At 32.1% G+C, this 71279-nt stretch overlaps 5 protein-coding genes, 3 long non-coding RNA genes and 1 pseudogene across 9 annotated transcripts; 3 read left to right on the top strand and 6 right to left on the bottom strand.

The window, feature by feature from the left end:
- The first annotated feature begins 462 nt into the window (after positions 1–462).
- On the top strand, positions 463–3843 carry LOC105128946 (uncharacterized). Its single transcript, XM_011030803.1, has 7 exons — positions 463–918; positions 1444–1489; positions 1639–1753; positions 1904–1971; positions 2068–2634; positions 2741–2845; positions 2960–3843. Exons 1-7 carry the CDS (start codon positions 857–859, stop codon positions 3323–3325), a joined length of 1329 nt encoding a protein of 442 aa, XP_011029105.1. The 5' UTR covers positions 463–856; the 3' UTR covers positions 3326–3843.
- An 11755-nt stretch (positions 3844–15598) lies between these two features.
- On the top strand, positions 15599–20157 carry LOC105129118 (formin-like protein 2). The gene is made up of 4 exons (XM_011031064.1): positions 15599–17362; positions 19511–19578; positions 19921–20052; positions 20137–20157. Exons 1-4 carry the CDS (start codon positions 16987–16989, stop codon positions 20155–20157), a joined length of 597 nt encoding a protein of 198 aa, XP_011029366.1. The 5' UTR covers positions 15599–16986.
- A 5529-nt stretch (positions 20158–25686) lies between these two features.
- LOC105128945 (proline-rich receptor-like protein kinase PERK9) lies at positions 25687–32102 on the top strand. Its single transcript, XM_011030802.1, has 5 exons — positions 25687–26876; positions 29024–29091; positions 29436–29567; positions 31169–31330; positions 31486–32102. The coding sequence occupies exons 1-5, from the start codon at positions 26489–26491 to the stop codon at positions 31714–31716; spliced, it is 981 nt and encodes a 326-aa protein (XP_011029104.1). The 5' UTR covers positions 25687–26488; the 3' UTR covers positions 31717–32102.
- LOC105128944 (uncharacterized) lies at positions 27387–27808 on the bottom strand. The gene is made up of 2 exons (XR_842976.1): positions 27729–27808; positions 27387–27697 (listed from the first exon to the last, which is right to left on the bottom strand). It is a non-coding gene; the product is annotated as an uncharacterized LOC105128944 (long non-coding RNA).
- Positions 32103–33068: 966 nt separating the features above from the next.
- Positions 33069–36078, bottom strand: CLP2 (CLP protease proteolytic subunit 2). Its single transcript, XM_011030801.1, has 9 exons — positions 35938–36078; positions 35806–35849; positions 35635–35707; positions 34961–35081; positions 34739–34876; positions 34510–34626; positions 33929–33997; positions 33730–33825; positions 33069–33429 (listed from the first exon to the last, which is right to left on the bottom strand). The coding sequence occupies exons 1-9, from the start codon at positions 35979–35981 to the stop codon at positions 33292–33294; spliced, it is 840 nt and encodes a 279-aa protein (XP_011029103.1). The 5' UTR covers positions 35982–36078; the 3' UTR covers positions 33069–33291.
- A 5122-nt stretch (positions 36079–41200) lies between these two features.
- On the bottom strand, positions 41201–42565 carry LOC105128941 (uncharacterized). 2 transcript variants are annotated; one of them, XR_842975.1, is made up of 3 exons: positions 42369–42565; positions 41969–42073; positions 41201–41691 (listed from the first exon to the last, which is right to left on the bottom strand). It is a non-coding gene; the product is annotated as an uncharacterized LOC105128941 (long non-coding RNA). The 2 variants fall into 2 exon arrangements; XR_842974.1 differs by having other exon boundaries at positions 41969–42026; positions 42369–42554.
- Positions 42566–51538: 8973 nt separating this feature from the next.
- LOC105128940 (protein cornichon homolog 4-like) lies at positions 51539–55096 on the bottom strand. Its single transcript, XM_011030800.1, has 4 exons — positions 54825–55096; positions 54117–54298; positions 52021–52143; positions 51539–51928 (listed from the first exon to the last, which is right to left on the bottom strand). The coding sequence occupies exons 1-4, from the start codon at positions 54894–54896 to the stop codon at positions 51889–51891; spliced, it is 417 nt and encodes a 138-aa protein (XP_011029102.1). The 5' UTR covers positions 54897–55096; the 3' UTR covers positions 51539–51888.
- A 1010-nt stretch (positions 55097–56106) lies between these two features.
- LOC105128939 (uncharacterized) lies at positions 56107–57472 on the bottom strand. Its single transcript, XR_842973.1, has 3 exons — positions 57086–57472; positions 56719–56926; positions 56107–56441 (listed from the first exon to the last, which is right to left on the bottom strand). It is a non-coding gene; the product is annotated as an uncharacterized LOC105128939 (long non-coding RNA).
- Positions 57473–59056: 1584 nt separating this feature from the next.
- LOC105129117 (pentatricopeptide repeat-containing protein At4g22760-like) lies at positions 59057–61960 on the bottom strand (annotated as a pseudogene).
- Between the last annotated feature and the right edge of the window lie 9319 nt (positions 61961–71279).

The raw sequence follows: 71279 nt of genomic DNA, 5'->3' as shown, positions 1-71279 counted from the left end.
GTCCACAAGAATTACCACATGGACTGACCCTCGCTTGCCCTTAATTAATCTATATTACACGGGTGTTTGGAATAACAGTAAAGTTTGTCATTTAAAAATATATCAAGTTAATATTTTTTTATTTTCAAAATTCGTTTTTAATATAAATATAAAAAACTCCGGTTAAAACACGGGTAAACACTCCGAATCGAATTAACCTTCTCTTTCTATTGAGTCGAAGGCACGCAAAGGACCTTTAAAGTGAACACGTGTCATCCTAGCTGGACTTTTGAGCACCCCGGAGAGGGGATCAAGTGACACGTACCCACTGATTTTTTTTTAACCTAAATGTGGCACAGCGAGGGTAGACTGTGGACTACTTTTTGTGCGCGAGAGAGGCGTTCGTCACGCCATGTGACTCGAGCCTTTCCTTATAGGCGTGGTTTCGGCATGGAATTAGAAATAATAATATGATAATGAAAACGGAATAAAAACGGGAAATATAAACAGGAGAGAGGGGGGAGAGTTAAGACCACGCTTGAAAGAAGGCGAAAGTAGTTAAAGTGAGAGAGAGGGAGAAGAAAAAAACATAGAAACTCTCTGGAGCCAGGGTAGAGAGAAAGAAACAAGGCAACAAGTTTGAGTTTGGTGGGTTTAATTTCGATTTGCTCGAAAGAAGTGAGAATTTTAAAGAATCTATCTTCTGGGTTTTTTCTCCCAATTCAAGGATTTTTCCTTACTGGGTCTTTGAGTATCTCGTCGTCTGTTGAGGCTTTTTAAAGGGAAGAGTGGAGACACACAACGTTTGAAAGAGAAAGAGAAGACCTCTCTCCTTGGTTCTGCTTTTTTGTTGCTTGAAAGAAGAGAAATTACAAAAATGGAGTGGAGTGCTTGTTTGGATGAATATGAGAAGCTTGTTATAAGGATGACCACTCCCAGGTTTGTTTCTCTTAAAACCTTCACGAGCTTGCTGTGTTTTCTTCTCCTTTAGACTTTCACAAGTTTTTCTTGAGTTTCTTTGTTGTTCTTGCCTACTTGTTTGAGTTTCATTGTCTGTACTGCCACATTTTTGTGATTTTCTCTTTTGATTAGTTACTTGTTCCCAATTTAGTGATCAACTGTACAAAATCATTTACAATTTTTTTTGTTTGATAAAGCTGAAATTTCTGAGACTGAAATCTTTACTTTCCATTTTCCTGAAACCGGTTACCGAACCCACATCACACTTGGTCTGATTTCAATTCTCCTCTTTGAAATCATTCCCTTTCTTATACCAGTTCAAGTTACTTTTCAATTTCTTGTTTTTTTTTTAATTAATAATCTGACTTTGTCTCCTGATTTTCTTCTCTCCAGAACTTTACAACCTCTGTTATGAGACTTTTTCAATATTAATTCCTTAACTTTAAAATTTAAACTCTCGTGTAAACGCAATCCATCTCTGACTTGACCTTTCTTTGTTTTCAGGGTCGTCATCGACAATGCCGTTTCCTCCAAAGCGACTGTTGTCAAGGTAATCCTTCTACGAAACCCACACAAAAGATATACACAAACTACAGAACAAATCAGTCTTCTTTTAAGTGCTTCAAAAATGGACTAATCTTCCGTATTTCCTTCAAAAAATTGACTATTCATTCGGAATTCTTTTGTTTGGTTTCACAGGTTGATAGTGCTAGAAAACATAGAATCTTACTCGAAGCTGTTCAAGTCCTCACGGATCTGAACCTTTCTATAAAGAAGGCTTATATTTCTTCCGATGGACGCTGGTTCATGGATGGTAAGATTTTTTTACCACACCAACTTATCTTTTGTGATTTTTTCATTTTGTTTCTTACGTGCGCTTGGATGCGTATATGTGCCCCATTTCCAGTTTCAAATCCTTTTGAAGTTCTCTTTTAATTTTTATTTTTTAAATTGTGTTTTGCAGTTTTTCATGTGACTGATCTAAACGGAAATAAGTTAACTGACGAGAGTGTTATTAACTACATTGAGCAGGTGATTTTTTATCCTTAAAAGCGTTGTTAATTAGTAACTAAATGATGGAGGTTTTTGTGGTAACTGAAGTGTGTTTCGTGTTTTGTATGTTATCAGTCACTTGGTACCATTCATCCTGGGAAAACAACCGGTTCTAACGGTCTAACAGCATTAGAACTAACTGGTACCGACCGGATTGGCCTTCTTTCTGAGGTATTTGCAGTACTAGCTGACCTACAATGCAGTGTGGTCGATGCTAAAGTCTGGACTCACAATGGTCGGATTGCATCACTGATGTATGTGAAAGACTGCAATTCAGGTTCACCAATTGAGGACACACAGCATATTGATAGAATAGAGGCACGTTTAAGGAATGTTCTCAAGGGCGACAATGATATTAGGAGCGCGAAAACCATGGTATCAATGGCTGTCACACATACGGAGAGAAGGTTGCATCAAGTGATGTTTGCTGATAGGGACTATGAGAGAAAGCCTATTTTGCAGCCTAGTGGAGATTCTCCGGTAGTGACAGTGCAAAATTGGGTGGAGAGAGGTTATTCGGTTGTGAATGTTCAGTGCAAGGACAGAACAAAGCTTTTGTTTGATGTTGTTTGCACGTTGACAGACATGGAATACATTGTGTTTCATGCCACCATCAACACAGCAGGAGACAGAGCATACCTGGTATGTATTTATCTCAGTTTTTTTGTATCGTTGCATAGATGAAACTATTAAAACCAAATTGTCTGATTTAGTTTACTGACCTTGTTTTAAAATTTTTTTCATCCAGGAATTCTACATCAGGCACACTGATGGAACCCCAATTAGTTCAGAGCCCGAGAGGCAACGTGTAATTCAGTGCTTACAAGCTGCGGTTGAAAGAAGAGCATCCGAGGTAATTGTTTTATTAGGAATTTGTGTGGAGTTTCTCAGCTAAACTGTTAGATCATGCAGCAGTTGTTAGGCGAACATTTGAAATGTTAATGAGAACATCTTTTTCCATGAACAGGGTGTGAGGTTAGAATTATGTACACCTGACAGGCAGGGCCTTTTAGCTGATGTGACGAGAACATTTAGAGAGAATGGTCTTAATGTGACAAGGGCTGAGATATCCACAGCAGGAGACATGGCTCTAAATGTATTTTATGTAACGGATGCTGTCGGTAACCCGGCTGATCCTAAACTAATAGAATCAGTCCGACAAAAGATTGGGGTGAGTAATTTGAAAGTGAAGGAATTGCCACCATTGATTTACCATCGAGAGGCAGAAAGGGAAGATCAAACGGCAGGGGTTGCTGGGACGGTGTTGTTATCACTTGGAAGCCTAGTGAAAAAGAATTTATACCATTTGGGATTGATCAGATCTTATTCTTAAAAAAGTGGAGAGCATGAAAGACAAATTGGTGTTAGGCAAGGGATACATTGTTCACTGCTGCTGGCCATATTATTTGCTCCAGGTTTGGGCTTGTGTTGTGTACATATGGAAAAGGCGGAGGAGGGATTTGGTGATATTAGAGTAGGGTATGATTGGTTGAATTGATAGAATACAGGTCGGAGGCTGCTTCGCCATGCTTTGTTTGAAGGAAAACATATGAATTTGAAGAACAGATGGAAAGTAAAAGTTGCTGGGATTGTGGTAAATAGAGAAGAGGTTCGTTGAGGGAGTTAAATGAGGTTTGGTCGAATATCAACAATGGCTTCAAATGCCGCTCACAGGTGTACATATGACGCGACCCCTTAATATATTAGTTTTAATGGTTGACTTTATTCTTTATACCAGTCTTATTTAACCCCCCCCCTCCCTCCCCCACGGATGAATTGAAAGCTCTCTTTGATTATGGCATTTGGAAGACATGGGGTCCAACAATTATCAATAAAAAGCATGCATCCTTCAAGATGATGCCCGTTTTAATTTTAATTAAAAACCCTCAAGTATAATTAGTTGTAAGTCGGTAACTGGGGTTTTGTTAAGCCATTTTAAAACTTACCTTGAGTTAGTGTTTGTTGTTGATGGAAATAATTTTTTTTATTATTTAAATTTAAAAATATAAAATTTTTATAGCAAGAACAAACCGTTTCTAATTCCTTATTTGGGGTGAAGTTAGGAAATAAATCGGTACTAGGAAGCAAAGAATCATATAGAATGAATTCCTATTGTCTTTTCTTGGAGGGAACGAGAGGTCATTATAATAATTTATTCAGAGCCTTTTGTGATATTTATTAAAGGGTTGCTTGGGGGGCCATTATGAGGGTTTGTAAGAACTTGGAAGAGTAGATGCTTGGAATAAATCGAGGCAGGACTTGCAGGGTGACTTTTTCATGTAATCTTGTGAAGATTTTAATTGAATAGATTGATAGTTACGTTGAAAATGCGTCTGAATCAAGATGTGGGCGCAACGGAATGCACCGAACCACCGCCCTCAACCCCTCATAGTTGGGCATGCGAAATAAGGACACGACGCGTTCTTTGAATTGTTGCTTGAAATTGGGTCGCGACTCCCCATTTCTCAGAATGTCTATAGACGGAGGAATCCGTAGCTTCCACATTGTTCTAGGAACCTCATCTCCTACCAACGAAGAAAAATACAGTATGGCTAAAAAAAAAACATTGATTGGCCACTACAGTGAGAGTTGATTCTCTTGAAGAAGTGAACAAAGAGAGGAAAAGCAGTCGAAGATAGAAATAGAAATATTACAAAAGAAAGTGCAAGACGGCTAGTTGTCTTCACCTTGTTTTCGTGCGTCCGAGCAACACAACACGGTTCCCGACATTCAGTGTCCTTCTCTAGCTTATAGCTTTCTTGCTTCCCTAATTAGATCCATTTTTGCTCTTAATAATCGAATTAAAATTTAGGCTTATTGTATTTCATTCCTCGTGCAACTAATCCTTTCAAACAGCACATTGCCCACACATTATCCAAATCAATATAGAATGGATGGTTATTTTTCTTTTAAGTTTACTTATTATTTTGTTCAACCATGCAGGGATTATTATATTTAATTGCAAAATAGAGTGACGCTGTAATTTATGAACGATTGGTTTAGCTGAATGATGTCTGAAAACTAGCTAAAAACTGTACGTGCAGATGGTAGCTGCCACGTTACGTCCAAGTGATGGGAAGTAAACTCCTCAACTCTTTTAAGATGTAAGTCTTGCCTCCGTCCTAGCTAGCAAGTTGCTATATACAACAGTGAGCTTACATCCATCTATTAAAATCGTTCAGGTGCCTGGTTGACGTTAAAAGGCTCAAGGACAGCCACTCGTTTACCTATATTAGCTAGCTATTCTTTTTATCGTTAACTGCGTCACGTGAAAATCTTGATAGTTCACCGATAGTTCTTGCAATTAAAGGTTTGGGCAAGGTAAAATGTAGGTTTGTCCTTGTCACGCGGCAGCTGATATTCATAGACATGCTTGCTATGTAGGTGCTATGTAGGGTGTTTACCTTCAATTCGGTTTATTTTTAATTTAAAAATGTTAAAAATATTATTTCTTATTAATATAATCTAGACCAAATCAAAAATCAATTTAAATTGAATCTGTTTTATTCTGTTTGACTCAATTTTTTAGCTTTAAAAACTAGAAAAATTAAAACCAATTAAATAAGAGAAAATTTGGCTAAGTCATAATCACTAGATAAACTTAACTGAATCACATTCAAAAAAATTTTTATTAAAAATTTTGAATCCAGGCTCTTTAGTTGAGATATGAAAGATTTTTGTTAATCGAATCACAATTACTAGATTTATTCAAGTTAGTACAATTATATCTTAATAATAATTCCAATAGCATCCTGTAAATTACCGGGAACTCGCTAGCACAACTACATGTTAAAAAAATTAAAAACATAAATTTTATTTAAGTTTTCTGCTAGAAACTAAAGCAAAGAGTAAAAAAGCAATAATATAAAAGAAAAGAGCACAAAGAAGAGGGGAAGAGAGAGAGGAAAGGGTGGGACCACTAAAAAGAAAGAAAAGGGAAGGGGGGAGAGAGAAAGCGGGGATGGAGGGAGGGATGGGTGGGTGGTCGGAAAGGAAAGGGAGAAGGGGGAAAAGAAAAGGGAAAGGGATAGCTAGAAAGGTAGAGTTGAGGTATTTACTATTTAGGTTTAGAGTGTTTTTTGTAATATTCTTTTTAGATTTAATTAAACCGGTTCGGTTTGGTCCGATTCAATTAATTTAAGTTTTTTTAAATTAGAATTGAATAGGATCCAGTGTTTTTTTTTTATTTTTTAATTGATTTATTTGGTTTTTTTATTAATTTAGTTTTTCAATTAATTTTTTTAATTTTTTTAGTTTAATTGATATTTCAATTTTTTTAAATATTTTTATTGCTATATATAACTGCCAGAGAAAAGTCGATCCAAAAACTTGTCAAGGTACAATGGAACGGGAAAAAAACACACTAAGTATGCATCTAGGAGTAAGGCTCGTTATACAATCTGAACATTTCTAGAACCTATTTATGCAACTAAGCTTATTTTACTCAATATCCAAAAATAAAAATAAAACTAATTCGTATGGTATATATGTACTGATCTTAAATCATTTTTTTATGTGTACCGTTTAAATTTGTCCAACCAGTTGATATAGACTATGAAGTTATCACAATTCTCAATATATATATATATATATATATTTCAAATTTTGAGGGTGCAGTGGCTCTCATCAACCCTTCAACATATATAGTTGCATCTGCATATTGGGCTCAAAACGGAAAAAAGACGACACCAAGAACAAAACTTCTTATAAATACATCATTCCGAACAACAGTCAATGACTCAGTAGTGTCCCTAGTGGTCCACGAGGAGAAGAAGAAGAAGATATAAATGGTTTTTTTAAGTGAGGTTGGTGATATCCAACTACGAGTCTTTGTTGGCTTGCGAGTCAAAAACACCTAAGAAGGGCAAAAGACAGATTCTTGCATTGCATGCATTTTTTTTTTTTTGCCCTTTATTTGCCCTCGGTTAACCGCGTTAGAGTGGGGTTGGGAGACCTTACCGGTTAATGCGCCGGTTGTCGCGGGTAAGTGAGCTGTCAATTGTTGTTAAGAGAGAAAAGACAGTTACGCTGTGCAAGTCACGTGCTTCTTCACAGTTGAAAATCTTCCTTGGCTGTGCTTTTCAGAGACTTGTTAATCGATTTATCTTGGATACATGCCATGTCCTAATTTATGGATTTTCTTACTTTTTTTTTTTTTTTTTTACTTTTCACTGCGAAGAAAGAAAGCAAAAAAAAAAAAGAGAGACTAGACAGTAAGACAAAAGTGTCGAATGGGTTACCTGCCTGACATTGTTTTTTATATTTTAAAATAAAATCATTTTTAATTTCGAAGTTTGGGTGCTCATGGGTCTTCTTTTCAAGGACAGGCATGCCTAGGATTTCTCCACGACTCTTTCACCTATTTTTAATTGTTTTTTATATTTTAAAATAAAATCATTTTAAAATAATATTTAATCTTTTTATGATAATACCAATAATAATTTTTTAAATTATTATGTACAAACGTGATAGACAAATGGTTTTTTTCTAAATTACACATGGATAATCAATGAGAATAATATTACTTTTTATTATGAATTTTTTAATCTATTTTTCTTAAATTAATTATTCTTTTAGCTTTTCATACAATAAAATAAAAAATTTCTTTTAGATCATGATTATTTTTTTAAAAAAACTTCTAACAAAAAAGACATGCTTTTATAAAAAAGAAGAAGAAGAGATACATGAATAAGGAAAGTGTTTTTTTTTTAATAATTTTTTTCCTCTTTAATTTAATTTATTATATTTTTAATGAGTATTTTTTAATTACTATTAGTTTTTATTTAATAAAAAATTCTGCTAATAAAAAAGGACATTATTATAAAAAAATACACGAGTGATGATAAAATATAATTTTGACTAAAAAAATATATTTCTCCAGAAAATTTTAATTACTCCTATTTTAATTCTCATATAATTAAATAAAAGCAAAATTTAAAAAGCGTTTAGCGGAGGCGTTGGGCGGGCACCGAGCTAGTTTCAAATCCAACTAGAGGCAAGAGTTTAAAACATTAAAAATTCATTACAGTAAGACTTTAAAGAGGATTTATGCCGTCAGCGCTCAAACCTTATCGCCAAGGCATTAGTTAGCCACTAGGCAGCTACCCTACTTAGCAAATGAAGCTGCAAGATAGTGGTGCAATGCAGGAATTGAGTGCAGAATATTGCCAGACCTTCCTAGCATTTGTTCCAAAATATTGCAGGATGATTTTCCAGAGTCAGCTCTTGGATCTTTCTCCTCAATGAAAACCAGATATATACCCCCTCGTGGCTTTTTATAGCCAGCAATTGCTTTCCCAATATTCCCTATATTCTTTTTTTTTTTAGATTAACGTGGGTGTCCGGGCCAGCTTGCGCGCACCACGACTAATCCCACGGGCCCTGAAGTTAACGACCATGTAAGCCTCCAGTGGCCATCATATGAGCAACCAAGGACTCGAACCTGAGACCACAGAGGGAGCAAACCCCTTGATCCCAAGTTTTTACCACTTGGCCACCACCTAGATGGTTATATTCCCTATATTCTTGATACTACAAGATTGATTCTTTTAGTGCAAAAGAAAATTAATTTCATCAGTAATGTCTGCACCATTGTCAAAAGGAAGTATATATAGGTCCTAATAAAACTTAGATGCTTGTAATTCAAGGCACACAGCTTGGAGGCATGGTTCACATGATTAGTAATTTTAATAATTATGATAATAACTAGCCACTAAAGAAAATTGAGCATTCCGTGCACCCAAAAAAAACTAAAAAAAGAACTCAATCGCTGTGTACGTCATTGGGATAGAGTGAAATATTATCTGTTTTTGCTAATTGATGAATACTGTTTGGAATCTAACCATATCAAGCTTCCATTAATATGCTTTACGGAAAAGCGAAAAAAACCAAGAAACCAAGAACCCTTGCCACCCCTACTGGTGTCCTCGTGGCGCAAGAAAAATATTTAGTCCTTCTAAGAGGACAAATTTATATTAATATATGATTGGTTTGGTGTTGAGCATCCTCTGGAATTTCATGCAAGTTAAGAATACGACATTATAAGATCTGTGCAAGCTCAATAGCTAGACATATGCGTCGTCCTGTTACCATTGTAATGTTCTTACCATCATTCGTACAATGACAAAGATCAAGACAAACCACCCATATCTCTTAGTTGCAAGTGGTAGATAATGAAAAACAGATGCTTAATACCTTTATGCTGACTAACAAGGGACAGAAGATAAGTTGAGATCGGCATGACAACAGAATGAAAAACAACTGTGTGTGTGTGTTTATATATATTAATGATATCCGGTTTGTTTTTCTTAAAATAATTCCTGTCGTTTAGTACCAATTCTATATTCTAATTTATCCAAATTTCATGAACTGTTTTTGCTATAGTAGTTTGCTGGAGAATCAAACAAGCAATTGCTTTACAGCCAGACTAGCTATTTTGTCTGCTATTAGCTGTTTTCTTTGCGAGTGAGAATCCCTTTAATTTTATTCCTGCTAGTGGACTTTTTCTAGTTACACACAGCTTTGCAGGACTGCAGTTCCTGCTTATGCGAAATGCATTGGATAAGCATCTATTACATGAATGTTACAACGCATGCCATTACTGTTCTATCAAAAACAGTAAGGCCTCTCAGAACCTTTTTTTTTTCTTTTTTCCGTAAAGGAGATTCAAACCAACGTGGAGAATACTCCTATAATGCTTAAAAATATGATCAAATTTGAGTAGTAAATGTCCATGAATATCTCATACATGTATCTCATTCTCAGGCAAGTACAATATTTAACATGTCATGGTGGCATTTTCCTTTAATCAATCTTTCTCCTTCTAGAAACTGAAGATTGGACTTGGAATAAATGAGCGATCCATAGGGAATGTTACATACAGTTAGAAGAATAAAAATCAACCCACCATCTCTCCATAATAAGTTATCCTTTCAACTAGGAACAAAGGTTCTATTCTCGCCATCAGTACTTCACTAATTAACGAGCTCCCTTTGAAAATATTTTGAAACCCCCCCGGGATATAAGGTAAGTAACTACGACCTTGAAAATTTTGGAGTAGATTGATCCACAATTAAATTCATATATATATATATATATATAGTTAGCCGCTTGGCTAGATAGTTTCAGAATATTTGAATTAGTAGTAATAATAATAATGATTATTTTTTAAAATATATTTTTTTTAAATACATTTTAAAAAAATATTTTTCACATCAACATGAAAACTATCCAAAAATATATTAAAAAAATTAATTTAAAACAAAAAAATTAATTTTTTTTAAATTCTACTGGGGCCAAACACTGTAGTGGCAAAATCATCTACATGTTGACAAAAGAAGAGGCGAGGAGGACAACATATTAAGAGGGATAATTACTAAGCTATTTTTTTAGCTAACAATGTAGTTTTTTAGAATAATTCTAGAACGGCAACTCCAATATTGTACAAAGGTAGCTATCACTATGTAATTCCAGTTTTACCGGATGTCTCCAAGGAGACGAACAATTAAGTAGCTAGCTAGCCTGCTTAATTAACTTCAATAATTTTCTAAGTTCTTCTAACATCATCTCCTGTGTCGCCGGACTTTGATCATGCATAATGCCCCTAACTTATTGACAGATTGTTTATGTAAGAATCTTGGGAACTAAAATGTTCTGCTAGTGTTTGTAACTGGAATCTATCCAAATGGCTTGCTTTCGTCCTTTTCTAGTTGTAACATGCTCATGAATGTGCCGTTGAGTTTTCCAACTGATGATGTAAGACGGCGTGTTGATGGAATGTTCTTAAAGGATCGATGCCTGGTCGTCTAAATGAGGCCTTGTAGAAAGATCCTAACTGGCCAGTAGTTGAAACCATCGAATTATGCTACAAAAATCGGCTTCCCTCTACCCTAGCTGGTTATCATATGGCACATGCTAATGTTTTTTGTGTCAAGTAGGGACTCCTGTTGCCTCCTTTTGAAAGGAATCGAACCAGTCAGTCAGCTCAAACAGCTATTGTTTTTCGAGTCCAGTTAATAATAATATTGGTGAGTTCACCTCGAGGGTTTTCGAGCTGGCCATTGATAAGTTGACTCCATGAATGCTTGAAATATGTTGGATAAACATGATGAGAGCCAACAAATGAAATCTTTAATGGCAAGAACAAAAAAAAAAAAAAAACTTCAATGATATATTATCTCACAAAATAATGTCAATGAAACACTTCAAAGAGTTTCTCAGCAAATTACAAAGTTAACAAAGAAATAGTTAAAGATTTCGTTTAAAATCGATGATTAGAGGTTTTTGAGAATATTATAACTATTGTTTTTTAAAGTGATTTTTATTTGAAATTATATTAAAATAATATTTTTTTATTTTTAAAAATTACTTTTGATATATAAAAACACTAAAAAAAATATTAATTTAAAATAAAAAAATAAAAAGAATTATAGCCCATTTGTTTGGCAAAAAGGCTAAACCAGGAGTGATTCTAGGAGATTGGGCAGCGATCACTGGCCTAAAGTCTTGCACTGTAATTTAGTTAGGGCTGTATTCAGTAAGAGCACAAATCCAACGTTACGAGTGCTGAGGCGTCTTAAAGGTACTATAAATGGGCTAGCTTACTACCTATAATATTCATGGGCCGTCAGAAAGGTTTCATAATTTTTATGACCTGGATTTTTGCCCAAGAGTTTTGAGAGGCTCGATCCTTGGGTCCAAGCTAGAGGTTTACTTAATAGAGGTCATTTTAATAAATGAAAAGAAAAAAATAAATCAATCGACCCGAGTTGGTTATTAATTTTTTTTCACAGTAATTATTTTTAAAAAAAATGATATTTTTATTAGTGTTAATTTTATATAAATTTAAAAGTAAAAAGAAAGAATTTATTTTTCATTTCACAACCTGGATTTCTTTATATTTACCAAGATATTAACAAAAATGGTTTCATCTTTTCAACAAAATTTATTTTAAAAAAAATAAATTCCATAACATACGAATAATTTTCACAAAATATCAAATGTAATTTTGAAATTTTACTAATTGCTCAGTAACTATACCTTTACTCTAAATCATTTTTTTTTTTTGAAGGATGAGTCACAACAATTTACTCCAATATCTCAAACATGATTAATTACCTGTTGTTCTGCGTTGTTGGAAATAGAATTCAAAACTCAAACTGCTTGCTAAGGTTAACTGATTTGTTTGGTAACATTGTAATATTATTTTTTGACTTTCAAATAGCTTATGCAGAGGAGAAGGTTATAAATAGTCTATTTATAAAACCCTTTACATTATGTATTCTTCTCTCCTTGTATGGTAGTAGAGTTGCATAATACTCACGTCTAATTAATCATCTTCAAAATGTCTGCCCCACGAAATTTCATTTAGTTTATTCAAGGTTGTTTTTTAAATAATTTTTTATATTAAAATATATATTAATAATTTTTTAAAATAATTATTTTTAACATTAATAAATTAAAATAATTTGAAAATATTAAAAATATATTAATTTAAAATAAATAAGTAAAATATTTTTTAAAAAATTAATTATTCTTTTTAAGATTTTATATTTTAAAATTACTTCATAATGATTTTATTTTTAATCTCATTAAAAATATCTTTCTTAATATATACAACAAATTTTCATTTATTTATTTCTAAATCTTCCAAGAAATAGAAAAGTTCTTGGCAACGATTCTATACTGACATATAGTCAAATTGATATTGTTCTTATTGACTTGTTGTTTTGTAGAAGTTGATTAAACATAAATATTAAAAAAAAAAGAGAGGCAGGGACAATAATGAAAAAAAAGAGAGTCTGGATCTATTAATAACTAACAAAAAAAAATTAACCTTGTAAAACTATTATATTAATATTTTAATATAAAAAATATTTTTTAAAAAAAACATTAAAAGGACAAAATCCTCGTCTTGACCTATTCTAGTTCTGCCATTGCTCATGCTAACGTAATATAAGTTCGCTTTCAACTCTTTATTACATGAAAAGGAAGTCAATCTACACGTGATTCTTTCATGACAATCAAATATCTTACATTCAAGATGACTATTACCAAACAACATTTAATATGTGATAATATCGTCATATATTTACTTGATAAACTTTGTTTAGAATATAATTTTTTTATTTTTATAGTCACTTATCTTAATAAGTTTTTCATCTTAGAAGATATTTATTCTATACTTCTAACATGGAGAACTTATATTCAATATAATAATCAAAGACCCATCCCACGAATTTATTAAAAGTTCAATTATTTTATTTTATTTTATTTCTTGTGAGAGTATTTTAGTTTTTTGACCCGTGTTGCGAGATTTTTTATATTAATTTAGATTAATTCAATGCTTTTATATTTGTTTTATATCAAATTTATTCTTTATTTTTTTAATTATTTTTTTCCTTTTGGCTTTTCATTCTATTTTTAAATTAATTTTTTTAATCTTAATCTTCTATATTAAATTACCGAGAATTGAGTTCTTAAAAACTCTAACAACACTTGAAAAGTTTTAAATTACAAACAAGATCAACTTGGCTAGCAAGGGAAATCGCGGGGCACCTATCTAGCACAAAGCAATACCGGCAGGAATGGGAAATAAAGTTGGGCTGGCCTCCAGTTAACAAACCGGCCTTTCGGGATTATCAGGGAAAAATGGTGTGCTTGCAGTGATGAAGTCCAAACTGGCGGCGTGGGCTCATTCTTTGCCATTTGTACAATCGAAGATTGCAATTTCTCCATTGCGTGATCGTAGGTTACAAGTATGGGATCTACACAAGAACACATGGAGTTACAAGTATGGGATCTACACAAGAACACATGGAGTAATGACCGACAATTCTTGGAGCTAATTGCTATCAATCTTGGTAGGAGAAAATGAGAGGCAGCAAAGCTAGCTATTTCCAATTCTCAGCATGTATTACGTCCAGCGTATCCATATAGGTTTTTGGCAGGACTCAAACCTTTATGAAAATCATCAGAGACTTTTTTTGCCCTTGAAAATTTAATTTCCTTGCCTGAAGGTTCATGCATTTTCTCACAAAACTTGTAGAATCACGGCTCTTAAAATAATAACAACAACCAATTGGACAAGTCATGGGAGCTCATGGCTTTTATAATTTGTTTGCTTCTCGTTCAAAGCAGTAGTTTGTTGACTTTGATAATATCTTAATTTTCAAAATAATAATAACAAAGAAAATGATCTTAATTCACCAAGAACAAAAAAGAACTGCGAAATTGATCGTGTCTCTAACAATTAATTAATTAAACTCGGATGTAGATCATGAACTGATTAAAAAAGCTTTGGATTGAGACCTCTACCACCACGCAGGACGAGGAGCCAAACCATGGATAGACTAGGGCATGGCAGCACTCTTCTTTCTGTGGAGTTGATCAATGCGTGAAAACCCTAGAAATTAAAAGCCTGATATATGCACATGTGATTTTATACTCCATCGCAGCAACCTTGTGTCTCTCTCTTTCTCCATTAATTAATCTAGAGTCAAGACACATTTTCATCAAGATCCAACCTAGATAGCAACACCTCATTTGACTGTTATTTCAACTTACATTGACTACGCTTCCAAAACACAAGCTTGTCTAAATTTGGCAACGATTTCAAGTGTAACTAGGTTAGATTTAACTATATATCCATCTATATATATATATATATATATATTGCCAGTGAGTATTTTTTTCCAAGAGTTGCGACACTGTCAAGCCGATAACCCGCCATTACATGGAGGGCCGGCAACTCAGATAATACAAGTTCTTGTTTATAATTACCAAGTACAGGAAGGCATAAACAAGTTATTTTTCTTTTCATGAAAACGAGATTAATTTATAATGTTCCATCTCCTTTGAGATTCCATTTTTTTTTCGTTTTTTGACATGGACGTGCAATACAAGCACCACTAACTTCAAGTGGAAATTTATTTATATGAATTTTTGATATTTCTTAATTGTTAAATCAAGTTTTCTCTATCCCATCACTTAAATTAATAAATTAATGCAAAAGTTAGGTCCAATTACCGACCAACAATTAAAATACTAATACACATGGCATGCGAAAAGAAGCTAAAAAAATAAAACAAAGAAGAAAGTCGTGGAAGTTAATATACATCGAGGTCATCACCATATTTATTCAAATGCTCGAGCAATTTAATAATTAATTGGTGCTTATCTAAACCTTGTTAGTTTATTTATTTTTCTTGTTTTTGGTAATTGATAATCCAACCCTAGTTCAGAAAAAAGATGCTTTATAGCCTTGTTTGTGAATATTAAAGCTGTCGTTAACAGCATTTTTAAAGGTCAAATCTCGGGGTCCCATGGAAGGGCCGGGATTGTGCTCATATTATGATCTGATCTCCCCTCTAGTTTTCTTCTCTTTATAATATTCTTTTTTCAAATATTAGTAAACACTTCGAAGATAATCGCTGTTCGGCAATAAAGAGCAATAACGCAGCCAATAATTTTACCCAAAGGCGACAAGTTCTTGACAGAAGGATGCATGCAGCAGCTATGGTTTTTTTTTTTTTTTTTTGCATACGAAAATATGAAACAAATATGGCAACAGTTAAAGGAGAGGAAGAAAATAATGGGTTTGGTATTCTAGTAATTCATCCTCGCTCCCGGCACAATAAAGAAACACGAGAACAGCTTTCAGCATCAATCTCTTTCATCACTGCATCATTGACAAGCCAAGGGAACAATACAAGAGAATGAAATCCATTTTGCTTAAGCAGAGGATTGCATCGATGTACTATCTTTTGTTGCTTTGCAAGCTCTTTCTTCACTAGCCCCTGTTCTAAATATAACCAGGATTTGAGAAAAAATAAACAAAAATACAAGCATGAAATGCACAAGGGGCTATCCATTTACAGCACTGTACACCACCGTGTATTTGTGGGTTTTGCTTGTAACAGATAGAAGCTTATCAGGATTCAGGCCCCATAAGAAGGGGCATGCTTGCCTTAATCCACTCTCCTCTTTGCCCTTTTCCAGACATTTTTTGTTTTTCTTCTCTTGACAGCTTAATTTTACTTGCCATTCACTCAAAAATTAAAAAGAGAAAAGAAAACTGTAATTAAAATGATGGCAATAATATCATCTCTTGTCACTTTCCCTATCAAGAATTAAAAAAAGAGAAAAAATTGAGAAAAAAAGAGAGAGAGAGAAAAGAAAACCCCTCCCACTTTCAACTTTATTTAAATTATTTAATTTCCCACAAGATTCCAACCAAAACATCAATATCTTTATAATATATATAACATGAAATACAAATCTCCAATAATCATCGCACACATATATTCATCAATGCCAGCCTTTTATTATTATTTAATATTTCGATTTGCCATTATTATTATTATTGTTTTCTTAATCCCATTTCGGACAGACTTAGGGAAGTTAGGAACAATATTAGCTCAACAACAACTAAAAACCAACACAAACTTTCCTATTATTTTTATCGCAGAAAAAAAAAAACCATTTTCCAAATCAAACCACCCCACTAATTCAAAAAATCTAAATTCACTTTCACAGCTGAAATCCAATCTTCCTTTCTGCTCTCATCACTCTCTTTACTCTACAAAAAAATAAAAAATAAAAACACAAATTTTCTTTTCCTTTTTGCTTTTTTCCTTAAAACCCCTGTTAAGTTCTGTTTCTGCTTAACTTGGAGCTCTCTAATCTCAAAAATTAAGCTAAAAAAATCTCAAGTTTTTCAATTTTTTGTTTCTTTTTTAAAATTAAAACCTACCTGTATAAAGCTCTCTCTTCTAGCTCATCCCCAGCTTTTCTTCCATTTTTTTGTTCCTTTCTGGGTTTTATATTTTGGAGTTTTTTTTTTCCTCTAAAAAAGTAGGAATTTTTTAGGTTTAATTTTCAAGAAAAATCGAGACTTTTTAATATTTGGAGATGATTTGAGCTCAAAATCAAAATGGGTTTTTAGGAAAACTTGTCCAAAATATAATTAAAAAAAATCGTTTGAAGGGTTTAAGAATGGAAACAACTGTAAATAGTACTAGTGGTGGTGGTGGGGTTACAGTGGTGGGATCCGGTGCTCCCTCAGATTACCAAATCGCTCCCAGGTCCGACAACAACCCAAACTCAACACCTGGATCCGCGCCACCAGCTCCGCCTCAAGCTCCACCGCAAGCTCCACCGCCCCACCCGCCGCCTCCGGCGGGGTCTATGCCAGAGAAGAAGAAGAGAGGGAGGCCTAGAAAGTATGGTCCGGACGGGAGTGTCACCTTGTCTCCGAAGCCGATTTCGTCGGCGGCTCCGGCGACGCTGCCACCGGTGATTGATTTCTCAGCTGGGAAACAGAAGAAAATAAAGCCATTGAGCAAAGCCAAGTATGAGCTGGAGAATTTAGGTAACGAATGGATAAATTTGTCTATTTTATGGATTCCTTTTGAGCTGAAGTGTTTTGTGTTTGTTTTGTGGTTGAAGTTTGAATCTTGGTGAGAAATTTGATATTTGAGCTTAAGTGGTTTTTGTGCTTGTTTTAGGTTTAAAGTTTGGATCTTTGATGTTTATATCAGTCGTCTGTTTTAATGCAAGAGAAATTTAGGTGGTTTTTAGTAAGGGTTCTGTGAAAGTGGGACCTGTGAAATGATGCTTCAGTTGAGATCTTGATATTTGTGTTTGTGTGTGTAGTGGGTTTGGAAAAGAGGGCATGTAAGTCGGTGTGGTAACGAGGGAATCTTGCTGTTACGAGGGTGTATTTTGGCGCTTGTGTTCCTTTTTTGGGGAAAGAATTTGTGGTAGGTACTGTGGTTGGTTACCTGGTAAAGGTCTGGTGCTGTGTTTTGTATGGTTAACAGAATTGGAATAGAGAGAGGTGTCATCGCTTTGCTTCCAAAAGAAAGGAGGGAGTTTTTTGGTTACCATGTTTTGATCGTATTTATGGCTGGTTCTGTTTACGATATTATTTACCGGGGATTTTTTTTGGTTATCTTTTATATTCTTACCTTGTGTTATCATTTCCTGCCAAGTGGGTCTGGATGCAAGAATATCTGGATCTATTGTTTTGACCTGTCTTAGTTGCCGTACTTGCCCTTTTTAGTCTTCGTGGGCTGCTGCTCACTTGCTGAAGTTGGCTTTCCCCCCTGAGAAGTTCTCAAGTTTCCTACATGATCATACGAAATATAAGAATTTTGGTCAACTGTGACTGGTAAATGCCATAGCATATTCCTGATTGAGCCCGGCTATTGGGATCTTGCACAATCTAGTCAGAGAGTTGCGAGTTTTGACTTCTCATCTCTACCATCTCTGGTTGAGTTGGGCATCTCGGTTGCTTACTAAAATAAAATTTTCTGGATTATATGAAAAGATGGGAGTAATTTTTTTTGTAGTTCTCCATTTAGCTATGTAACTATCTTCATTGTTGCTGCCTTATTTAGAACTTTTGGCAAATTGCAGCAGAGACCATAAAATGCACTGCCTTTCATTTTTAGCAGGCCATCAGTGGAATGGAGTACCATCAATTTCCAACAAGCCATTGGCAGTGTATTTTAGTCATAGTCGGTTCCTTTTTTCCCGGTTTGCTGAAAATTTGCATATTATTTATCAAGTGTAAAGGGTTTGCTTGAAATTATTCGTTTACTATAATTCTTCCTCATTTTACCTGGTATTTGATTATTCCACATACAAAACTCATCAGTTTGAACTCTTGAGACCACATCTACTAGGCAGCCCAAGCTCTTAGCGATTATCTTCCCACCCCAACAGCAACAGTGCTTCAATTTCCTTCTTTCTTTCTGTTTTTAGGTTGCAGTGTTGAATCTGATCCATAAATGGAGATTCCCGCCTATGAGTAATCTAGTGGCTTAAACGTTACATTGGTTTTGCACCACTCCGAGGATTGTTGCATTTGCTTGGAGCGTGATAATAGCTTTCCATAATTATCTAGAAATTGGGTCATTAAGCTCTTCTCTTAACTAGGGAGATTCTGTACTTGGAGAGGCTCTTCTTTTGCTATGAGATGGCTTAGAAGTTTTCTTCTGGTTGTTTGAGTTAGTTACGTACATCCATGCCCCACAGGTTGAGGAGCCTTTAAATACCATTACAGAGAACTTCTACCTGGAGATTGAAGGATTCCCAAATATCTTTATACTGTTACTCAATTCATACCAGCCATTGATGCATGGGACTTTTCTTTGATCATGCAATTTTGCAAGTTCTTGACGGGCTGCAGGCATGTCATATTTTTATTGGTAATGCTACCTTAGAAGGCAATGGCAATTGTTTTTCTTTGGCCATGCCACCATAAGGTTTGATGTATTCTATGCCACATCAATTGGGTCTCCTATTGACAAGAGGCCACCCCAAATATGATGTCTTACCTGATTTTCTATTAAAGTAAGAATTCTGAATTTAAATTTCTTAAAATTTCTGCATTGATTTTCCTATTACCTTTGAGGTGTATTTTGTTGCTTGAAGACCTGTGAATTGAGAATTTGTTGCAGAAGGAGAATTCCCATGTCTTGGTTACTGATGCTGTGGTAATTTGTTCTTCTAGGTGAATGGGTTGCATGCTCTGTAGGTGCTAATTTTACTCCCCATATCATCACAGTCAATGCAGGCGAGGTATTTATTGAGCATAGCCAGTGTAGTTTTGTATTCATGCCCTGTATTGACATTGTGATTTTCGTTTTGTCATTTGTTAATATAAATGCAAACATAACATGACTTGTGTTTGAAAAAAGTGGTTGGGATTCGAGCCACTGTGAACATTGATCAGGATTTGCATATATTTCCAAAATAGACAAGGCATAAAAATTTAAAACTATGATTTGTGTAAGATTCCCTCATACCTTTTGAATTTGCCTGAGTTTTTTTTCATAACTTCTGATATGGACTTACATGTTTTCCTAGGTTTTAAGACTTTGTTGACTTATGTAAAGAGAATTTATCATTTTGGTTGTTTAGGACGTCACCATGAAGGTCATATCATTTTCTCAACAAGGGCCTCGAGCTATATGCATACTTTCAGCTAATGGTGTGATCTCTAGTGTTACGCTTCGCCAGCCTGATTCTTCTGGGGGCACATTAACATATGAGGTGAGGCATTTTGTCCTTTCTCATCTAGAATGATTTTTTCATCTACTTAAGCTGTTATGAATTATCTTGTTTTGTTTATGCTAGATTCTGATTCATGCTATATGATTTACATCTCCCTTTGATATGCTTAAGGTCTAGCCATTCCATTTCATTTTGTGTTGTTTTTCATCATTTTTCCTCTGCGCATGGGAATATGCAGTCCACAATATCAGTTCATCCCTTGGCAGTATCCAGGGATAATAAATTCACTTTGAAAAATTCTCATTTGGGTTTTTCATTCAAATTGGTATCTGCAACCCAGCTCATTCTTTCTCTGAAACAACTGTCTTTCTTTACTGTAAGGGTGCACTTCTGCATGAAAGTGATTGCAATTCTAACTTAAGAGTTACTGGCAATCCTAATCACGAAACCTTTTTCTTTCAACTCTTTATAGAATGGAAAAGGAACAAATGCTCGTGGTTGGTGATGTGTTACATGCATGTCCTCGTTCTTTTCATCCTCTCTCCTGCTTTTTATCCTTGTGTTCTGGTGTTGGCTATTCATCTAAAACATAACATTTGTAAAATGGATCTTGTTCTATTTTGCTCCTCTTACTGGTGCCTTTTAAACTTGTAGGTTGTGTTTGTTTTACGGAAAATAGTTCCAGAAAACCACTTTCTAAACTTTTCTATATTTATTTGTCATTAGAAAAGTTAGTCAATAGAAAAGACTTTCTAAACCTGGATTTCTTTATATTTACCAAGATATTAACAAAAATGGTTTCATCTTTTCAACAAAATTTATTTTAAAAAAAATAAATTCCATAACATACGAATAATTTTCACAAAATATCAAATGTAATTTTGAAATTTTACTAATTGCTCAGTAACTATACCTTTACTCTAAATCATTTTTTTTTTTTGAAGGATGAGTCACAACAATTTACTCCAATATCTCAAACATGATTAATTACCTGTTGTTCTGCGTTGTTGGAAATAGAATTCAAAACTCAAACTGCTTGCTAAGGTTAACTGATTTGTTTGGTAACATTGTAATATTATTTTTTGACTTTCAAATAGCTTATGCAGAGGAGAAGGTTATAAATAGTCTATTTATAAAACCCTTTACATTATGTATTCTTCTCTCCTTGTATGGTAGTAGAGTTGCATAATACTCACGTCTAATTAATCATCTTCAAACTGTCTGCTCACGAAATTTCATTCAGTTTATTTAAGGTTACGGTGGCTGTTTACTAAATAATTTTTTATATTAAAATATATATTAATAATTTTTTAAAATAATTATTTTTAACATTAATAAATTAAAATAATTTGAAAATATTAAAAAAATATTAATTTAAAATAAAAAAAATATTTTTTAAAAAATTAATTATTCTTTTTAAGATTTTATATTTTAAAATTACTTCATAATGATTTTATTTTTAATCTCATTAAAAATATCTTTCTTAATATATATAACAAACTTTCATTTATCTATTTCTAAATCTTTTAAAGATTAGAAAAGTTTTTGGCAACAATTCTATACTGAAATATGGTACATAATATTTAAAATCATAATTTAAAAGGATTGTCACAAATTGATGTTGTTCTTGCCGACTTGTTATTTTATATAAGTTGATTAAATATAAATATTAAATTTTTTTAATTTATTTATTATCTCCCTAATTTTTTGAGTTGTTCTATACTTCATTTTTAATAACTAGTAAATTCATCACTATATTTTTATATGAAATTCATAGCAAAATAATTACTAATTCATTAAAACTCATTTCAATTTATATATGTTAGTATATAATATTACTCATATACATATTAATTTAACAAACCTATAAATTATTATAAACCCCAATATTTTCAAAAATTAATTATAAAGAAATAAAATTAAAATTTGATAACGAAACAAATAGAAAGGATGAAGGAAATTTTCCTAAAACCAAAAGCATAATGAGTTACTTGTTTAACTAATTAATAGCTTAGGGTTTTAAGAGAAAGTTTGTAGAAAAAAGAGAGGCAGAGACAATAATGAAAAAATAAGAGTTTGGATCAATTAATAGCTAACAAAAAAGATTAACCTTGTAAAACTATTATATTAATACTTTAATATAAAAAATACTTTTTAAAAAAAACATTAAGGGGACAAAATCCTCGTCTTGACCTATTCTAGTTCTGCTATTGCTCATGCTAACGTAATATAAGTTCGTTTTCAACTCCTTTTTTTTTTAGATTAACGTGGGTGTCCGGGCTAGCTTGAGCGCACCACGACTAATCCCACGGGCCCTGAAGTTAATGACCATGTAAGTCTCCAGTGACCATCATATGAGCAACCAAGAACTCGAATCTGAAACCATAGAGGGAGCAAACTCCTTAGTCCCAAGTCTTTACCACTTAGCCACCATCTAGATGGTTCGCTTTCAACTCTTTATTACATGAAAAGGAAGTTAATCTACAAGTGATTCTTTCATGACAATCAAATGTCTTACATTCAAGATGACTATTACCAAACAACATTTAATGTGTGATAATATCATTTTATATTTACTTGATAAATTTTGTTTAGAATATAATTTTTTTATTTTTATAGTCACTTATCCTGATAAATTTTTCATCTTAAAAGATATTTATTCTATACTTCTAACATGAAGGACTTATATTCAATACAATAATCAAAGACCCGTCCCACGAGTTTATTAAAAATTCAATTATTTTATTTTATTTTATTTCCTATAAGAGTATTTTAGTCTCTTGACCTGTGTTGCGAGATTTTTCATATTAATTTAGACTAATTCAATGCTTTTATATTATTTTATATCAAGTTTATTCTTTATTTTTTTAATTATTCTTTTCCTCTTTTCTTTTCATTCTATTTTTAAATCAATTTTTTTAATCTTAATCTTCTATATTAAATTACCGAGAATTGAGTTCTTAAACACTCTAACAACATTTGAAAAGTTTTAAATTACAAACAAGATCAACTTGGCTAGCAAGGGAAATCGCGGGGCACCTATCTAGCACAAAGCAATACCGGCAGGAATGGGAAATAAAGTTGGGCTGGCCTCCAGTTAACAAACCGGCCTTTCGGGATTATCAGGGAAAAGTGGTGTGCTTGCAGTGATGAAGTCCAAACTGGCGGCGTGGGCTCATTCTTTGCCATTTGTACAATCGAAGATTGCAATTTCTCCATTGCGTGATCGTAGGTTACAAGTATGGGATCTACACAAGAACACATGGAGTTACAAGTATGGGATCTACACAAGAACACATGGAGCAATGACCGACAATTCTTGGAGCTAATTGCTATCAATCTTGGTAGGAGAAAATGAGAGGCAGCAAAGCTAGCTATTTCCAATTCTCAGCATGTATTACGTCCAGCGTATCCATATAGGTTTTTGGCAGGACTCAAACCTTTATGAAAATCATCAGAGACTTTTTTTGCCCTTGAAAATTTAATTTCCTTGCCTGAAGGTTCATGCATTTTCTCACAAAACTTGTAGAATCACGGCTCTTAAAATAATAATAACAACCAATTGGACAAGTCATGGGAGCTCATGGCTTTTATAATTTGTTTGCTTCTCATTCAAAGCAGTAGTTTGTTGACTTTGATAATATCTTAATTTTCAAAATAATAATAACAAAGAAAATGATCTTAATTCACCAAAAACAAAAAAGAACTGCGAAATTGATCGTGTCTCTAACAATTAATTAATTAAACTCGGATGTAGATCATGAACTGATTAAAAAAGCTTTGGGTTGAGACCTCTACCACCACGCAGGACGAGGAGCCAAACCATGGATAGACCAGGGCATGGCAGCACTCTTCTTTCTGTGGAGTTGATCAATGCGTGAAAACCCTACAAATTAAAAGCCTGATTTATGCACATGTGATTTTAGACTCCATAGCAGCAACCTTGTGTCTCTCTCTTTCTCCATTAATTAATCTAGAGTCAACACATTTTCATCAAGATCCAACCTAGATAGCAACACCTCATTTGACTGTTATTTCAACTTACATTGACTACGCTTCCAAAACACAAGCTTGTCTAAATTTGGCAACGATTTCAAGTGTAACTAGGTTAGATTTAACTATATATCCATCTATATATATATATATATATATATATATATATTGCCAGTGAGTATTTTTTTCCAAGAGTTGCGACACTGTCAAGCCGATAACCCGCCATTACATGGAGGGCCGGCAACTCAGATAATACAAGTTCTTGTTTATAATTACCAAGTACAGGAAGGCATAAACAAGTTATTTTTCTTTTCATGAAAACGAGATTAATTTATAATGTTCCATCTCCTTTGAGATTCCATTTTTTTTTCGTTTTTTGACATGGACGTGCAATACAAGCACCACTAACTTCAAGTGGAAATTTATTTATATGATTTTTTGATATTTCTTAATTGTTAAATCAAGTTTTCTCTATCCCATCACTTAAATTAATGCAAAAGTTAGGTCCGATTACCGACCAACAATTAAAATACTAATACACATGGCATGCGAAAAGAAGCTGAAAAAATAAAACAAAGAAGAAAGTCGTGGAAGTTAATAGACATCGAGGTCATCACCATATTTATTCAAATGCTCGAGCAATTTAATAATTAATTGGTTCTTATCTAAACCTTGTTAGTTTATTTATTTTTCTTGTTTTTGGTAATTGATAATCCAACCCTAGTTCAGAAAAAAGATGCTTTATAGCCTTGTTTGTGAATATTAAAGCTGTCGTTAACAGCATTTTTAAAGGTCAAATCTCGTGGTCCCATGGCAGGGCCGGGATTGTGCTCATATTATGATCTGATCTCCCCTCTAGTTTTCTTCTCTTTATAATATTCTTTTTTCAAATATTAGTAAACACTTCGAAGATAATCGCTGTTCGGCAATAAAGAGCAATAACGCAGCCAATAATTTTACCCAAAGGCGACAAGTTCTTGACAGAAGGATGCATGCAGCAGCTATGGTTTTTTTTTTTTTTTTGCATACGAAAATATGAAACAAATATGGCAACAGTTAAAGGAGAGGAAGAAAATAATGGGTTTGGTATTCTAGTAATCCATCCTCGCTCCCGGCACAATAAAGAAACACGAGAACAGCTTTCAGCGTCAATCTCTTTCATCACTGCATCATTGACAAGCCAAGGGAACAATACAAGAGAATGAAATCCATTTTGCTTAAGCAGAGGATTGCATCGATGTACTATCTTTTGTTGCTTTGCAAGCTCTTTCTTCACTAGCCCCTGTTCTAAATATAACCAGGATTTGAGAAAAAATAAACAAAAATACAAGCATGAAATGCACAAGGGGCTATCCATTTACAGCACTGTACACCACCGTGTATTTGTGGGTTTTGCTTGTAACAGATAGAAGCTTATCAGGATTCAGGCCCCATAAGAAGGGGCATGCTTGCCTTAATCCACTCTCCTCTTTGCCCTTTTCCAGACATTTTTTGTTTTTCTTCTCTTGACAGCTTAATTTTACTTGCCATTCACTCAAAAATTAAAAAGAGAAAAGAAAACTGTAATTAAAATGATGGCAATAATATCATCTCTTGTCACTTTCCCTATCAAGAATTAAAAAAAGAGAAAAAATTGAGAAAAAAAGAGAGAGAGAGAAAAGAAAACCCCTCCCACTTTCAACTTTATTTAAATTATTTAATTTCCCACAAGATTCCAACCAAAACATCAATATCTTTATAATATATATAACATGAAATACAAATCTCCAATAATCATCGCACACATATATTCATCAATGCCAGCCTTTTATTATTATTTAATATTTTCGATTTGCCATTATTATTATTATTGTTTTCTTAATCCCATTTCGGACAGACTTAGGGAAGTTAGGAACAATATTAGCTCAACAACAACTAAAAACCAACACAAACTTTCCTATTATTTTTATCGCAGAAAAAAAAAAAACCATTTTCCAAATCAAACCACCCCACTAATTCAAAAAATCTAAATTCACTTTCACAGCTGAAATCCAATCTTCCTTTCTGCTCTCATCACTCTCTTTACTCTACAAAAAAATAAAAAATAAAAACACAAATTTTCTTTTCCTTTTTGCTTTTTTCCTTAAAACCCCTGTTAAGTTCTGTTTCTGCTTAACTTGGAGCTCTCTAATCTCAAAAATTAAGCTAAAAAAATCTCAAGTTTTTCAATTTTTTGTTTCTTTTTTAAAATTAAAACCTACCTGTATAAAGCTCTCTCTTCTAGCTCATCCCCAGCTTTTCTTCCATTTTTTTGTTCCTTTCTGGGTTTTATATTTTGGAGTTTTTTTTTTCCTCTAAAAAAGTAGGAATTTTTTAGGTTTAATTTTCAAGAAAAATCGAGACTTTTTAATATTTGGAGATGATTTGAGCTCAAAATCAAAATGGGTTTTTAGGAAAACTTGTCCAAAATATAATTAAAAAAAATCGTTTGAAGGGTTTAAGAATGGAAACAACTGTAAATAGTACTAGTGGTGGTGGTGGGGTTACAGTGGTGGGATCCGGTGCTCCCTCAGATTACCAAATCGCTCCCAGGTCCGACAACAACCCAAATTCAACACCTGGATCCGCGCCACCAGCTCCGCCGCAAGCTCCGCCTCAAGCTCCACCGCAAGCTCCACCGCCCCACCCGCCGCCTCCGGCGGGGTCTATGCCAGAGAAGAAGAAGAGAGGGAGGCCTAGAAAGTATGGTCCGGACGGGAGTGTCACCTTGTCTCCGAAGCCGATTTCGTCGGCGGCTCCGGCGACGCTGCCACCGGTGATTGATTTCTCAGCTGGGAAACAGAAGAAAATAAAGCCATTGAGCAAAGCCAAGTATGAGCTGGAGAATTTAGGTAACGAATGGATAAATTTGTCTATTTTATGGATTCCTTTTGAGCTGAAGTGTTTTGTGTTTGTTTTGTGGTTGAAGTTTGAATCTTGGTGAGAAATTTGATATTTGAGCTTAAGTGGTTTTTGTGCTTGTTTTAGGTTTAAAGTTTGGATCTTTGATGTTTATATCAGTCGTCTGTTTTAATGCAAGAGAAATTTAGGTGGTTTTTAGTAAGGGTTCTGTGAAAGTGGGACCTGTGAAATGATGCTTCAGTTGAGATCTTGATATTTGTGTTTGTGTGTGTAGTGGGTTTGGAAAAGAGGGCATGTAAGTCGGTGTGGTAACGAGGGAATCTTGCTGTTACGAGGGTGTATTTTGGCGCTTGTGTTCCTTTTTTGGGGAAAGAATTTGTGGTAGGTACTGTGGTTGGTTACCTGGTAAAGGTCTGGTGCTGTGTTTTGTATGGTTAACAGAATTGGAATAGAGAGAGGTGTCATCGCTTTGCTTCCAAAAGAAAGGAGGGAGTTTTTTGGTTACCATGTTTTGATCGTATTTATGGCTGGTTCTGTTTACGATATTATTTACCGGGGATTTTTTTTGGTTATCTTTTATATTCTTACCTTGTGTTATCATTTCCTGCCAAGTGGGTCTGGATGCAAGAATATCTGGATCTATTGTTTTGACCTGTCTTAGTTGCCGTACTTGCCCTTTTTAGTCTTCGTGGGCTGCTGCTCACTTGCTGAAGTTAGCTTTCCCCCCTGAGAAGTTCTCAAGTTTCCTACATGATCATACGAAATATAAGAATTTTGGTCAACTGTGACTAGTAAATGCCATAGCATATTCCTGATTGAGCCCGGCTATTGGGATCTTGCACAATCTAGTCAGAGAGTTGCGAGTTTTGACTTCTCATCTCTACCATCTCTGGTTGAGTTGGGCATCTCGGTTGCTTACTAAAATAAAATTTTCTGGATTATATGAAAAGATGGGAGTAATTTTTTTGTAGTTCTCCATTTAGCTATGTAACTATCTTCATTGTTGCTGCCTTATTTAGAACTTTTGGCAAATTGCAGCAGAGACCATAAAATGCACTGCCTTTCATTTTTAGCAGGCCATCAGTGGAATGGAGTACCATCAATTTCCAACAAGCCATTGGCAGTGTATTTTAGTCATAGTCGGTTCCTTTTTTCCCGGTTTGCTGAAAATTTGCATATTATTTATCAAGTGTAAAGGGTTTGCTTGAAATTATTCGTTTACTATAATTCTTCCTCATTTTACCTGGTATTTGATTACTCCACATACAAAACTCATCAGTTTGAACTCTTGAGACCACATCTACTAGGCACCCCAAGCTCTTAGCGATTATCTTCCCACCCCAACAGCAACAGTGCTTCAATTTCCTTCTTTCTTTCTGTTTTTAGGTTGCAGTGTTGAATCTGATCCATAAGTGGAGATTCCCGCCTATGAGTGATCTAGTGGCTTAAACGTTACATTGGTTTTGCACCACTCCGAGGATTGTTGCATTTGCTTGGAGCGTGATAATAGCTTTCCATAATTATTTAGAAATTGGGTCATTAAGCTCTTCTCTTAACTAGGGAGATTCTGTACTTGGAGAGGCTCTTCTTTTGCTATGAGATGGCTTGGAAGTTTTCTTCTGGTTGTTTGAGTTAGTTACGTACATCCATGCCCCACAGGTTGAGGAGCCTTTAAATACCATTACAGAGAACTTCTACCTGGAGATTGAAGGATTCCCAAATATCTTTATACTGTTACTCAATTCATACCAGCCATTGATGCATGGGGCTTTTCTTTGATCATGCAATTTTGCAAGTTCTTGACGGGCTGCAGGCATGTCATATTTTTATTGGTAATGCTACCTTAGAAGGCAATGGCAATTGTTTTTCTTTGGCCATGCCACCATAAGGTTTGATGTATTCTATGCCACATCAATTGGGTCTCCTATTGACAAGAGGCCACCCCAAATATGATGTCTTACCTGATTTTCTATTAAAGTAAGAATTCTGAATTTAAATTTCTTAAAATTTCTGCATTGATTTTCCTATTACCTTTGAGGTGTATTTTGTTGCTTGAAGACCTGTGAATTGAGAATTTGTTGCAGAAGGAGAATTCCCATGTCTTGGTTTCTGATGCTGTGGTAATTTGTTCTTCTAGGTGAATGGGTTGCATGCTCTGTAGGTGCTAATTTTACTCCCCATATCATCACAGTCAATGCAGGCGAGGTATTTATTGAACATAGCCAGTGTAGTTTTGTATTTATGCCCTGTATTGACATTGTGATTTTCGTTTTGTCATTTGTTAATATAAATGCAAACATAACATGACTTGTGTTTGAAAAAAGTGGTTGGGATTCGAGCCACTGTGAACATTGATCAGGATTTGCATATATTTCCAAAATAGACAAGGCATAAAAATTAAAAACTATGATTTGTGTAAGATTCCCTCATACCTTTTGAATTTGCCTGAGAGTGTTTTTTCATAACTTCTGATATGGACTTACATGTTTTCCTAGGTTTTAAGACTTTGTTGACTTATGTAAAGAGAATTTATCATTTTGGTTGTTTAGGACGTCACAATGAAGGTCATATCATTTTCTCAACAAGGGCCTCGAGCTATATGCATACTCTCAGCTAATGGTGTGATCTCTAGTGTTACGCTTCGCCAGCCTGATTCTTCTGGGGGCACATTAACATATGAGGTGAGGCATTTTGTCCTTTCTCATGTAGAATGATGTTGTCATCTACTTAAGCTGTTATGAATTATCTTGTTTTGTTTATGCTAGATTCTGATTCATGCTATATGATTTACATCTCCCTTTGATATGCTTAAGGTCAAGCCATTCCATTTCATTTTGTGTTGTTTTTCATCATTTTTCCTCTGCGCATGGGAATATGCAGTCCACAATATCAGTTCATCCCTTGGCAGTATCCAGGGATAATAAATTCACTTTGAAAAATTCTCATTTGGGTTTTTCATTCAAATTGGTATCTGCAACCCTGCTCATTCTTTCTTTGATGGCGTGATTTTCACGGATGAGTGTTTGGAGCCTCAGCTTTTAGTTCTCTGAAACAACTGTCTTTCTTTACTGTAAGGGTGCACTTCTGCATGAAAGTGATTGCAATTCTAACTTAAGAGTTACTGGCAATCCTAATCACGAAACCTTTTTCTTTCAACTCTTTATAGAATGGAAAAGGAACAAATGCTCGTGGTTGGTGATGTGTTACATGCATGTCCTCGTTCTTTTCATCCTCTCTCCTGCTTTTTATCCTTGTGTTCTGGTGTTGGCTATTCATCTAAAACATAACATTTGTAAAATGGATCTTGTTCTATTTTGCTCCTCTTACTGGTGCCCTTTCAACTTGTAGGGTGTGTTTGTTTTATGAAAAATGGTTTCCAGGAAACTACTTTCCAAACTTTTCTATATTTATTTTTCATTAAAAAAGTTAGTTAATGAAAAACACTTTTCAATTAAAGAAAAATTTAGTTTGGTTTTCAGAAAAGTGTTTTCCTGAAAAATTTAGATGGAAAATATTTTTTGGAAGTTGTGAAAAATTTAAAAATATTATATTATTTGCTGATTATATCAAATTTGGTTCTCAAACTTTTGATTATCATATATATTTTGTTTTGAATATTTATTTTTCAATTTAAAATTTTAAAATTTAATTTTTATATTAACATTGGTATTTATTTTCATAATTGTTTTTTGTTTTTTTTTATTGAAATTTTTTATCTATTAAATTTGGTCCTTATTCTTTTTATTGTTACTTATTTTATTTGAAATAATTTATGAAATATTAATTATTATTATTTTAATTTTTTTATCTTTCATTTTTTTTTATAGATTTGGTCTCTATTATTTTGATTATTATTTATTTTATGTGAAATAATTTATGAAATTATATATATATATAATTTTATTATTATTCAACCTTTTAATTTATAAAATTTGTTCCTATTATTTTAATAAATTTTAAAAAATAAAATATTAATAAGTTATTTTTTAACTTATTTTCCATGATATAACAAAATATTAAAAAATATTTTTTAATTTATTTTCTATTACATTACTGAACATTAAAAAATAATTTATTTTTCTAGATTTTTTTTTTAAATACTTTTCAATAAACAAACAAACAATAAACTGCCTTTCCTCACCAATTCAATATTGGATTTGAAAACACTTTAGGACTTTTGGTTGCCTATCTCATTCTATCACCTCATGTTGCTTGTACTTTGTAATTTCCACTATTAATTTATTATTGGCTGAAATACTAGCTTTTCCTTGTTTTCTTCCAGGGTCGCTTTGAGATATTGTCTTTATCTGGTTCATTTATGCCTACTGAAACTGGAGGAACAAGAAGCAGATCTGGTGGGATGAGCGTTTCATTAGCTAGTCCAGATGGACGAGTTGTAGGTGGTGGAGTTGCCGGTCTGCTGGTAGCTGCAAGTCCTGTACAGGTTTGGCTTGTCAAATTTCACTGTTTTCCTGTCTCTTTCTCCTTGATCCCAGTGCACTGTAAACTGTTGTGGTGCTAAACCTGTGTAAGAAATAATGATCGTCATGGATGGTTTTCGACAGAGTTCATGACACGTGCTGTCTTTTTTCTGATTAGGTTGTAGTAGGCAGTTTTCTGGCTGGGAACCAGCATGAGCAGAAGCCAAAGAAACAGAAGCATGATTCATTATCAGGTGTCGTGCTGACTGCAGCCATTCCTATATCTAGTGCTGATCCTAAAACCAACTTCTCATCTTCCTCGCATCGTGGAGATAGCTGGTCTCCTTTGCCTCCTGATTCAAGGAACAAGCCGGCTGACATTAATGTAACTTTGCCAGCAGGGCAATAGGGTTCACCTCACTGGTACATCAAAAGGTTTGTCACTGACAACAACGGCATTCAACCACGGATCCTAGAAACTCACCTTCACACCTTCCTGTGTTATTTTATGTTATCTTATCAAATATTTATCAGTACTGGCATGTCGATTTTACCTATTTTCTTTTTCAGGTAGAATTTTAGTTAGCTGATTAGGTAGGCGCCTGTTGCTGTTGTGTCATGTAAAATAGCTGATGTAATATTTATCCCTCCCCTTGAGTTGCCTTCCTTCGGATTGGAAATTATTGTCATTGCTAACATTTCATCTACTCTTTTTGAAAGGCACTTAATGGTGCTTTACTGGAAGCAATATTGGAAATAATTGTAATGGCACTTTCAAATCTTTTTATTCTTTTATTGATTCTGCTTTCATAGATTTTTTTTTCCCCTAACAAGTAATACTGGTTCAGCTTTTTGGCCACAGTTCAAATATGTCTTTGTAGTTTGTACAGTTCGAAACCAATTTATAAACAAATAGGCATAGAAACCAATTTATATATAAAAAATATTTTAAATGACTCGTCAAATTGATGCAAAAAAAGATGTTTTAAAGATTATTTAGAGAAACAAAATCTAATCTAAGTCCATTCAATAAGTCCATTCAACAATATCTTCATTAAAAAAAAAATGTGTTAACATTACGAAGAATTCAAAAGAGTGTGTTGAAAACTGTCTGCATTTTAGAGGAAAACATAGATCATTGTGGATTAACTCAGTGAACTGTTTTTTTTCTTTTTTCGCCCTATTAAAATTCTCACTTTGGTTGCCAAATATTTTTTTTTTTTCAGTTCACTCAAATGACATTAAACAGCTCATCTACATCCACAATAAACTAATTGTCTTTCAGCCCCCCGATTTTTTTTTTCTCGTTTTAAACAAATTCAGAGATATTTCACAAAAAACCATAAAATAACGCAAAAAATCAAGCAAACATCGAGGGGGTTTTTTTTTCCTATTGCTTCATGATGTGCCAACGACCTGGTCAGATGAAACAAATGTGCTGGGCAACCTGCTACTCAACTCGCTTCACGAATCCTTGTAGAGGGTAGAATACTTTTATTACATTTAGTTCACGGAACTCTCAAGGTAAAGCTTCTAAGCTACAAGAAACCAGATCAAGAGGGATACTTCGATTGCGTTTTAACCTCAAGTATGCCATGACAATAATACACACCAAAGCGAACGTCACAAATATACATTTAGTGATAATCACAAGGAGAGAGACACGGGCATTACTCATCATGCAATATGCATACATTTTCTTAGGCTGAGCATGTTTTTTAGAAAATTGACTAAGAGAACTGACAATGAAGCATGTAGAACTAGAAATCAAACCCATCAGACCTCTTCCTTCATAGTATGACGGGGGTACAATTGAAAACATTTTAATTGCATAACCAATTTGGACATTTTTATGCCTTCAAAAAGCTGTGACTAAGGTGCTAGTAAATTCAAACAATTCTGAATTAAATAGCTAGTTGTACAAGCAGACAGAAAATTTTGGTAGTTTATAATGCCCATCGGCTAATAACAACCATCAAATACACTAACCAAGACCTGCTGATGCATCACTGGGACCTACATCAGCATCTATTCGGGGTGGCCTGATTATGCGATCAATGAGACCATACTCAAGGGCATCTTGCGCTTCAAAGCGCTTCATTCTGCTCAAGTCTTTGCTAATCTGCAATTCAGTAGTAAAACATGTTTTTAAGCGAAGCAGGCCATATGACAGAGTAACAAGCATCCCAAAAATGCAAGTTTAAAGAAATGATGGGAAAATAGACTGTGAGATGAGAAGATTAAGATGTGCCACATTATTTAGTGCAAAAAGTATCACAATAAACTTTTAAAGGGGAAATTTATATGCACATCTTTGTTCAGCTAGTATTTCAATCTAGGTTGTGGCCAATAGCATATCTAACAATAAATCAAGTTCACAGAATGAATCAACCAATAAAGTACTAGGAAATCAAAAACTAACCTTTTCAAAAGGCTGTCCTGTCTTCTTAGATAACTCGTTGTAAAGATAGTCCCTGATTCTAAGAAGCTCATTTGCTTCATTACAAATGTCATCAGCCTGTGAGAAAAATGTCACATGTTTCATATCATCCCAAACATGTACAATAAATTACATATGGATAATATCTAGAACAACTTTTAATGAGAGATGACATTCATACCTGACCCCGAGCAGCCCCAGCTGGTGATTGTAGAGCAATTCTTGAAAGAGGCATTGCAGAGCGATTTCCCTTTGATACAGAACAAGAATCATACAAAGTACACCATAAGAATGACATGAAGCTGTTGAATTGTAAAGAGTATAATTGAAGGGGCATAGCTTAATATCCCTGGGTGGATAAACCCTACACAAATTCGATCAGGCCTTTTCATAGACAAAATTATACGAACATATGATAAAGCTAAAATTTAGTGTAGGCAGTAAAGATATTTGCTGCTATTCTGTCGAACCTCGCAAATTCATAAGTTAGAGGAGTCACTCCCCCAAACTATACCACATTTAAGCTGTCTTGACTTCACAATGACCAGGTGGGTAATAGCAGTGGAGCATTTACGGGTGGTATTGGTCTCTAACACCCCTCAAAACACTAAAGCACAAAAAATTTCCCAAATCCCTATGATGCCTTAAATTATTTATTTTTTGAGCCTTTACGAGATGTTCCCCCAAAATCAATAGCAAAGCATCCCTAGGTACTGGTAGGAAAACTTTCATCAATACAGATTCCAATAGTGAAGATATTACCTTTTCCCCAGCTGTAAGAAGAAAGCCTGCTAGGTTATAGGCAAATCCCACACAGTGGGTACCAACAGGACTCTTCAAGCTCTGCATAGTGTCATATATGGCCAAGCTTGGAGTAAGCTGCAAATAAGAAGCTTTTCAGAAAAAGAGCACAATAATAGAGGCAATAGGAATACAAAAGAGCAGATACTTCATAGTTTTTTGGAGAGGAATTGCTAAGCAAAGGACTTACATCTCCACCAGGACCATTGATATATAAATACATCCTTTTGGAATCATCAATTGTGTCAAGGTATAACATTGTGGCCAATATTTGGTTGCTAAACTCTTCGTCTATATTTTGTCCAATGAAGAGAATACGCTCTCGATACTGAAACCAATGAATTTGGTCAGTTTTAAACCTGTCTAAAGTAAATAAATAAAAGCTACAAGGTCCCGATAGTGCTCCACTTACTAGGGCATTCCATATATCAACCCATTGCCAGGTTCCCTCCCCAGGAGTTCTATAGGGCACTCTGGGAGTCCCTATAGGCATCATTTTAACTGCTGCCCGTGTTGGTTTATGATTACGAGTCCTGTCAACAGAGAAATGTACCATCCATAAAACATGCATGCCAAAACAAAATGTTGCATGGAGATGAATATCAAGCAGGGATCAACTGCACTTTATGAACATTTAAAAGGACAAACAAACATTTAATCTTTATTTATATACCAACAAAATATAACAAATTAATTCAAACTTCAGCTAAATACAATCTCTCTATAGTTGAAGAACGCTGTAAAGATGCCAAGAAACATGCCATGATGGATGCTTTCACACAATGTCTCGACCATAAAATCACTTTTTCCCATGAATAAGAAATCAAGTTGAAATTCAACAGCTAAAAAAGATTTTATGTTGATTCCTAGCTCATAAGCCAAGCAAGCAACCCCAACAATACACAAAAAATAAAGTGTTTGTCAAATTTACTCATTTATCTTTTATCGAATCTCCAAATCAGTGTTCCTTATCTCCAATTCCATACCCACTAACACAAACACATGCAGAGTATCAAAGTTTATCACAGGCTAATATTTCTTATCCCCTAATCGTGTAATTGAAAATAAAAACTGAAAATTAGTTACCCGCATTGAAGGCTCTTATTAACCTTTCCATAAAACTCTGCTGTTAAATTAGGTCTCCCAGTTGCATACAGACCTAAAACCAAAGGGAAAAAAAACCCGGAATTAGAAAACAAAGGGCAAGGGAAAATAGTTTCAGAGAATAAGAGCAGAGAGTGAAGGAAAGGAGCAAACTTGGAAATTGAAGCTTCAATCCTGAATAAAGTTTGGTTCCACAACTGAAAAATACAAAAGCTAAATTAACATTAAATTGGATGAAAGAAGTTGCATACTTTGCATATTTATGTAGGCAGAGAAGGATGGAACCTGAGAGAAGGCTGATTGAGGTTCGCATTAAGAGAGGATGCCATTTTCAGGAAGAAGATGAAGTGATGTTTGGAACGAGGATTGGGCGGAAATTTTAGGTGCTTAGAATAGGATGGTGCCGCTACTATTGTAACCGTTTCATCAACGAATGTTGGCCGTATCTTTTGAGGCTCGGCTTAAGCAATGTCCATATCTTCGTAAATGCGGTGCAAAGTCAGTTTTTAAAATGATTTTGCATTTGAAAATATATTAATTTAATTTTTTATGTGTTTTTTTAATAATCTCAACACCCTAAAATAAATTTATTAATTAAAATTTATAAATATATTAATTTTATATCTTTTTAAATGAAAAATAAAACTGATTTAAGTTACCTCAAATAATTTCTTTTTCGAAAACAGATTTGAGTTACTATTATTCCATTTTATTTAGTTATCACTAGATTTTATTTTTATGGCCTGTAATGTTGGAGAGTAAATTACAATGCTAATCTTTATTAAGTTTTAATTAAAATAAATAATTATAAGACTTTTAAGGATTCAAAATCTATAGAAGAAAATGTATTTTTTAAGTAAAAGTCTTTATTTTTTATTTATGTTTTTTTATGTATGAAAATAGATTTTTATATTAACAATATCACTTTTAATAGAAATCCAATGTAATTAAAATAAATATTAGCAAGAATTTCAATAGTTTAAATTAAGATGGAAAAAAAATATTTTTTGACAAAAAAATCTCATTTACTTATTATATTTGTTTTTGGTAATATGTCTTTTGTATTAGTAGTATGTTTTTTTAAAATGAAAACTTATTATAATCTAGAAAGCAAGTTTCAAACCAAAAAAAATCATGTTTTCTTAATTTTTATGAGATTGCATGAAAAAAATAAAAAATAATTAATTTGTGAATACTATATAAAAAAATAACAATAACAAAAAAAAAATTTATTTTATTCTCTTTGAATATTGACATATAATTTTCCTGCAACTTATTGTATATTACACTCATGTCCTATTATTTGGTCAAAATTACATTTATTTATCAAGTTTTAAAAAATTACAATTTATATTCTAAACTTTAATGTGTGCATAAAAGTATACATCCTGCATGCATCTAGTGTGCTTGAAAAAAATCAACACAAATTGTTTAATTATTTACAAGTTAGCCATTATTTCTTATTCAATGAATAAAAAGTTTTTAAATTTAATATTATAAAATTTATATTGAATAAAAAAGATTTAGATATTACAAATTTGTCATTGAATAAACAAAACCTGACCCATCTTCTTCCACCTATCTTTGTTTCTCTAAACACCAAGCTTAGCCACCACCTTCCCTTCCCTTTGATCCCTCACTAACCACCATCTCCAACCATAAACCCGCAATCTCACCCATATATATACCACTGAGCTCAAATTTAAAAAACTAGTGTTTTAATTTAGTGTTAAAGCTTTTTCACCCACTTAGTTCTTATTTCATGTATGCACTTTCGAGATCTCACTGTTGTTCTTGAGCTCCAAGTAAGTCTTTGCGAATACCATTGGGCAACCAGCTCATTAGTTTCATTAAAGACAAATTGTTAGACGACGAAGTCTTCTTCTTGGCCTTTCTCTCGTGCAAAATCTTATTCTCTGCATGAATTCTGACATTCTTTTATGGGCAAAATGTAATAAATTGACAGACTATACAAAGGAAAGGACGAACTTGCTGGCATTCTTTCTATCAGATTGAATGTTCATGATATTCTATGAAGTGCAAAATATACCAAATACACAACTACATGTATAAATATCATGAACGTGGGTACCCAATACTTCTTTCAGGATTATTACTATTATTATTCATTGAAACCCCAATCTCACACGGCCACAATATCCCTCGAAACTAAACCATTCTACATCCAACAACAGTAAAACCTCTTAGCGGAGACTCCAGCTGCAGTCACCTCAGGTTTCTCAGGCTTCTTCTGCTTCACTTTCTTTTCCTCAGACTTGGCATTCTACTTAGAAACTCCAGCATCGTAACTATTGTAGTAATCATCATAATCAGATAGGTGGTAGTGCTTCGATCTCGATCGAGTATAGTGAGATTTTATGAATTTCTCTAAAAGTACTAGATAAGAGGTGGATTACATGGAGAAAGGAGATGATTGAGAGGAGACAACAATTTCTCTAAAAAATGCAAAATCAGATTTTACATTTTTTCCTTCCCAGTATAATAAAAAAATTGGCAGCAAACGGTGCATTATTTGTTGCAACAATTTTTGGCCACCTTTGATTATGAAAAAGAGGAGACAAGTTTTTAGCTCTTTATAATTCATTTTTCAATTTTTTCTTGATTTGAAAAGAACCCAAAAACATAAACAGCAACAATATTGTTTTTCAACCCCAAAACATCCTCCAATCACTATAAAAACTAAAATAAAATAAAATCCATGAAAACCTTATAATTCTTGATTTATTTTTTTAACATGTTTACATGGTAAAACCATCTTTAGTGAACTCTACTTTTTAATACAAGTTCAATAATACTAAGATTTTTTTTTTTTGTGACTGAAATGTGATTGATCATTCTTTTTTTTAATGATTTTCTCTCTCATCTCTTAAAACTCAAGAACTGAAATATGATATATATAAAGATTGAGAATTGAAACATAAATACCTACAATTACATGGACCACGTATGTAAATGTTGAAAATTTCAAGGGTTAAAATAAACTTTCATATGCAAAACATGTATCGCATCTTACCATGCAATTTACAATATTTTGTCTCAATTCTATTTTTGTTAATAATTCTAATGTGATTTGGGAGGGTCATCCGCTATTATAGTGTGTTTGGTATTGCGGTAGCTGTTGTGATTTGAAAAAAGTTATTTTATAAAAAATACTTTTAGTTGAGGTTGGTTTGAAAAAATAGATGTTTGGTTAAAACTGTGATTGAAGAAAAAATAGTTTAATATGTTTGGTTAAGAATACTTTTGAAATTGAGATTATAAAATAATTTTAAAAAATATATATTAATATTGATGATTTTTAATTTAAATATTATAGATTTAACTATTACTATTATATCATGAAATAAATAATACTTTATATAAAATATTTTTTATTATTCTATTAAATATTTTAAGAGCGCAACAACATAGGTAAAATATAATCAAGAATAAAATTGAGATTGCGATCAAATTCTGTAAATATTATATCATCAAGCAATTTCCGTCTAATTTATGTAGTGTCATTGAATAATGTTTAACACTAATTTTTTTTAATAAAACACAATTAAAAATTGGACCCGATTCAACGCATTTTTAGCTGTTCATGGAGCACATTCCACAATTAAAAATCCAGCCGGAATAGTGGAGCACATTCCACTGTTCATGGAAAAAAACCATGAACAATGGAACATGCTCCACTGTTCATGAGTTTCTAGCTTAAGAAGCAGCAATCTGTTGCTTCTTGCAAACTTGTGGCCGTGCCACAATTAACAATAGGCCGCACCAGTAAAAATCTACTGTTGGAGCATTACCAAATAAATAAGTTGCTGTGGTTGTTTCAAAAGCAGAAGCAACTACATAACCAAACACCCTCTATATAGCCTAATGAATCACTTAATTGAAAAAAAAAAACTTCTTAGATATCAACCTCATTTGTTTCTAAAAACACTTTCTAGTAAATCACTTTTTTTACTTTTCAAAGTTTGTTCACAAAACAAAACTATTTTTAGTGAACTCTACTTTCTAATACAAACTTATTGGTAGTAAGATTATTTTTTTATGACTAAAATATGATTGATTAAATTCCTTTTCTTTTCTATTATTTCATTTCTTAGAACTCAAAATTTAAAATGTGATAAAAAAGGGACTAAAACATGAATACCTAGAACTATATAGACCAAATATATAAAAGTTGAAAATTTTAGAGATTACAATGAACTTTCACATGGAAAAAAAAACATTTTGTTCTACCATGCAACTCATGGTATTTTGTCTCAAATTTGTTTTTGTTAATAATTATAATTTAATCTAGGAGGGTTACCCTTTATTGTATAGCCCAATAAATCACTACATGAAAAAAAAAAAAAAAACCTTTTTAGACATTAGCTTTGTTTATTTGCTGAGAAAAACTTTTTTAGAACTACTTTAGATACTTTTTAATATTTAATATTTAGTTATATAAAAAAATAATTCTCATTAAGCCATATTTTCTAATACAAACCCATAAACACTAGAATAATCCATTAATACCAAAATCATCATTTTTATGGTCAAATTCTCTCCTTTTTTTTTCTTTGGTTACTTTCTTTCTCATGTCTTAGAACTCAAAAACTAAAATGTGATAAAAATAAAGATTAAGGACTGAAACATAAATACCCAAAATTATATGGCCCAAATATGTAACAGTTAAAAATCTCAGGGATTAAAATGAACTTTCATGTTCTACCAAGAAATTCACAGTATTGTCTCAAATCTATTTTTTTTAATAATTATAATGTATTTTGGGAGGGTTACCCTCTATCTAACATCCCATCAAATCACCTTATGTCAAAAAAAAAAAACCCACTTTCCTTAGCCTGGAACTCTATTAGTTTATGGAAAATACTTTTTTTATAAACCACTTTCTTTAACTTTTTAATATTTGATTACATGGCAAAATCATCTTCAGTGAACTCCAGTCTCTAGTATAAACTTATTAACACCAAAATTGTACCTTTTGTGATCAAAATATAGTCGGACAAATTCTTTCTCTTTTCACTCTCTTTTCCGGCGATTCTCTCTTTTATCTTAGAACTTATAAATTGAAATACAATATAAATAAAGATATAAATACCCAAAACTACATAGACCACATATGTAAAATTTAAAAATTTCAATAATTAAAATGAACTTTCACATGCAAAAAATGCATCATGTTCTACCATGCAATTCACGGCATTTTATCTCAAATATTTTTTTATTAATAATTATAATGTAACAGGGGGAGGGTTACCCTCCATTGTATAGCCCAACAAGTCACCCTGTGAGCTTAAAAAAACCCCTTCTTAGACACAGTTTGCTTTCAAATGATGGCCAGGAGTTCACTTATTTCTACGACTTATTGAAAATCAAATTAGAAAATAAATATCGGTATGAAAATATCACAAATCATTAATAAAGGGAAGAGAAAAGGCCGAAAATGGGTTGCTGGTTACAAGTATCCTACGAAACTTAATGGAGTTGAATTAGTTACCGAGATTAGATAGAAGCATTTTACGGCTTGACAAAAATCAAAAAATGAAATAATCGGTGCAGTAAAATAGATATATAGTATCATGTCCATCTACATTTTCCAAGCTCAGCCAGCTAGTTCAGGAGCTATACAGGAAAACAGGTTTCAACTGCATACCCTTCCAAGTAAGCTCCAACTTAAATCTGATATTGCCCGAGGTTATATTGTTCCTTTCATTAACAAGAAAGCTTTGATTTGCATTGAATGACAGAAACGCAAACAGAAATATTGATGAGCTGAAGTATGGGTATGATGGTCTAATCGAGTGTTTATAATAAAAATACCATAAACGAGGGAGCAGATGGGAAAATTAAGAGGGCTTCTCGTAGGAATTCTGCTCTCTGAAGTCTGAAATTGCACTTCGTATCATATCAGACACATGGGGCTGGACAAACATGTGAGTGCTGTCCAAAATATGAATGATGAACTTCTGTGATGCCGGTAGCGAAGCATTCAAATTGATGATGAATTGTGCCATAGGTATGTCACTACAATATAAACATGACAAGCGTTCTTCAGTAACAAAGTTAAGAGCAAGGCAAGGTGAAACTAAACAAAAGCCTCCACCACGAGCATGAAATATATGCATCTCTAAATGCAATACACCTGCCTGGCCATTCCATTACAAGCAACGAATGACTTCAAATTATAAAATTGATAACAATCACATACAAGCCCAAGAGTGAATGGCTAGAGATGTATTCACCAGTAAACAATTCCTCAATTTCCCGGGCTGAAAAGGTTTTAAGCTAATGAGATATTTACCAGGATATGAACAACCCTTTAGTGGCATTAACCATCTTGTAGGAGTCTGGAATCTGAACTGCAAGAAAAGTTACAGGGATCTGAAAGCTAGCACATTTTCTGGGACTGATATAATACCATAAACAAATGCAAAAACATCAGGCCGAGAAAAAAGAGCCAAAACAACAAAAAGAATAAGAATCTTATTGTTGGTTTCTACGGAAACCCATGGACCAAAACACGGATTTTCAAATAATTGCTTCACCACCAGAGAGAACATAATTGAATAACAGAGATTTCACATTCAATTACATCAGAAAGCCACCATGTTGGACTTTGTTTAGCATTTTTTTTTCTATTTTTTTTTTTAAAGATGTAATCAATTACGATACCAATAACCAAAGAAAGGGAGAGAGAGGACGTTTTTGACGGAGTCGGAGATTCAGAGGCTGCTGCCGTCGTCAAGAAAGAGAGTGGCTTTGATCGGATTTAGATGACGTTGCCCCCAAGACTGCTGCTCTCTCCGTTTCAAGGAGCGGTCCGGCTAACACTCTTGACATTAGGCAGTGGATCCGTGGGCTTTGCTCTGATTTGTATCCAATTAGTGAGGTAACACGTAGGTGGATTATGATTCGGGAAAACTTTTTCTACTGTAAAAAAAAATAAATAAATAAGGTGATGATGATATATATATGTGTGTATTTTTTTTAAAAAAAAAAGATTAGAGCTAGATGATTGATACGAATGGATTTAATTTGATTAAGTTAATAATATAATTATACAAAATCAACAGTAATAAAAAATAATAATAACTAATTGATAAAAATAAATCTTTGTCAACACTATACAATAAAATTTAAATAAAAATAAAATAACCTTGTTAAGAGAAATTAATTGTTGAATGATTAAATGAAAAAAATTAATTTTAAAAAAGACTAAAAAAATTTAACTCGAGTCAGCATACTAAATTTATAATTTAGTTAAGAGACTAAAATAACTTTGTATAAATAAATTAAATAAAAAAATAAAAATTAACTCTCAAAAGCTAAATGATAAAAAATAAAATTAAAAAAATTAATTAATAAAATATAAAAAATAAAACCTCAAGTTAACATGGATTAATTTGACTAATCTATGACCTATAATATGAGATTGAGAGAATCTCAAAGAAAAAAAAATAGAAAAAAATCATAAAACTCAAGATCCAATAACTTAATGTTGGATGATGAAATTAAAAAAAATTAATTTAAAAAAAATAAAGTCAAATCAAACTAATTTTCAAAACTCATGAGTTGAGTCATGAGATTAAGATTGCTCTATAAAAAACATTACAAAGCAAAATTCTTAATCATCCAAATATCAAAGGATAACTGTTTTTAAAAAAATTAAAAAAATAATAAAGACTAAATTTAGTATAAAAACTAAATAAAAAATAAGGGATAAAATTAAGAAATAAAAAAATAAAAAAATAATAATTAAAATAATAAGGACCAAAATCAATAGAAAAAATTAAATGAAATCAAATTTTGAGGAATGAAATTGAAAACAAAATTAATTTTAAAAGGCATTAAAAGCAAAATAAATAGTAATAAAAATAAAAATTGATATAAATACAAATTGACAAAATATATTTGATTTTTAAACAAAAAAATACAAAACCTAAAAATAAAAATAAAAAAGGATGAGAAGAAAACTAATTTATTGGAGCCCAACTATTGCGTTATCATGTACATGTACCTGTATATCAAAAGAGAGAAGATGACATTTGGTTATCAAAAGATACCTTACATGTTGAGTGAAGAGCACATATATCTTCCACTCGTTAAAACACCAAATTAATGTTAATCAACTTAATTATAAATAAAACAAATGATGAAAAATACAAAGAAAACCCTAAAGACTGCTTCATTTTTTATTTTGTTTTGCTTCTAAGTATAATTTAATTATTTTATTATGCTTTTAAAACACAAAAATTTGAAAAAGTCTCTAGTCATTAATTAAATAAATTTTACTTTCAAAAATAATTTTTTATTTTACTATATTTTAAAAATATAAAAAAATTAAGTTGCCTCCAATTAATTTTGTAATGAACAATGGTCCTTGAAAAGAAACCTTAATACAATAGTCAAGCCATTGATTCTTGTTGAGAATTATAAATTTATAATTATATTGTTTTAATTCACAGTACAACGTGTCTGGTTGTATCGTGAAAGTGATAACTGCACATGAGGTACCTATTCTAGGTTGCTTTTCTTAATGGAGACCAACTACACTATATATGATTAATTAAATCCTTTTAGAGTCTGTTTCATTAACAAAATGTACCCTTCACCTATATTTGTTTTTTGAAAAATAATTTTTAAAAAATAATTTTTCAAATTTTTTTTGTATTTGTTTATCATTAGAAAAGTTAGTTAATGAAAAACATTTTTCGGTCAACAAAAAACACTTTTCAGTCAACGAAAAACACTTTCTGGTCAACGGAAAACACTTTCTAGTCAACAAAAATATTTTTTAGTCAAAAAACATTTTGCTTAATTTTCAGGAAAGTGTTTTCCTTTTTAGCTGTGTTTGTTTTCCGAAAAATGATTTCCGGGAAAACACTTTCCAAACTTTCTTGTGTTTGTTTGCTGTTAGGAAAGTTAATAAACGGAAAACACTTTCCAGTCAAAGGAAAATTTGGCTTGATTTTCAAAAAAGTGTTTTCCTGAAAAATTTGGAAGGAAAACACTTTTCAGAAGTTGTGAAAAGTTTAGAAATGTCATTATTTGCTGATTATATCAAATTTGATCCTCAAACTTTTGATTGCTATATATATTTTGTTTTGAATATTTATTTTTCAATTTCATTTCTTAAAATTTAATTTTTATATTTACTTTGGTCCTCATTTTTATAATTGTTATTTGCTTTTCTCCTATTATTTTTTTATTGAAATTTTTTTCTATCAAATTTGGTTCTCGTTCTTTTGATTGTTATTTATTTTATTTGAAATACTTTATGAAATGTTAATTATTATTATTTTAATTTCTTCATCTTTTTTTTTTAGATTTGATCTTTATTATTTTGATTATTATTTATTTTATTTGAGATAATTTATGAAATTTTTTTTTTCAATTTCATTATTATTCAACTTTTTAATTTGTAAGATTTATTCCTTATTATTTTAATAAACTTGAGAAAAATAAAATATTAATAAATTATTTTTCAGTTCATTTTCCATAACATAACCAAATACTGGAAAGTATTTTCCAGTTCATTTTCCATAATACTACCAAATATCGGAAAATACTTTACTTTTCTGGAATTTATTTTCTCCAGAATTCACTTTCCCCAGAATTCATTTTCTAAAAGAAACAACTTTCGTGCAAACAAACAAGCCGAAGATTGAGAAGAGAAGATATATTAATATTGATTGAGCCACACCTAACTTCACAAACGCTAAATATGTTAATTAAAATTTCCTTGACATGCAAAATGAGAAACTACAACGTCACATGAAAAACTAAAAAAATAATATTTTAGAATTAATTAAAATTGAGAAAATAGAAGTAGAAATTAAAAACATAAGAATGAGTTCCCTCACAGAATCACTGTCGAAACTGATCATAAAATGACTTAGGATTTGGGAATTGAATGGTTCCCAGGTGTAACGATGAGGCCAAACGTTGGATTGCTTGAAAGATAATGAGAAGGCCAAATTACTCATGTCGTGTTGTTACAGCAGGAACCGACGACAACAGGTTTTTAGATATATATATATACAGACTAGTTTGATTCCGGTGAGGCTGCGATTTGGCCTGGTAAACTTGTTGGACCATATACTTGTTTTCAGTAAATCCTAGTAGCAAGTTAACCGTTATATTTTTCTTATTTTACTTGTATTTAATTACATATAAAAATATTTCAATGAATTCAACCCTCTGTGGTGTTACATATTCAACTTATTTTATCTTTTTAAATGTTTCAATAATTTATAATCTAACTGAATTATAAATTTTTTCAACCATAAATAGAATTATAAATCTTTTCAACCATAAATAGTACTGTTAAGTTTTTAGTATTGTTAAATTTTTAAATTTCTCATTAAAATATAAAATTTATTATCTTTTTTTTTTTAAGAAGCTAAGTACATTTTATAGGTACAAATGAGCTAATAAAAACTAGACTATTTAAGGCTTTTATAAAAAGTACACGCTCTGACTCGAATTTGAGAGTTGCTGTGCAGATCTCAAACTCTTTATCATCACACCAAATCCCTTGAAAACCTTAAAACTTATTATCATGAGTAGAGTAGTTTAATACTACACCATCAAACTTTTTATTAAAATAAATAATAGGTTGCTTCTCCTATATCAAAACAAATTCAATATTTATTCTTGAGGTATTTATTCAATTTTAAAATTTCTTGTAAGTTAGGTAAAAAAATAAATTAACAAAAAAATACAGTTTGTATATATTGCTATTGAAAAACATTACTTTTGTAGCTTGTTGCTATTCCGAATAACAATATCCAATAAAAATATTAAATAGGCAAGAGAGAAGGGATCAAATGAGAGAGAAAAGAAAAAAATATTGGAGACATACCGAAATTCAAATTATAACATCATTAGTGTCATCATGAAAAGTCACCAATAATGATCTGAATGGGTCATACTTGTTGCCAAATATAAGTGAGCATCCTTATCCTTTGAACGATAAGTATGGTCCACTTGGTTATGGTTGGTCATTTTTTTTAATGTAGTTAAATTTATTTCATCGAGATTTTTTTTATGTTTCTAACATCTCCAAAGTTTTTTCTTTTTTTTTTTCTCTCTATTTGCCTACATATTTAATATTTGTTATTGAATGCCACTATTTTGAATAACAGTAAGCTATAAAAAATATATTTTTCAATCATGGCATATACAAATTATACTATTTCACTAATTATTTTTTTAATTAGGCTATTTTGCCAACATCTTTTTTAAAATTTATTGTAATGATTTTATTTTTTTAAATTCAGTCAAAGTCTTCTCATTGGACGAACTTTGATTTATATGGATAAAAGATAAATAATAATTTTAAAATGACATGTTTTCTAAAGCCCTTATTAATAAACAACATGCTATTCATCATCACCAGGGCAAATCAAAACCTTAGAAGACATGTCATTCTTATTCGGGGTTTTTAGATAACATGTCATTTGAGTTTTAAGGCTAAAGTTCAAGTTTCTAGATATCACGTCGTCTTTTTATATATTAAATGACTTGTTTTTTTCTTATCCAATCAATTCTTAATTTTATCAATTTTTAATTTAACTCTATTTTTAGAAGCTCTTGCAATTACACCTTCGGTGTTTTTAATTTAAACATTCAAAGTTCAATATTTGTTACAAAATGGTTATTAGTTTTTGAATGGTTTAATTTGATCTTCAATTAGCTATTTAACTTTAGATTTGTTTTACTTCCCCCTTCTAGTCAATTAAGACCCTCAACTTTCAGTGCCTATTACACTCCAATCCCTAGATTATTAATTCTTTCAATTTTAGCCAATTTGATTTCTAAACTTAATTTTTCTTTCAATTAATTCCTAGATTAAATCAATTAAGCCCTTCCAAGTTTCTACCTCTTTTAGTTAGGTCATTGGCTCTCAAGTTTATGAAATTTTGCCCCAATCTTCAATTTTTTCTTTAATTAGGCTGTCAGCTAACCAAATTGGACTCCTAAAATTTACCACTTTATTTCTTTTGGTCCTCAATCATCCAATCTATACCATCTTGACCAATTTCAATCTATTTTTTCCATTTTTCTTTTAGTAGGCACCAATTTGCATGCCCACATTGATTTCTAACTAGCTCAACTTGAATTTTTGCCTATTTATGACCTAAAAATCATTTTTTTAATAGAAATTTTGATTTAAATAATTTTTTTGGGTTTTCTGAAAGAAAATAAAAGCTTGAAAAAATTTTAGGGACCCGAAATTAGATGATGACAAGAAAAAATTTTAAAAAATATATAATGAACATAACATAAATCCCAATTCTAAAACATATCCAAAAATCAAAATTGAAAGGTGCAACTCCATTCTCGCCAACCACTTTGAGGAGTTTCAGCGTTGAAAAGTAAATAACAGTCAAAGCCCAAAATCATTCAAAACGTAATGTTTGATAAAAATTTGGGGTGAAATTGGAGGTATTGGGACAGAATAGAAGTGGAGGTGGCGAGTAGGGAAAAGGAATTCGGTGTAGAGTTGGGACTTTTAGGGTTAAAAAGAATTGGCAATGTTGAAAGGAGAATTTGAATTGAAATAAATTTTACACATGATATCATGGTTTTCGAAGCTGATTTTTATTTAATTATATAATAACTAAAATAAATAATCATGAGAATTTAAAATATTTAAATTATAAAAAATAGTATTTATTAAGTTAAAGTCTTCTTTCCTTGTTTATGTATTTGTTTATTTGATGAAAAATATCTTTTTATTATTCACAATGTAATTACTTAACAAACAAATTTAAAATAATAAAAATAAGTATTTATAAGAATTTCAATAATTAAATAAAGGTGAAAATTTTCATTTCCAACTCCCATTTTCTTATTTATTTATTTATTTATAAAAATATAAATTTTTATGGGTCACTTTTAAAACAAACTTATCTTTATCTAAGACACAAGTTTCAAACAAAACAATTATATCTTCATAATTTCTTGTATGTTAGTTTTTTTTTTTTAACAAGGAGAAAATAACAGTGTAATTGTTAGTTTTTTTTTTTTCAATGAAAGTTGTAATATCATGATAATTTTCCCAAAAAGAATAATAATTGAGATAAGTTAATTATAAGTTTGAACAAAAAAGAAATAACAAAAAAAATGATTTTCTTGGTTTTTTTTTTTTGATAATCCGAATATTTGGATCAATTTACACGCACTACAATTAATTTTTGGCTCACTAAATACTCTATAAATTCAAGGAATATGTAAAACACTACAAAAATAATAATTATACATAAAAAAATCAAACCTAAACACAAAAAAAAAAACAAGTCTCTTTTTTACTGGAACACAAACTCAAGTGCAATTACTTTGGTTCTTAAAAAGTCATGCGGAGTGTCTTACCTTGACTGGCATGCAATCATGTTCCACGGTTTAAAAAAATATATATATATAAAAGAAGTATTTTATATTTATACTATCACATTGAGACAGCACAAGAAATTGCTAAAATTAATTGATCTTAAACTTCTATTTACATTTGATGATACTATAATTTTATTATTATTTTTATTAATGATTTTCATTGATCAAAAGAACTCGAAGGGCAAAGCCAACAGCCACGTCAATTGGATTGCTACAAACAGAATGAAATCTTCAAACTCTGCAGATCGACTGCCATTACCATGAACCCTATTGTTTCGCTCTTTCCACATCCCATAAACACTTGCATTCCAAGAAAGCCGCAAAATAAAAGATGGAAAACATTTCTGTATGTTGCACTGCCCATGCAAACGCAGACCTCTAACCATCCACATTCCTACTAATGCCACATTTTTGTAGTTCTGTAAACCATACTACTTTAGAGTATTCACATTCAAGACACAAATGGTCCCTGGTTTTGTCACTGTTACTGCACAAGGCACTGGTTGTATCGATCAATCTGCCATGCTGATATTGTCTAATATCTGTAGAAAATCTGTCCTAATACTTCAAGCCATGAGATGAAGCTGTGTCTAGGGACGTGATGTGGTCCCCAGACCAGCTTATGCAATCTAATTTACTGCCCTTCAACCTTGAGAAATCCCAAGCACTTCGAACAGAGTATTTTCCATCTGAACCAATCTTTTCATATAACATTATCTCGTCAGCTGATCAGTCTGAAAAAATAGTCCTACAAACAGCACTACTAACATCAGCCATATAATCAGACATCACAGTAGGCCATGCCCAATTATTGGCACGGATAACACCAGCCACTTTCGCAACAGTAGAGGGTCCAGTATGATGTAAAATTCTCAGGCCGTATTCCTTCACCAAAAGCCCGAAAGGATGTCAAGAATCTATCCCAACATGTGTCTTCTTCCCATTCCCAAGCACATGATCCATTTGAACCCACACAATCCCTCTTCCCATTCCCAAGCACATGATCCATTTGACCCCACACAATCCCTACAGCCACATGGGATTTTCAGGATTCAGATACCTTTTCCTTTCAACTTAAAAGCATGAATCCAAGCTCTCGTTGAGAACCTGTTTGCAAGATAAATACTCCACAAACTTCCGAGCACACAAGTATTATTCCACTCTATAATCATAGTCCAAGACCTCCTTCCTGGTTTGGAAGAGTTACAACCCTCCATGCAACTTTAGCACCATTAGTTGACCATTCCTGTCCTTTCCAAAGAAAAGCATTACAAAGCTTCTCAATGCATTTAATCAGTTGCAAAGGCAGAATGAAAATAGAACACCAATAGTTCTGGATACTAAAAATGACACGTGAAATTAATGCAGTCTTCCTGCAAAAGACTTTTTTTTTATGCCCAGTGCAACCCTGATGAAAATCTCTCAAGCACGGACTTACAATCATCAACGTTTAATCTTCCTGTGATCAAAGGAACTCCAAGATACCTTATAGACAATTTGCCAATTTAAACCCACACACACCTCGCAAATCGTTCGAGAGAGAAGAAGAAAAGTCAGCACTGAAAAATTCTTTTTTCTAAGGATTGCATTTAAGGCCTGATACCATGTTAATGCCTGCAAAGAGCTGATTACACCCTGAACAGTAGAAGCACAACCAGCAGCGAAAATCAACGGATCATCGGCAAAGCAAAGATGGGTAGGACTAATTTTCTTGCATTTTGGATGATAAGGAATAATTCAAGAGAACCCAGCATCATTAAGAATGCAAGATAGGATCTCCATAGCAATAACCAGTAGGTCAGGGAAGACAGGTCCACCTGTCTACGCCCCCTTCTTCCATCAAAATAACCAGAGACCACCATTAATGGAAAATCATCTGCCCTCATAACGTTAGGAGAAAGCCCCAATTAACCGAATCAAAGGCTTTCATAATGTCCACCTTCAGAGCACAACCTTGAGAAATTCCAAATATTCCTTACCCTTCATAATTTCTTAATCCAATTAAAATATGGCTCCAATTTTCCAAACTTGAATAAATGCGGTTGGATGCAAGCTAGTTAGAGAAGGCATGAATCTTTGAAATGCATTTACAGATTGTGGAGCTACAAGAAATAGGTTCAAAGTCAGCAACCCTGTTTACATTTTGCAATTTTGGAACAAGTTACTCGCGACGGAATTGACTGCTTTCAAAGGGTTCCGACTGGAAACGAAACTCAGAACCGCATCAAATAACATCCTGTCCCACAGTACTCCAAGCTTTTTTGAAGAGATCGGCTGAACATCCATCTGGCCCAGCAGCCTTGCTGCCATTCAGAGAGAATATCGTGATTTTGACTTTTTCAGGGGTCACTGGAGCAATTATAGAACACTGTTGCGACCAATTCAGTAATCGACGCTACCCCCACTTAACAAGGCGAAAGCTAAACAAATCAAATTCAAGCTGAACTCGAGTTGCTTCCAGCATCTTGAAGAAGGCCACTTAAAACCACATCAATTCATTGAAAGGGTTTTCTTACAACTGTTTTATTTTCAAGATATGTTCCAAGAACTGAATTGAACTTCATCTTGTCACCAAGGAAGAATATTCAAACAAAAAAAAGTAAAATAAAAATAAGAAACCAGCAGAAAGCCACAGAATCATATGACTTGGCCAAAAGAAGTGGAACCTCAAATGTTATTCAATACATCAACAGCATTCTAAATAATCTTACAATCATGGAACTGGAACTATATCAGTTACAACATGCCCTTTATTTTGCACAAGGGAGCAGTTTATGGTATTCTGTATCTCCAATGTCTCGCTAAAGCAGGTAATGATCCCAACTAATCATAATCACTGTCTTCCAAGGCGGTCAAAATCATCCTGTAAACAAAGAGTAAAACAATCTTGCTTTAGTTGTTTCACTAACGATTACAATACCTTAAAGGTAGAAGCAATATAGCAATTTCACCCACCAGAAAATCGAAAGAAATAGGAGAACAATGAGATAGCCTAGTTTGAAAAGTCGTTGTTTCTTTTCCCAGTTGAGCATGTTGAATATCTCAGTCACATCTACCAAATGCTGTCTTTGTGTGTAACTAATCAAAAGAATGAAAAAGTTAGAAGAAGCAAATCATATCATCTTCTATCACATGCAGCCAGCAAAGTACAAGCTTAGCATATTCCTAAGATGAGATCTCTACAGTAAAATGAACTGATTTGCATAACGATCCCTTTATGTAATGCATGAGATCGCTTCTATCAGCAAGATAAACAAGAGTGTGTTAACGCTAACTATATAAGAAATCAATTCAACTTGTCTGGAAGATCAGGGAAGATCCTGACCCGCCATCCCCAAAACTCAGAAACCATAGCTTGAGAACCTCACAATGGCAACACAGAGTGTAATACAGGCATGTCACCTCAACGAATTATAAAATATATGATAACATCATTATGATTTAACTTCTTATAAGTGTTCAAGGTTAAGATGAGAGACAAGCAATCATTACTGCATCCATTGTGAGTACTGGCAGAATTTTGGACTAGTCTATCTCTAATACGGACATGGCTGGATTATATAAGTGACTGTGTAGATAGATTGACAAACGTGAAATAAACATAGAGCAAGACTCAAAAACTGTGTGAAGCTCATGATACCCTCAGCTTCATCGGGATACAAATATGTTGTTTTCCCCATTTGTTTGCTGGAAAGTAGTTTTCTTTTGGAAAGTGAATTCCGGAAAAGTAAATTACTTTATGATGTTTGGTAGTGTAATGGAAAATAAGTTGGAAAACAGTTTCCAGTGTTTGATTATGTCATGAAAAATAAGCTGGAAAATAACTTATTAATATTTTATTTTTCTCAAGTTCATTAAAATAATAAGGAACAAATCTTACAAATTAAATAGTTGAATGAGAATGAAATTGAAAAAAAAATATAATTTCATAAATTATCTCAAATAAAATAAAAAAGAATCAAAATAATGGAGATCAAATCTAAAAAATAAAAAAAATAAAAGATGAAGAAATTAAAATAATAATAATCAACATTTCATAAATTATTTCAAATAAAATAAGTAACAATAAAAAAAATAAGGACTAAGCTTGATAGATAAAAAATTTCAATAAAAAAATGATAAGAAAAAAGCAAATAGCAATTATAAAAATAAGGACCAAAGTTAATATAAAAATTAAATTTTAAGAGATAAAATTGAAAAATAAATATTTAAAACAAAATATATATAGTAATCAAAAGTTTAAAGATCAAATTTAATATAATTAGCAAATAATGACATTTCTAAATTTTTCACAACTTCCAGAAAGTGTTTTCAGCCTAAATTTTCCAGGAAAACACTTTCCTGAAAACCAAACTAAATTTTCCTTTCACTGGAAAGTGTTTTCCATTGACCAACTTTCTTAACGGTAAACAAATATAAGAAAGTTTAAAAAGTGATTTCCCGGAAATCACTTTCTGGAAAACAAACACAGCCATAAAGGAAAATACTTTCCTGAAAACCAAGTCAAATTTTTCTTTGACTAAAAAGTATTTTTCATTGACCGGAAAGTGTTTTTCATTAACTAACTTTTCTAATGACAAACAAACACGGGAAGATTTGGAAAGTGATTTCTCGAAAACTACTTTTCGAGAAACAAACATGGCCTTAATATGAGTTCATGGCTCCAAACATGGAACCTCAAGTGTAAGCAGAAATCAAGGCTGTAATTCTAAAGCATTGAAGCCTTCTAAAACCGTAGGTATCCAACTACTTTGATTGGATATTCTGAAGTAAATCTCGTGCTTCTCTCTAACAATCCATCAAATAATCAACTCAACCAATCATAAAAGCACGGATTGAGCAGCAATTCGTTGAAATTATCCTATTCACACTGCATTGATGAAATGGTACCCTTTTCACTGGTAAGCAATAAATGTATAGTCTTAACACAGTAGACCTCCCTTCCTCTTAAAAGCGTACATCTCTACCTTTCTCCCATAGACAGATAAACAACAATTTTCAGATGCGGGAAAAGTATAATTCTGCACAACAAAGAAGAAGATAAAACTTACAGCCTCACATTGTAATAAAGGTATGGAATACACAAAAGTGACATGCACCAGTGCCCTGTAATGAGAAAAAATAAGCACAAAACCCCTTCTGTTATATACTCTGGCAAAATCACTTTATTTATCCGAGATGAGGAATCATAAGGATTGATGTAATCAAACTCCAGATCTGCTAAGGCCATAAGCTGCAGCAAAATTCTTCAAAATGTCAAAATCCATATGTCATACACCTCAATTCACACAAGCGAACAAATGATGGACTAATCCATACATGGAGCAATTCCCACGCATTTTTCTTCGAATTTGTTTAGCAATCAATCATCGTCTAAAATCAACTTACTTTTTACAATTACCCCACTAAAAAGCAGAGGCTTTTTATTTATTTATTAAATCAGTCTTCAGTATATTATTATCCACAGAAAACAATAAATACCAGACCTAATCAAGTTGGAAAGTGAATTGATCAAAACCAAACACACAAACAAGCAAACAACCCATCAGCATTAAGTGGACGACAAGCTGACAAATTTAGCTATGCAGCTACCCTGTAAAAAAGCAATTAAAATCCCAGTCGAAATTTAACATTACTAAGTACCCAATAAGCACTCAAAATCAAAGAAAAGAGAAGTCTAATTTTCTCAATTTAGAAACAACTAACATTAAAAAAAAATCACCAAATTTATTAACAAGTAAAGGGGTTCGAAGAATGACCTGGAAGATGACAATAACAAGAAGAGCAATAAGAATGAAGAAGGCTATCAGCCATACAAAAAGATCTCCCATGCTCCTTCCTTACCCTCCCTGCTCTAATGTTTTACTCTCTCTCTTCTCCCTTAAGTACTCTGCTTCGTTAGCTCAGAAAGAGGTAGAGATGGGTGCTTATTAATCACTCTGGCACGCACGGGGGCTTTGGTTTTCCTTCTGTCTGAAATGCCACAATTCTTTTCTTGTTCGGTTTTCCTTCGATTTACATAGTTAAGGATTCTAAGTTATGAGTTATGATAATTACCTAAAACCCCATTCCGTCCTTTAAAGGTAACAAGACTCTTTCAGGAATTAAAAAAAAACGGCCTGGGGACATTTTTGTCTATTCGTGAGTGTTCACTGTCTTTTTAAAATTAACGGGGGTATACGGTCACTTGTGCTACCCACATGGATACAGATGAGCATCAAAGAGGACAATGATGGAATAGATTTCTTTCATGTTTATTTTGATGTAAAATGGTTAAAATAAAACTTGTTTAGAGAAATTGTAAAAAGAAACACATGACTCTTTAGAGGGGTCTCAGCCAAAAGGACTAAAGGAAACGGTTTGGTTTATGATAATTGAGTTGATGTGTTTTAATGTCTCCTGGTTGATTTGTGTTCGAATTAATATTAGAATTGAAAAAATTCGAGAGGAAGGAACTTGGTTTTTAGCCAAAACCTTTATTTTTTAGCCAAGAAAATATAATTAATTGAAGTTGATTACTCATCCATAGAAATAGATCCATAGAAATAGAGGCTAACGATACCAAGATGATTAGTATTAACATATATTAATAGGAAAATAAATATATTGAATTCAACTCAATTAGTTGTTTATGGAAATGAAAGCTAATGATACAAGGTGATTGATATTGACATATTCTTTATCAATTAATTATTAATGAGATGAAAGCTAATCATATCAATATAGTTAATAATAGTATCATTGTGCTATCCACATGAATGCAGGCTAAAGATTTGATTTTTAAGAAAGGACCAAAAAAGGTTAAAGGGTGTTGAAAATTAGTGATATTGATAATAAATTACACCTTGTGATAGCTATTTAAACTATAGTATTCAAACTTGATGGATATTTGATCAGGTTTTAATATAAAAATTCATACTGTTTTAGATTGGATTTGAATAGTTAATTCAAGCTTAAATATGGATAATATAAAACTCCATCCATAAATATTCATCTCCATCCAAAAAGAATTTGTAAGAAAATAAAATAAGGATACAAGGATGAAAAAAAGGGATCTTGATTTATGTTAGAGCCAAGTAGATAATGTGATGCTATTGAACGCCAACAAAGACAGGATCTTGGTGTCATTTCCAGCAAACCAAGACCTTCCAAAGCTGAAGCGTCCTTCTCACAATTTTGCCAAATTTGCTAGCAAAGAATTCCTGAAGTAAGAATGGAGGGCATGGAATTGGTGGTGGTGGTGGTGGTGGCTCTCCCAGAAACTGTTTCTGCAATGGAAGAAGCTGAGCCTCCATTACTTCTACGATTGCGGCTGCTGCTTCTGAGATAGAAGCTTCTGCTACCAACATCCCCAACCAATTCTGATTTATCTAAACCTGTTGACACCGAGAAGCATAATTGATAACTTCTTAGAAAGGTAATAGGATAACATGACAGAAAGTTATTGAAAAACAAAAGGCAACTTGTAAATATTAAGATTGTTGTATCGAATCTAGTAACAAAATCAAGGCGTATTAGCTGAATAAAAAAGAAATCAGCAAAACAACACTATCCCTTGGCGAATGACAAGGAACATCTCTTCACTGAAATCCTAAGAAAAACGCAAAATCAGAATTACTAATAACTAGATGGAAAGTCCAAACCTTGACTTACTTCGAAGGCTGAAATAGGAATGATGCAATTCACATGTTGATGCTGCATTCTTGTCAAGTTTTGGGGTTCGCCCTTCTTCACTGTACTTGTCTACCACAAGCTTAATTGTGTCCTCCACATTAGATCCCAATTTAATCATGGTCCTAACTGGCCCTGGACTCCCTTCTACTGTTACAGTAATCACTACCTCTGCATCCTGCTTGCATCCCTACAGTCCAAGTTTTGTATCAATATAGCATAGACTATTCATGAATGAAATTCCTGAATTCAGTAAAATTGTGTCCAAATTGAGGGTTGATTCACCATACTTCAACAATGTATTAGTAAGGGACTAATTAAGTGGGGAAAAAAATAAAACTTCTGGTACCTGATCAAGACTGGAGCGAGGAGAGAAATTAGTGGGCACGATCAAAGAAGGAGACGAAGCAAGAACATCTGTACAAGTATGAGGCCTTAACAAAACACCACCATCACTCTCGTACAGTAAGCTGCTGCTCCTCTGTTTCTGCTGATCAACACTCTCTTCAGTACGGCTCCCCCCACACCATCATGGACTCTGAGGACCATCGCTTCAAAAACTTTACAGGCTTGGAGTGCTTCACCGATCGCCATGGTGATGGGGCCGGTCTACTTGGAGATGGAGATAGGTGTGGTGGCCTGATCTTCCGTCCACCGTTCTCCGGAGCTCTACGCCGGACATCCCTCTTTGGCATATATGTGGTGTGTGTGTGTGTGTGTGTGTGTGTGTGTGTTGATTACGTACGATTAAAACAATGATAAAATTACAAGTTTTAGTTATGGTTTTTTAACATGAGAGTGGAGAGGTAGAGGTTGTGTGAAGATAGTGAGGGAAAGGAAGGTAGGACGGTGGAAAGCTAGTTATCGTTTGAGTGACGATGGAGGAAACTAGTATATTAATTGTACTTGCTTGCCTCTGCGTTTTTTTTTTTAAAGAAAAACTCATAAAAAAAAATATAGATTTTGCTATTTTGGTGCTGAAAACATGGTCAAGGCCATTCTAAATATTGAAAAAAGTGTAATTTATCCGCATGGAGGTTAGAAATTTATCGCATATATTATATATCAAACTCTCAATTTGAGTGCTAAATATAAAATAACATGTTTCTTTTAGAAAAACTTCCTTTTTTATTATTAATATAAATATTCAGACTAACTTATATCATCATATTAATAACTATAAACTTTAAATTTAAAATTATATAAAAATAATAATAATTTCAAGCTCTTACCACTTAATCATCTATTTAAAAAAGCTCTTCTATTTAATGGCTCCGGCCCCTCATGATAGTTAATGTCACCTGAAAAACAAGATTCGCAACAGACATGAAATCTTTCCTAACGGGAAAAGGAGAACTAGCAACCACCCCCTAATTTCCTAACGGTAACATATCAGAAATCTCTTACAAGCTCTCTGAGATCTTGTAATCTAAGATTAAACAATTTTTGCTACGACTTCTGCATATGTATGCAGTGTTTATACCAAAAAAGAAAATTAATTTGAACTCTCATATCTTCTCTGTTCTTTGTTTTTTTTCCTTCATGTAAATCGTGTTGGACTAAAATAAGGATACAGCCCTGTAGCATAGGGCAAACAGTTTATCTAGCATTGGCTAAGTATGCTCGCACAAAGGGTACCAAGAAAAGTGCTCATAATTAGCTCTCTTAAATCAGTAATTATTTGGATGCGATCGTTTTTATGGGATTAAACCTTGATGCATATACTTAAAATAACCTAAACTAACAGAGGTGCTAAGAAAAGTTATATAGTTTCCCTGTTGGTTTAGACACTACATACTGAATAATACTTATTGTTTATTAAGAAATATAGTAGAGTTAGCGTATCTAAACAATCTAAAATTATTTTAAAAAATTAATTTAAAAAAATAAAAAAAAAATAACAAAACAATGGTTTAATGCCAAACAGACCCTTAATTTTCCTGCCCATTTCCATTTATTCTCTACATTAAAAAAGATTTTCCCGTATCTGTGGCGCCATGGTCCTTTTCATCTCTTCTCCATCTCAGGGCAACATTGATTCTGACAGGCATTAATCCTCTAATGCTGCCGAGAACAAGGCGGGCAAAACTCCTCCTGTTGCAGAATGGGAAAGCCGACCATCACAGGTTACAAATTAAGTCCTTTTCTTCGAAACATTATCCAGAATAATATAAAATAAAAGAATATTATAACCTGATTTTTTTATAATTTAATATAATTATACTTCTACTGGTGATACAAGATTTTGTTTTTTGGGACATGTTTGTTTTGGTCTCTCCATTCTGCTACTTTTTCCAACAACATTAAAATACTAACTTCTCTATTCCAACAAGGTAGAGAAAAGAAATGATTTATTCGGAGAAAATCAGTGCACCTTGTGCGGACAAAGAATTAACCAAAGGATAAAGAAAACATGGGCATTTAATCATGCCGCTGTTCTTGAACCATCCATAAAGTGGACATGTTTACAGACATTATATGACCTTGCCATGCTGAGTATGATCCACTGGAAAATAAGAACATCCCAGCCCACAATTTCAGGATAATGAAGCTGGGAAAATATTCTTCTGCCAATCAACTTTATCCTTCATATCGTACCAGAATTTGTCTTTTCCAAGTCAATCTTAGCCTTCATAATATCAGAATTGGCCTCCCTGATGAAGCCTTGAGGCATTTTAAAACTCGAAGCAGATTCATGATAAACGAATTTGCCATCCCAAAACTAGATTTGGAGCAGGGGGGGTCTATGATTTCCGAGGTCTCACAGACTAGCATCTGATCATTCAATTATCAAAGGGTTACGTTGATTCTATCTAACTACACCCTGATAACTTGGACAGTTGCTTCTCTTTCCACAACTTCCTCAATCTCCTGACATCAACCCACCTTCCAGCAGAGGAATGAATGTTGGCAAGAAGAGAGCAGTTGCATTAGGCTCCAAATCAAAACGACGCTGAGCTGCAATTTCTGCAAACTCAACATTGTTATGCACGCTGCAGGCAAGCAGCAAAGTCCCTCAAGCCCTAGAATGAGGCTGCATTGGCATACTCTTTATCAGCTCACATGCCTCTTGTAATCTTCCAGCTCTCCCTAAAAGAGTGACCATGATTGCATAATGATCAACTGAAGGTACAGGTCATGGTCCTTCATGGAACTAAAGAATCGGTAGCCCTCTTCAACCAGACCAGCATGGTTACATGCCTGTAAATAGCCCTGGAAAGGTAGCTAAATTCAGACGAGTTTGGGTGTCCACCATCATTTCCAACAACTTGATTGTATCAGCAACCTTTCCATTCATGCAACAACCCGGGATCATTGCACTATAAACAACTGCAACCTTCTTATTTAGGCCATGAAATAGATCATATGCCTTTTCAACACTCCCACACTCTGCATATAGGTAATGCAAAGCAGTAACCAACGGGTCATCAATATCTGTTCCAATATCATTTACACATGACTAGCCATGACGCAATTCTCCTGTCCCCTAGTTGTAAACAAGCTGTTACAACACTTACTAAAGTCAATCTGACCTGGCCGAATATTTGCATAAGCTTTACCCATCTCGCTAAACAACTGAAGGGCCTTCTTCGGTTGGCTATTCTGAGCAAAGCAAGATATCACGGCATTAAACGTAAGCAGATCCTTCTTAGCTATCCGATAAAACAACATCTCCACATTTTGAGCACCCAACAATCATTGTGATCCAGGAAACAGTCTCTTTGGGGCATTGCATCAAAGAATCTCCGTGCTGATTCTATGATCCCAAAATCAACGTATGCACTAATGAATGCATCCCAAGAAAATAGTTTTTCTCTGGCATCTGTTGAAACAAAACAATGCGCGGTCCATGTCCTCTATTTTTGCATACCCTGATATCATTGAATTCCAGGATATGATATCTTTCCTTGGAATCTGGTCAAACACCCACTGAACCTCTAGTAAATCCCCACATTTCAGATGCCCCGATAAAATTGAATTCCATGAGACTACATTCTTCCCCGCCAGCTCATCAAAAACCTTCTGTGCAGTGCTCATATCACCCATTTTTACATATAAATCCACAAGGGCTGTTTGAGCATAAACACAGCTAGAGAGTCATATTTATAACTTTGAGCGTGGATCAATATGCCAACCATCTTGTAAAAGGTCCTAGCATACGCCATTAAGCAGAGGATACATCAAATGCGCTTGACACAACCCTTATCTCCGCATCTGAGCACAGGGATTAATGGCTTCCTTGAATTAGCCTTGCTGCGAGAAATATCTAACAATGCAACCCCATGTGAATGGATCTAGAAGTCGCAAATGGTCAAGGATATTATGGACATATTGATCAATTCTTCTATGGTAATTACAAGCAGACTGGAGGATTTGACGAACTAAGAGAGGCTCCAGGTTATTAAGACCATTGATGATGCATGCATGCATGACTTTGTTTTGTCTGGCTGGCAGTCGGATAATTATTCAATATCGTCGTCAGTTTGGCAGGCAGCATCTACATGGCAAGGTTGAACAATCCAGAACGAATCTCATGTTATCGAACCAGTTGGTTGTAAATTCTTCGTTTCTATTCAACGAGAAAACTTGGTTTAAGCTTGCCTCGTAATCAGCATATCTTGAGGTGAAGAAATGGCATCAAAAAAAAAAAAAACGAGGGAACTCAAGCCTTCCACTCCACACAACCATACCACACTGATGGATGATTGGCATAATACCCACAAAGGATAAAAGACGATAAGGTCAAATGTATTATAGAACAGAAATTCAATCCTTCAAGCTATTAACCTGAACAGAGAGCAGTCCCACTGGTAACCCAAACCTGAAACAAGAAAACCAAATCATCCAGCTTACTTTTACAGAACTTCAAAGGAACCCATAACACTAAAAGAGCTCAAATTCTTCACTGTGCTTGCCTTCATTTAATAGAATCTCCAGCGAATCGCTCGAGTAAACTAAATAGCGACCAGAGAACTAAATTAAAAATAAAATACATTCATTTCTTCATCAGGCATACCAGCAAGCAAGATACCCGGTAAGAAATGACTAAGCTTTGAGCTTTCAGCCTCGACCCCCAAAAAAAAAAATGTCCCTTAACATCAAGTGAATTAATACTAACGAAATTATACCTGAATTGAATATCACGCCATTTCCATTATCTGGGCTTTCGCTTTAACTTCTTAATGACCTTCCTGCCTCTGCCTCGTCTCCCAGAAATAGCCATTACTTATTGGTAATTATGATCTTTTACTATTAAAAAACAATGGTTTATATATAAAGTATAAAAAATCATAAATCAAACCGACTCCAAATGAAATCTTAAACTTATTTTAAACTAAAAACATCCTAAAAATCTCTATTAAATCATTTTCTAGCTTCGAACATCATTCTTAAAAATCATAAATTAAACTGAATAAAAAATAAAATCAATAGGTTTCCATCTTAAAAAGAACTTATTGAGTCTAAAATCAATTCATTTTTGTAATCGGAATGTACCATCCCAAATATTTTTCCTCTTTTTAATTAATTTTAATAATTTTCTCTTTTCTCTCTCAACATTCAATATCAAAATATGATAAAAATAAATTTTTTAATCAAAACAAAAAAAACCTAGAATAATAGAGACCAAATATAAATAAATTAAAACTTAAGGGAGTAGAATGAAGTTTTTTCACTTGATATAATAAAAAGAGTTTTTTATTGTTAATTTTTTATCCTTATTTTTTTATTATATAATAATAAAAATATTATTTTATACCAATCGGATTTAACAAGCTTATTTTTTATAATTTATTTATGGGAAAGCCAAGAATAAAACTATACAAAGAAAATGCAATTTTTTTTTATTTGACAATAAATCAGCAACATAATTCATCAAATAAAAACAACAATATGAAAACAATATTTAGAAAAACTATAATGCTTTGAACGAAAAAGAAAAAAATATATATTTTTAATGAGAAGCTTGATTTTCCTTATCAACACATTTCTTTTTTGTTTTGATGAAAATATTTTTTTATGATAAATCTAATTGTTTTAAGAAAAATCATATCATGATTATGAAAGCAAGTTTCAATAAAAAAAAATTAAAATCATAAATCAATCATTTTTTAGGTAACTATATGAAAAAAAGTATACAGACAATTAATCTGAAAAAAATTAAATAGAAATTTATAATGAAATAGATAATAAAATAGATATTTTATTTTCATTTAATAACATGAAGAGGTTATTTAAAGATTTCTGCACACAAACTAATACATAATTATCGATAAAAAAAGTTTATAATATTATCATAAAAAATCCCTAATATTTTTTAAAATAATGGTATGCTCTGTTGTGAGCAGCACATTTCTTGAATAAAAGACAACTACAATTAAAACAAAGATTCATAGAAAATTTCTGTCATTTTAAATAAGTATAAAAATGTACATCAATTTAAACCTTACTTTCTTATTAATACAAATCTATATTGTTTTAACAAAAACATACTTTTTTAATTGCAAAAACTTTTTTAAAACAAAAATATATCATGATATTGAAAACAAGTTTTAATATAACATATTAAAACAATACATTAATATTTTGTATGTGATTGAACACACAAGGAAATTAATTATTGAGATAAAATCATATCAAGAATATATTAAATATAATAAAAAAACAAATTACATCTTCATTGAATATTCATAATTAAATTTTTAATTTTATTTTCACATTAGGTATATAATAATTAAAATAAATAAATTTTAATGCTCTCCTAAAAACCTATAATATTACTTAAGAACTATGAGAAAATCGAATAATAATTTAAATGTATATTTAATTTATAGGACATTTGAATCAAAATCTAAAAAGAAAAAAACAAGAAAAAAATTTAAAAAAATTGAGCCTATAAAAGTGGAGGGCATGTGTTATTTATCTTTTTATTAAAAAAAAAGAAGGAGAGACTTTGTGTCATTTATAGTAATAAACAACATGTTGTTCAATGGTATATTTTCAACTAAATGAGAGATAGTTGGAAAGTCATACAAAGGTTTTTTGGATCTAAATTTTTGTAATATACTTTCACCTAAAAACATCTAATAAATACTTTAAAAAATAAGTAAATCATTACCACCCAAAAAAATTTTAAAAAGGGTCAAAAAACACAAAATTAAATAAAAATCTTTACCCTAATTTTTTTTAATCCGCAAAAGCACCTTAATGGTTTCTCTCTTTAAATGAACCCAATAACACTAGGATCAACAATATTTTTAGTTGCTGAAATGTAACAAATTAATAATTTTCTCTTTACTTTCTAAATTGTTAACAGCTTTCTCTTTCCTCTCAAATTTAAACGATTAAAATATAAAAACAAATGAAGTTCACGACATAAACGCAAAATGATCCAAATATGGATCAAAAATGAAAATCTATAAAATTTTGGGATCAAAGTGTGCTTTTACTCCCTTTGAATAGTAAAAAGAAAAGGAGCATGGTAACATTAATTTCTCTTCTCTGTAATTTGCCTCTCATTTATTTGTTCATTGATTTAAGTATTATAGGATCCTGAATAAACAAGGGATTTGTTTTGCAGGAGAAATCATCACACCTGCACATCATCAGACGCGCTCTGATTCGATGGTCAATTTAAATCATGCGTTCAGATACAATTCCTCCTCAAAAGCATGGAATGCACGCTGTTAAACTTTTTTTTATTTAATAGTAAAAAGTATTTTCAATGGAAGCTAAATCTTTTCTCAAATACTTAAAAAAAAATTAAAAAGCCCTTATAAACATCTCATACTACTGCTCGAGTTTTTATAAAGGCTTTATATATATGTATCCTTATTTTCCATTATTTAAATTCATTTTTCATGTAATTATGAATGTTTTTTTATGTCAGATAATCTCAATATAAAATATCTAGCTCCGTTGAAGATAATGTGTCGTGAGGCTTGGGATGTAATATTTGAAATTAAAGTCAAGAGTTCTTCAGACTTGTATTGACTTGATTATAGTAATTTTCTCCTCTGTTGTTCCTCGGTGGAGGAACAATCGTACCACATAAAATATTATATGTTCTTTATATCCATGTATCTGGATCCTTGACAAGCCGATCATCCAAGTGTTTCTTGATTTTGATTTGCGCTCGATATCCCAGTTACATTTTCAGCTGGCTTCTGTATCATCATGCCGTTGATCTTATAACCATTGATGCAAAAATAAGAAGGTTAATGATGACCTTTCATTATTTATCAGCAATCCATTTTGCCTCTTCTCGCATGCTAGCCATCAGTTTCTTCACCACTGCCTGGTCAATCATATCTTCCAGTCCGGCAAGTGCGTGGCATATCATCATCAACATCACTGAGTCATTTGGTCAAAATAAGGCAGGCCGCATGAAAGTGAATATGGACGAGTCCATCGCATGATTGGATTTCTATGCGTTGTTCTCTGTGAATCCACACTGTTTTTACAGAAAAAGATGGAAGATGATGTCATCCTCGAAGCCAGCTTTGCTTCTGGTCCATGCCGTCTGCTTGATAACTTTTATGTGAGCTGCTTTTACTATTGGGATCGCGTAAATGATGTCAGAAGAGCAGAATGTCAGCAACATTACAAGTTGAAAGACCGACGGGGGCAGCGGGAAGGCCTCTTCCCCTCTGTTGATCGGAAACGCGGTACATACTCGTTTTCTAAAAAAAAAAAAAAATTATTTTATTAAAAAATTAAAAAAAAAAAAAAAATTTATTTTATTAAAAAAAAAAATTTATGTTTTAAAATTGTTTTAATACAACAATCTTAAAAATAGTTTTTAAAAAATAAAAAATATTATTTTAATATATTTAAAAAAAAACCATTTTAAAACACAAATATAATTATAATTTTAAACAAGCCGGCCGATAAAAGTTTTTCAAAATCATAAACGTGTTTCATCTACTACAAAATCCATCCCTAAATTCTTCAGAAATCGATCAAGATGAGAGGTGTTGATCAGAGCTTCTATGATTCATAAGCTGAGTATCAAAAGGCATCTCCAATGATGCATAAATCGGATCCTCTAGCGTGAAAGAAACTAATGATTAAATTATTTTTTTCCAAGTGATCAATTAGCTTGCAGGTTAATTATAATCATGGTAGTCGTGCTTCTTATTATCATACGTGACGATTCTCATTCAAGCACTCAAGCGACCTTTCTCTGTTCTAGGCTTGTATTTATAAGTTGATTGGAATCAAACCGTAGTATGAAAAGGTTAAGCAATAAGAAATTGTACACAGCTAATACACCAATAAAGTAAAATTGTCTCTAGCAGGGGAAAAAACACTTTTTCTGGTTTTTTTATTGAGATAATCAAAAAGTACAGTATATATTAATAATAACCTAAAGCATATTCAAACAATAAAATATTATTTTAACATTGAAACAATAAAATATTATTTTATCTTTTTATTATTTATTAAAGATAACAATATTTGTTTTATAAAATCCATTAATCATTATATAATTGATCACCGGCAGCTTAATCTTTTTATATATTTTTTGCACGGAATTATTATTTAATTTTCTTTTAAATTTTTTATTTTAGATTTATGAGTTGTTTTAAAATTTTACTTTTCACAACACTATTAATTAATTGTATTGTTCTTAAAATAAAATTTCTTTAAATTGCCTCTAGGGTATTATTCATACTTTTATCTTGGTTTTTTGTGATAATCATATTGATTTAAAAGTAATTTAAAATTTTAATAAATATACAAGATTATTTAAAAAAAAAAGTGGTTAGCACATGTAGTGGCTTATAGTGATAAAAAAATAAAAGTTTTTAATATCTTATTTTATTTACAAGTATCTAATTGGACTTGATATATAATAACTTCATATATATCTTCTTATACTCATCTAACAATTGGTTGATGTATTAACATATTAGTCTATTATAGAAAATTTATGGCATGTTTTCTTTAAGAAAGAAAGATTTTTTATAAGATCAAGAAACTTTGATTTTTAGAAAACATTTTAAATGATTTAGGTTTTTTATTTTAAACTCTCTAGCTAGGAAATGTTGTAATCCTTCCTTTCTTATATATATATATAATCATATCTTGCTATTTTGTCATAAATAATGTGGGATTTTAATTGCGATAATAGTAACTAAAGGCTATTATAAATTTTATGAACCTTCTAATCCAAGCTCTCATAGATTCTTTGAATTCATATAATGAATTTTTAAATTTACACACCTTCTAATAATATCTTTTAGGAAATGCTCCTTATAAAAGATCCATGTAGATGTTTTTGGATAATTCATCATGTAGAAAAGTTTTCTTTAAATAGAAATATTATATTGGTCAATCTAAGTTTATAGTTAAAAGTAATAAAACCTAAATTATATTGATTTTTTTTACGGGTGTAAAAGTCTTTGTTTAATTGATTTTATAGGTTTGAGTGTAGCAATTCATTATCAATTTTGCATTCAAGTTTTCAATTATATCATCAACTTTGTACTTTTTCATGTAAATTCATTGATATTCAAATCAATAAGAGGGCATTTAGGAGTACTTTTTAAAAGCATTTTCAAAAAAAAATTATTATTTTTTTGATTAATATGCTTTTAATGTTTTCAAATTATTTTGATGTGCTGATCTCAAAAATAATTTTAAAAAAATAAAAAAAATTATTGATATACTTTTATAATTTTAAAAAAATAAAAAAAAAATTATTGATATACTTTTCTGAGTGGAAAGCACTTTGAAAAGCAATTACAACCACAACCACACTCTCAAACACAATCTAAATTTTCAAATTCTATTCTTTTTTTTTAAGGATTTCATTTCTTTATCCATGGTTGTTTTTTTTTAAGGATTTCATTTCTTTATCCATGATTGTCCATCTCGATTCAACTAAGACTTGTTGCACATTGCCAACAATAAATGTATATTTTTATTCTAGAACACAACATAAAAAGATAAAATTAAATTTAAAAAATAAGTATTTTGAATTATTATTATGATTCATATAATGGTTGTAGATGAATATTTATTTCTCCATTTATTTTTATTTTTTTAATAAAGTTAGGAAGAAGTCATATTACTCTTACTTTGATATCCTGTAAAAGTTAACCTCTTGGAATTGAAATTATATTAAGTTAATTATCCCTAGACCGGAGATCTATATATTAATGTTTATTTGTTAGATGAAAAGTGTTTTTCTTTTCCTTTCTGGTCTTTTGTGGCTCTTCAGAAACAGGCTAATAAAAAAAAAATCAGCCGAAGGAAAATATAATGCTTTCTGAGGGGAAGTGTTTTTCTTCGACATTTGGAAAGACACTTTTTTAATGTACGTGTTCTATGTTAACATTATACTTTATATTTGCATATTATTGCTTTAATGTATTTTGAGATTTACTGTTCATCACTTTTTGTAATGTAAAAAGCTTACTTTCCATTAATTATTTGTTCATTCTATACTACTTCTCATCCTCATTTTCAATATTTTTATTGTCTTACAAATTTAACTTGAAATTTCATTATCAAATAATAATAATTAAGTTATATTTCATTGGAATTATGGATTTATTTGTGTTCAAATACTTCATGTTTATGTTTTACTTGTTTCATGTTGGATTTTTTAATTTATTTTCTAATGGTTATCATGAAACAAAAAGAATTTTCAATTATTTTTTTATGTTGCAACCAAACATAATAAAATAGTTTATTTTATAGTGAATACAACTTAGCCTAAAAGAAAGTTGATAACTCAAAAATTATAATTTATTATTTTTTTAAAAAAATAAATAACACAAAAAATGTTATTTTACACGTCATTTTTCCCAATAGATCCAAACAAAACAAAAAATAAATGATAGATCTAAACATAAAAAAAAAAAATTATTTTTTATGGTATAGTCAAATTAATATGAAAAAGTAATTCATTTTTTCATGAATCATTTCTTAGAAGGATTAACTTTCAAGGACATGTAGTTTTAATATGCAAATATTAATTTAAAACTACCTTAATCATTAAAAGTTAAAATCAATAATTAAAAAAAAATAGTAGAAACGGCTGTCTATCAAGTCACGAAACTACGATAATTAATTACAAATAAATGGCTCATGATATACGGTCAAGACAATTGTAACGTGGCAAAAGAATTTTGTCTTCTACTTGATTAACATAACATGGTAGGTATAATTCGCTCAAGATTATGCACCGATATGAATTCCATGAATCAGAGACTAATTGATGGCACTCAAAGTCAAAGACAAACGTGAAAGCAGTGGCATGAAAGCTTTGAATTATAAAAAAAAAAGAAGAGAAGAGCAGGGCCATGATGGCAACTTATCATGTGAAGGATGCCATGTTTCCTATCCTCTTTCTGTAACAATCCTGCTGCAACGTCACTTTCTTAAGCTAAACTTGACTTTGTTCTTCTTAATGAGAGCTTAACAGTAGACAAGGTAACCAATCGGGCTCATAATGCACGAGAATATAATTGAAAATCGAGATTTTTAGCAGATGCTTTTGCTTTCCAAGCATGCATATTGCACACATGGAAGGAGCCTTGATTCACACCGTCATGAATTTCATTCATTTTTACCCTTTCTTTAGCTCACTAGATTTTGAATTATTAGATATCTCTCTTCCCTCTCTCTTTTTAGCCAGAACACTCTTGAATCTATCCAGAACTGTGCCCGATCGGCTAATTAAGTTGAAGGTGACAGCAAATCTTAATTATGCGGTAATAAACTAAGTAGAAGGTAAATCCCATCTCGAGGAACTTGCTTCATCGTGCTTGGAGCTGATTTTAGTTCTGTAAACGACTGTCCAATTCGCATGTGGAAAGTAGACAGAACTCGTGTTTCAAAAGAAACAATCATTTGGTCATAAAGATGACTCAGTCGAATATGATCATATGAGACAGTTGTTGGAGACAGTTGTTATCTTATCCGGATCCTGCATCTGGGGTGATCAGGACACATCGCTGATCAGCACATTGCTTCAATTGACACTAAGCTTGTGCTATATCTCGGTTAACTGGCACTCCCTGTCTCATTTTATTGATATTTTTTTACAGTTTTTAATTATCCCGTTATTTTAAAAGTTAAAGTTTTATGAATACTAAATTTTTCATTATGACGTCTAGTCCTTTTAGATTTATTATTTAAGAATGCACAAAGTTTGGATAATTTAGGAATATAAAAAAATAGCTAAGTAAAGTCAATACTGATTAATAAACTATTAATATTTCCTTGAAATTTGTGATTTTACAATAAATAATGAGACATAGGGTATACAACATTCAGCTTTGAATTGGCAACCTAGACACTAGATAGCATCGTAAAGGCATAGCTAGAGTAACATGATTCAAGTAGATTAAATTTATTTTATTGCTTTGATTAAGACAAGCCAATTATATAAATACCAAAACATATATAAGAGTTATAATTCTTATTTGAATATGGAACAAACATATCATATTATTTAATTAAAAGTTTATGAAAAGCTAAAAAAATTATTGGTCAAAAACTTTAAATTTTGTTGATTTTAGGAATAAAAATGTATTTTTATTATAAAAAATAAAAAAATAGATACTCTCTAATAATTTTTTTAATAATCCACTAGTGTAGAAAAAATCAAACCTCTTTTTTTTTTACTTAATAATAAAATAGTAATTTCACAGTGGTAATTCGGTGTATATATTGCTACAATTAATGAAATGGACAATCCCCGTATATTTGTTAAATGTAATAATTTTCAACTCTTTTGTTTTATGCATTGCATTGAAAGAATTTATATATTCAATAGCTTATAATTTCTTATACAAAGAATCCATTTAAATAGGTGGTGAAAGATTGTAGGAAAGTTGCATGTGAAGTACAATTGGAGGTAGGTACACAAAAGTCTCTGGATTCCATCCAGTAGCGAGAACAAACTAGTAGTTTGTCGAAAACCAGGAGCGGTCCAAGGCCCCATCTGATCTTGCTACTGTACTTCCGCTCACATGCTCTTTCTGTCTGAATTATACTGTTTCGACACCATGTAAGAATAGTTTAGAAATTGATCCCGGTACGTGGCAACAGTGGAGGAGCCAAGTAGGGGGTAAGAGGGGGCACTTGCCCTTTTAATTTTAATTTTTTATTTTTAAATATTTTTTATATTAAAATATTAAAAATATCTTATCATTTTATTTTTTTATACTGGCTACAAATTAATCCAAGTCAGCAGCATAATATAATTTATAGTATATATGTCCATCACATTTCACTAATTTTTTCTCTTTTTTTTTTGTTTTTTGTTAATTAACCGAGAACATTTCTTTCTTTTTTTGAGCTATTATCTTGCTTTTTTTTTGTAATTTTTTTAAATCCTAAATTATTAATTAGTTAAGAAAATAACTTGTTATACTTTATGCTTTAGGTATTTTTTTTATTTTTTTATTTGTTTTATTGTCTAGTTTTAGTTTTATTCCCTTACAATTAGTTATTGAAAATGTTAAAATTTATGATAATTTAAGAATTTGTTGAATTAATATATGTATGAACAATATTATATGGAT

Source organism: Populus euphratica, unplaced genomic scaffold, assembly GCF_000495115.2.
Source record: "Populus euphratica unplaced genomic scaffold, PopEup_1.0 scaffold48.1, whole genome shotgun sequence".
Lineage (NCBI taxonomy): Eukaryota > Viridiplantae > Streptophyta > Magnoliopsida > Malpighiales > Salicaceae > Populus > Populus euphratica.
Note: the sequence above shows the minus strand (reverse complement) of the source record. Positions and strands in the feature narration are given on the sequence as shown.

Excerpts from the sequence above, each read along its gene's own strand:
- LOC105129118 (XM_011031064.1), top strand. The coding sequence starts at position 16,987 with ATGGAAACAACTGTAAATAGTACTAGTGGTGGTGGTGGGGTTACAGTG. Across the intron at positions 17,363-19,510 it reads GTATGAGCTGGAGAATTTAG|GTGAATGGGTTGCATGCTCT; the intron begins GTAACGAATGGA and ends TTGTTCTTCTAG. Across the intron at positions 19,579-19,920 it reads TCACAGTCAATGCAGGCGAG|GACGTCACCATGAAGGTCAT; the intron begins GTATTTATTGAG and ends TTGGTTGTTTAG.
- CLP2 (XM_011030801.1), bottom strand. The coding sequence starts at position 35,981 with ATGGCATCCTCTCTTAATGCGAACCTCAATCAGCCTTCTCTCAG. Across the intron at positions 35,708-35,805 it reads ATTGAAGCTTCAATTTCCAA|GTCTGTATGCAACTGGGAGA; the intron begins GTTTGCTCCTTT and ends CTTTGGTTTTAG. Across the intron at positions 34,877-34,960 it reads TTGATATATGGAATGCCCTA|TATCGAGAGCGTATTCTCTT; the intron begins GTAAGTGGAGCA and ends CATTGGTTTCAG.
- LOC105128940 (XM_011030800.1), bottom strand. The coding sequence starts at position 54,896 with ATGGGAGATCTTTTTGTATGGCTGATAGCCTTCTTCATTCTTATTGCT. Across the intron at positions 54,299-54,824 it reads TTGTTATTGTCATCTTCCAG|CTTATGGCCTTAGCAGATCT; the intron begins GTCATTCTTCGA and ends ATTTTGCTGCAG. Across the intron at positions 51,929-52,020 it reads CTATTTCTTTCGATTTTCTG|GATGATTTTGACCGCCTTGG; the intron begins GTGGGTGAAATT and ends CTTTGTTTACAG.
- LOC105128945 (XM_011030802.1), top strand. The coding sequence starts at position 26,489 with ATGGAAACAACTGTAAATAGTACTAGTGGTGGTGGTGGGGTTACAGTG. Across the intron at positions 26,877-29,023 it reads GTATGAGCTGGAGAATTTAG|GTGAATGGGTTGCATGCTCT; the intron begins GTAACGAATGGA and ends TTGTTCTTCTAG. Across the intron at positions 29,092-29,435 it reads TCACAGTCAATGCAGGCGAG|GACGTCACAATGAAGGTCAT; the intron begins GTATTTATTGAA and ends TTGGTTGTTTAG.
- LOC105128946 (XM_011030803.1), top strand. The coding sequence starts at position 857 with ATGGAGTGGAGTGCTTGTTTGGATGAATATGAGAAGCTTGTTATAAGG. Across the intron at positions 1,490-1,638 it reads CCAAAGCGACTGTTGTCAAG|GTTGATAGTGCTAGAAAACA; the intron begins GTAATCCTTCTA and ends TTGGTTTCACAG. Across the intron at positions 1,754-1,903 it reads TGGACGCTGGTTCATGGATG|TTTTTCATGTGACTGATCTA; the intron begins GTAAGATTTTTT and ends TGTGTTTTGCAG.